Source organism: Anolis sagrei, chromosome 6 (assembly GCF_037176765.1).
Source record: "Anolis sagrei isolate rAnoSag1 chromosome 6, rAnoSag1.mat, whole genome shotgun sequence".
Classification (NCBI taxonomy): Eukaryota; Metazoa; Chordata; class Lepidosauria; order Squamata; family Dactyloidae; genus Anolis; species Anolis sagrei.
Window position 1 is genome coordinate 7,347,502 of NC_090026.1, and position 52,596 is coordinate 7,400,097.

The window sequence follows — 52,596 nt, forward strand, 5'->3', positions numbered from 1 at the left end:
TTTCTTCCAGCAATTTTCACCCCAGCTTTGCATTCATCAAGCCCCGCACATCCTCGCATGATGTGTTCTGCATACAAGTTAAAAAGGTTGGGTGAGAGGATGCAGCCTTGCCGGACGCCTTTCCCAATCTGGAACCAGTCTCCTGTTCCGTGGTCAGTTCTGACTGTGGCTCCTTGGTCCTTGTACAGGTTCCTCAGAAGAGTGACAAGGTGGCTTGGGATGCCCATCCCACTAAGAACTTGCCACAATTTATTATGATCCACACAGTCAAAGGCTTTAGAGTAGTCAATGAAGCAGAAGTAGATGTTTTTCTGAAACTCCCTGCCTTTCTCCATTATCCAGCATCCAGATATTGGCAATCTGGTCTCTCGTTCCTCTGCCTTTTCTAAACCCAGCTTGAACATCTGGCAACTCTCGCTCCATGTATTGCTGGAGTCTTCCTTGCAGGATCTTGAGCATTACCTTACTGGCATGAGAAATAAGGGCCACTGTGCGGAAGTTGGAGCAGTCTTTCGCATTTCCCTTTTTTGGTATGGGGATATAAGTTGATTTTTTCCAGTCTGATGGCCATTCTTGTGTTTTCCATATGTGTGTATATATATGTGTGTGTGTGTATATGTGTGTGTGTGTATATATATCAAATGTAGAAGGAAAAGAGCCTTCTACCCTTCCCTCCCCCACGTCGCCTCTTCCAAATTATCGGCCCCGCCCCCTCGGCGCCAAACTTCGTCAAACTGGAGGCCACGCCCCCGCCTCTCCCGCCACGCCCCCTTTTTGCCTCTCCAAACTGTAAACACTTACAGCAGCAGCGGCCGCGTGAGGCCTTTTGGCACGTGTACTCCTTTCCGAAGCAGGCCAGCCAATGGGAAGCCTGCGTGGCGGAGACAACCAATGGGCGCCCGGAGTGGGCGTGGCCCGCCGGCACGCGGACTCCTGCATGCTGCTGCGGAACGACCCAATAGGATCCGGAAGGGGGCGGGGCTGGTTTTGCCGAAGCTGTCACGCGGCAGCCTGCATGTTGCGGCGCCGGCTGGCCAATCGCAAGCCGAGCTGAGCAAGACGAGCGGGGAGGGGCGGCCAATGAGGGGGCGTGGCGGGAGGCTCGGGCGGAGGCGATTGGTGGACAGCTGGGAGAGGGGGGCGTGCCCGGCTCACGCGGACGAGTGCATGGGGCCTGAGTGGAGCGCGCAAGGGGTTTAGCCTTTCTCGTCGTTACAGCGCCACAGAGGAGACCGAGGGAGCGGCGTTGAAGGTAAGCAGCGGAAGTCGGTCCGGGGGAAAAAGGGGGCTGAGGCCAGGAGAGGAAGGGGAGAGCAGGAAGCTGGGAGTCCAACAGGAGGAACCATTAGGAAGGGGTCAGGTTTCAAGAGAAGGGAGAGCAAGATCATGTTTACCTCAGAGAATTCAAACTAGATCATGTTTACCTCAGAAAAGCCAAACTAGATCATGTTTACCTCAGAAAAGCCAAACAAGATAATGTTTACCTCAGAAAAACCAAGATTATGTTTACCTCAGAAAAACCAAGATGTTTACCTCAGAAAAGCCAAACAAAATCATGTTTATCTCAGAAAAACCAAGATTTTGTTTACCTCAGAAAAGCCAAACTAGATTTTGTTTACCTCAGAAAAACCAAGATTATGTTTACCTCAGAAAAGCCAAACAAGATCATGTTTACCTCAGAAAAACCAAGATTTTGTTTACCTCAGAAAAGCCAAACTAGATCATGTTTACCTCAGAAAAGCCAAACTAGATTTTGTTTACCTCAGAAAAGCCAAACAAGATTATGTTTACCTCAGAAAAGCATTGTCTACAAAAGTGAGTGGATGAGCAGAAAGGGACAAATTATTTCCTTGGATTATATGTATATACTATTTCTAGACAGGCATATGTGTGTGTATAGGAGGGATGGGGCAACTTGGGCCCTCCAGGTGTTTTGGACTCCCAACTCCCACCATTCCTAACAGCCTCAGGCCCCTTCCTTCCTTAAGCGGCTGAGGGGGAAAAGGAAAGGGCCTGAGGCTGTTAGGAATGGTGGGAGTTGGAGTCCAAAACATCTGGAGGGCCCAAGTTGCCCCATCCCTCCTCTATACCCACAAAAATATGTATAATACGCAATTTAAAGTCATATATATATATTGTGGTTATTATAATGTTATGTATGTGTGAATGTACTGTCAAATGTTGCTTCTCTTATTGTTTTCCGTCCTTTTCAAAATATCCATCCTGAATATGTTTTCATTTTACCCTATGCCCGCAAAAAAAACTCCTCATAAAAAAAGAAATTGGCCAAAGGGCTGAAGTAGGAGGGGTCTAGTTTGGGAGGAAGGACAGGTTTGTACGCAAAAGGATACGCCCAAAGGAAAGGGAAGAAGGAATGAGGAAAATGAAGGAGGTGAGAAGTTTACGCAATCCTCCAAAGTTAAAACAAAAACGCCTAAAAGGGAACGGGGTTTGATGTAGAGGATGGATGGATATCTGTTGGGAGGGATTGGTTTATGTCCGGATGGGGTTGGTTGAACTGGATGCCCCTTGGGATCTCTCCCAATTCTATGATTCGAGGATCATAGAATTGTAGAGTTGGGAGAGACTTCTAGGGGCATCCAGTCCAACCCCATCCAGACATAATCCTAGCCCTCCCGACAGATGGTAGCAGGGTTTGAAGCAGAGGCTGAATGGACATCTGTCGGGAGGGGCTTTATTATGTCGGGATGGGGTTGGTTTTTTGGACTGGATGCCCCTTGGGATCTCTCACAACTCTACGATTTGAGGATCATGGAATCGTAGAGTTGGGAGAGAACTCAAGGGACATCCAGTCCAACCCCATCCAGACATAATCCTAGCCCTCCCGACAGATGGTAGCAGGATTTGAAGCAGAGGCTGTATGGACATCTGTCGGGAGGGGTTTTATTATGTCCAGATGGGGTTGGTTGGACTGGATGCCCTTTGGAATCTCTACGATTCGAGAATCGTAGAGTTGGGACAGACCCCAAGGGGCATCCAGTCCAACCCCGTCCAGACATAATCCTAACCCTCCCGACAGATGGTTGGATTGGATGCCCCTTGGGACCTCTCCCTACTTGGATTATAGAACCGTAGAGTTGTGAGAGACCCAAAGGGGAATCCAGTCCAACCCCAGCCAGACATAATCCTAACTCTCCCAACAGATAGTAGGACTGGATGTCCCTTGGGGCATCCAGTTGAGAGAGATCCCAATTCCAAAATTGTAGAGTTGGGAGAGACCCCAAAGGGCATCCAGTCCAACCCCATCCAGACATAATCCTAGCCCTCCCAACAGATGGTTGGACTGGATGCTCCTTGGGACCTCTCCTAACTTGGATAATTGAATCGTAGAGTTGGGAGAGACCCCAAGGGGCATCTAGTCCAACCCTATCCTGACCTAATCCAAGCCCTCTGGGCAGATGGTTGGACTGGATATCCTTTGAGATCTCCCCCAATGCGGAGACATAATTCAAGCCCTCCTGACAGATGGTTGGACTGGATGTCCCTTGGGGTCTCTCCCAACTCTACAATTCTAGGATCATAGAATCGTAGAGTTGGGAGAGACCCCAAGGGGCATCCAGTCCAACCCCATCCAGACCAAGCCAGATATCCATCCAGCCTCGTCTTAAAAATCTCAAGAGAAGGAGATTCCCTTACAGTCTCAGGCAGTATATTCCACCGTCAAACACCTCTTACCATCAGGAAGTTCCTTCTAATGTTTGTATGGACAGTTTGAAAAAGCATAGAGGGTTGTAAGGATGAGAAAGATACGCCATTTAGGGTCTTGTATAGGAGAGATTTAGGGGGAAAGTAACAGGCATCATGCTGATGGGTGTCGCTGCGGAACAAAGCAACATTTTGAAAACCGAAAATTAATAACAGACCAGCAATAGGCTGTTGACACAAATTTTGAAAGAAGAGGCCATTTCACAATTTCAAAAATTGTTTTTTTGGGGGCAGAGGGCTGGTATTAATCACTCCGCACTCATGGCTTTGTTTATTTCTTTATTATTTACTTTGTTTTATATCCCCCTCTCTTTCGTTGGGGCAACATTTGTTTCAAATATTCTGGTGACTAATTGGAGTCGGGTTTAGCAGCTGGTGTGTGTCAAGAATGGCTCTAGTCTTTCTTCCTGAAGACTTTGCTTTTTCTTTATCATTATTTTTTTATTTTCAATAAATACATTTAAAAACCTTTTGAGTTTTTTTTGTGTGTATTTGAAATTATGGTTTACAAAAATGGTATAATACGAGGGTGGTTTAAACCGAGGAAAATGGAGTTATAGAGCAACAACAAAGGGTTTGGTAGGGAGTGAAAAGTTTGAGGAAGGCAACAAAAATAGCTATGGGCAGAACAAAGGTCAGAAGAACACGGATGAAAAGTGGATACATGTTTAACGAAGTTGCAGGTCAGAGTTTTGAGAAACAGTGGACCGTTCTCGTTAGCTTTGTATTCACCGTGTGATAGGAGATCTCTGGGGTTTTGGCTCAGGCTTAGTATAAGAGCTAAGCATGACAAAATTGAGATATAAACAAAGTCAATATATTGTCCAGGAACATGGAAATAAAATGAGATTATGATTGGATCAGAATGCTCATGTACATTACATACTGTTTGATCTCTGAGGAAAAAAAATCCCTTTCTTCAATTTAGTTAATCTACAAAAGGATTCATGTTAAAAAGAACCAAAACGAAAACAGAACTTGGAAGTTGCAATTAGGGCGTTTTTCTTCTGTATTGTGAAATCTTGGATGCATCAACACAGTAGAATGACTTCATTTTAACTGCAATGGCTCAATGCTGTAGGATCCTGGAAGCTGTAGTTTTACAAGGTCTTTAGCCTTCTCTGCCAAAGAGTAATGGGTGCTGGGTTGTTGTGAGTTTTCCGGACTGTCTGGTCATGTTCCAGAAGCATTCTTAGCCTGATGTTACGCCCACATCTATGGCAGGCATCCTCAGAGGTTGAGGTGCCTCACCGAACTACAATACTCACAATTCCATAGCACTGAGCCAGAGCAGCTGAAGTGGTGTCAAAACCGCATTAATTCTATAGTGTAGATATAGTCTGAGAAACTTTGCTTAGGTTTCATTCTGCTATAAAAGATCCTGTGATCCGGGTAAAAACAAAACAAAACAAAAGCATAACCTGAAGCTGTTGCTGGTATAGTTTTTCTGCTGGCTTTTTCGAGATCTTGAGTTTGGGGAACTTTCCTTTCTCTTAAACTTTCTGTGTGCTTCCAAGCTTTGCCTTGTATGCTTTTCTGGCTTGGCTGTGGTCTTGTAGAATCTTCTCTTCTGATGCTTCAAAATCTTGAATGGTCTGACGTGGCATCAATTGTACTCCTAAACGCTTTGCCTTTGAGCCGGGTTGCCTGCTGTGGTTGATTTCTCCCTGCGAACACCAGGAAATTGGGGAATTGCTTTATCTGAAACTGGGCAGGGATGTGCCTACGTGCGTCTTTCGTAAGAACGCCGTGATTAGGTAACGCCTGCCGATATCCAGGCTTGCACAGTTTCCCTGTGGCAGTTATGTAATAAGTGGTGAGAGGCAAGAGCGCCTTGCGGAGAGCTGCTGGGCAGCTTGGGGATTTCTGCTCATGTAATATTCCTCAGGAGAACAGTGCATTATATCACCAAGCTTCACCTGTCGGTTTTGCATAATATATTTTTGATGGGAAGTATTGATTTTTCTCCTGGCATGGACAAGAAAAGGTGGCTGAAGATGTGCTAGCAAACTGATCACATGCCCATGGCACATGAGCTATCAATTTATTGTGATTGTCATATTTCTGTTTACTTACCCGGCATAATAAATTGATTATATGCAATTTAATTGCAAATAGTATTTTTAGGGGGCAAAATCCAGGTCACAAAGTATATTTAGTTTAAGAACTGAAGTGGAAAGAAACAACTTACACCTAATATTTAAATCAGTGGGTCTCAATCTTCCTAATATCGTGACCCCTTAATACAATGCCTCATGTTGTGGTGACCCCCAGCCATAACATTATTTTAGTTGCTACTTCATAAATGTAGTATTGCCACTATTATGAATCGGAATGTAAATATCTGATATGCAGTATGTATTTTCGTTAACTGGAGCAATTTGACAGAAATATCTGATACACCCAAATTGAATGCTGGTGGGGTTGGGGGGATTGTTGATTTCTGTCATTTGGGAGTTGTAGTTCACCTACAACCAAAGAGCATTCTGAACTCCCCCAACGATGGAAGTGAACTAAACTTGGCACACAGAACTCCCACGACCAACAGAAAATACTGGAAGGGTTTGGAGGGCATTGAACTTGAGTTTTGGAGTTGTAGTTCACCTACATCCAGAGAGCACTGTACACTCAAACAATGAAGGATCTAGACCAAACTTAGCACGAATACTCAACAAGCTCAAATGTGAACACTGGTGGAGTTTGGGGAAAATAGACCATGACATTTGGGAGTTGTAGTTGCTGGGATTCTTGGTTCACGTACAATCAAAGAGCACTCTGAATCCAGCCCACAATGGATCTGCACCAAACTTGGCACACTATCTACATGGCCAGCATTGAATCCTCTTGGGTTTGGGGGGCTGTTTTTGAATTCTGGGAGTTGTTGTTTACCAATACCAAATTGCTTATAAGAATAGTTTCCTTTGCCACAAACCGTGTTGAAATCTGAAATAGTAAGCAAGTTGATAAAGCCACACCTTGTCTTATAATGCTAGTCCCTCTCTGCTTCTTTATCCTGCTTTTTTGGCTCTGGGGAAGGGTTTGGTCTTCTATGGCTCCTTCCTTTTCTCAAGGAAATGAGGCACTTGATTGGAAGAAGCCTGGATAGTTAAACCAGTTTTCTTTCCTTTCCCCAAAAGCAGCTGATGGTGCTTTTTGTAGGCTTGGAACAGGAATGCATTTTCCCAGTGTTGTTTCTCCTTCGAAAGTATTTCTCCCAATTCCTTTTTTTAAAAATCTGTCATGTGAGATTGATGGTGACAGAACTCATGTCGGTTTGAGGCAGATATGAATGTTTCAGTTGGCCATCTTGATTAGAATTGAATGGCTTTCAGTTTTAAAGTCTAACTTCTTACTGCCTGGGGTAATCCTTTGTTGGGAGATGATTAGTTGGTCCCGATTGTTTCTTGTCTGGAATTCCCCATTTTTTTAGTGTTGTTCTTTATTTACTGTTATGATTTTAGAGTTTTTTTCAGTACTGGTAGCCAGATTTTGTTCATTTTCATGGTTTCTTCTTTCATGGATTCCCCCAGGCAGTAAGAAGTCAGACCTTGAAACTACCAGGCCATTAAATGCTAATCAAGGTAGCCAATTAAAACATTCATACCTACCTCAACCAGAGGAGAATTCTTTCTCCCTCTGCAGACTGTTTTACAGATATATAAACCCAATTTTCCTAGTTTCCAGGAAACCTCACAACCTCTGAGGATGCCTGCCATAGATGCAGATGAAATGTCAGGAGAGAATGCTTCTGGAGCATGGTCATACAGCCCAGAAAACTCACAACAACCCATTGTCATTGTTCTCTTTGAAACTGACCTCAGCATTCTTTCATAGCAGAGAAGCTGAATCTGTTTAAGTGTGAAAGCTGTATGTATAACTCACCCTCTTTGAAAGAAGATAGACAAGAACCAGAATTCCTTCTGTCATTGAACTGCCCAGAAAATCAGTTGGATTGTATAGGGAGAGACTTGGTAGGTCTTGAGCTGCTGGGACTGGCAGATGGCGGGATAAATAGTGCCTCAGAAAAGGAGCAACTAAAGTGAAGCTTAGCCCTTGACAAGAGATGAGTAGCTTCCAGAGAGCAAGATGGCAGCAGGATTAATCCATCAGGTCAAGGCCCCATTTGCCAGAACATTTATAATTAGCAGTGGGAAGTGCCTGGATTAAAACGTCATTCGCTTAAAGCAGGAATTACTAACATCCCGTCCGGAGAATGCCAAGGTACCTGCCAGTGATGGGCTTCTCAGGGAATGGCCCAGATAGAGAGGATTGGCTCTCTTTTGACCTTTTAGGTCCAGGAAAAGAAGTTGAGAATGTAGAGTTCGGGTGAAATAATGAGAGTCCATCTGGGTCAAGATGGTCAGTGGGTTGACCGCTGCAAACTTAGGACTGGGTATGAAATATAGAACACATTCCAACAAGACTACCTGATAGCTAAAGAAGATCTCACAGTGCCTTTCTTGGGGCATATCTCATTCAATGCCTGCATCATTCAGGACTATGTGGTTTTGGCCAAAATATAGACTTGGCTATCTATCCTGGTTATTACTAGGACAAGCAGGTGACCACTAGACACTATATGTAATGTGGTCAGACCACACCTGGATTCCAATTCTGGACACTGCAATTGAAAGGAGATGTTGACAAGCTGGAATGTGTCCAGAGGAGGGCGACTAAAATGATCAAGCGTCTGGAGAAGAAGCCCTATGAGGAGCAGCTGAAAGAGCTAAGCATGTTTAGCCTGCAGGAGAGAAGACTGAGAGGAAACATGATGAGGACCATGGGTCAGGATGTGAGGGGAAGCTTGTTTTCTGCTGCCATGGAGACTAGGACACAATGGAACAATGGCTTCAAACTACAGGAAAGGAGATTCCACCTGAATATTAGGAAGAACTTCCTGACTGTGAGAACCATTCAGCAGTGGAACTCTCTGCCCCAGTGTGTGGTGGAGGCTCCTTCTTTGGAGGCTTTTAAGCAGAGGCTGGATGGCCATCTGGTGGGGGTGCTTTGAATGCGATTTTCCTGCTTCTTGGCAGAATGAGCTTGGACTGGATGGCCTACAAGGTCTCTCCCAACTCTAGAATTCAATGAGTCTATGATTGTTAAATCTAGAGCTCTGCTATTGGAAATGTCTTTGGCAGCATTATGGAAATATTGGCCTAGTCCCTCCTCCTGGGCAGGCATAGAGTAGTATTCAAAATATTAGTGGATGTACAGTAGGGGAAAGGTTCTTTGGGAAGCTGGGTGGAGCGATAGTTGCGCAGGTCCTGCCTGTTCATGGCCCTTAGGTGACGCACCACGGCCAAGTGTATGGGTTCGGAGCACTGGTCCACGTGCAGAGCCTGTTTTCCCAGGGCCTCAGTTATTGCTGCTCCTCTTCCAAGGCACTGCCCTAATTCTGCTCCGCTTATTTGCGGCAGGATGTCCCATTGAAGTATGTCTCTGATGTGGCAGTCCTCGCAGAACGCTGTCGCCAGACGCCCAGGCTTCGACAAGTCAGAGTATTTGCAGCAGAGGGCAGCATTTCTCCCCAATCTAGAGAAGCCAGAAATGCAGCACTGAACATAGGGGAGAGACCTTTCTGTTTTGGAAACAAGCTGGCATCCGTAAGGGATGTAGTAACCAGAGTGTCTGGAGGCATAAAGTGAAGCAGAGTGGCCGGTGCAGGTGGAGGTGTCTTCAGCACCTCAACTTCTGAAAATCAGAGGTTACCTGCTGTTTGTAAGAATGATCATTTCTATAGGATGCTTAAAAGATCTTGGTAGGACCACCCAGCATGAGAAGAGACAAAATTCTCAACCACAGCAATAAGACAAACTAAAGCCAAACAAAAAAGTCACAAAAAACTGGCTCTAAGTGATTAATCAGGAAAAGATGTTTGTAAAATGTATTTGTGGTGTAGTAACCATGGTTTGCACAACTCCCATTTTGGTAGGAAGCATGCAATTTTATTAAGATCACATCCCTCCTTGTTCCAGCAAGGCAGCTAACCACCATATTTGTGATGAAGAGATCTCTTCAAAGCATGCTTTCCCATTTAAAGTTGGTATTTCTTCTGTTCTTTGTCATCCCCATTAAGCCAGGAAGAGCCGTTTCCCAATTCACAACTGAGATACTTAGACCAGTTAACTTTGGATATGGAGTGCAAATGTTTTGGAGCATGTGCTTCTGCAAGCACGTCTAAGTACTAAAGTTTACCGATACTGGGTTGCTGTAAGGTTTTCGGGCTATGTTCCAGAAGCATCCTCTCCTGATGTTTCACCTGCATCTGTGACAGGCATCCTCAGGGGTTGGGAGGTCCTCACAACCTCTGAGGATGCCTGCCATAGATGCAGGTGAAACAGCAGGAGAGAATGCTTCTGGAACATGGCCATACAGCTTGAAAAACTTGTAGCAACCCGGTGATTCCAGCCACGAAAGCCTTCGACAATACATTTACCAATACTGTCTGAACTTGGAAGCTAAGAAGGATTGGCCTTGGTTAGTACTTGGATGCAAGTCCATCACTTAATCTCAGGTGCTGTAAGATATATTCATAGGAAGGCACGGGCCAAACCTTGCCTAGGAAAACCCGATAAAAATTCATAGAATCGCTGTCAATCAACAGGCGACTTCAAGGTGCCCTCACGTTCGCACAGACACATTTCTGCAAGTAAATCTCTCTTCTGTTTTCTTGGCTTTTCTGATTTATTGGAAATGTTTTGCTTCTTCTTTGCTGGGCTCCAGCTAGATTATCCCTCTTTGTTTGAAGAATGGACGAGCTTGTTGATTTTGGAGGCAGGAAGCATCTGGCAGTCTTTTGGACCTGCAGAGCAAGCCAAAGGAACACTAGGATCCCACTCTTCTCTGGTTGCTGCCCCTCTCCTCGCCGTCTGCGGTGGGGAATTATCCCTTGCTGATAAGGCAACTGGGAGAGAGTAGGGGGAGAAGAGCCCCTTGTCTGTCTCCTACTCCTCTTACACACGCTGTTGTACAACACCCCACTGTCTGTGTCTGAGCGGGTGAGCATGACTGGGAAGCATTACATAAGACCTGTGGATGGGAGGGGAGCAACATAACAGCCAGCCGGCCTAGTCAGATGACCTGATTATGGAAAGAATTTGTCCCATACTCCCTGGCAAGCGACACTTGCTCTGATTAAAGCTGACAGCCTGCCAAGACGAGGCGGGGAAAGGAGGGGACGGAAGTTAGTTTCCTCGAAGAGTGGAGAAGGGGGAAGCTGGTAGGGGCATGCATTGGTTCATGTGTAACAGTGTGGCACTTGTGGTGGGGAAAGTAGGCTGAGTTTCCTATTTTTCATCTGTCACCCTTGAGTCTTGGAACAAGGATAGGGATTTTCCTAATTTTCCCAGAACCTGCATTTTATGAACTCAAGCTAATGTGGCAAGAAATGTTCTGTTTATGGTGTGAAGTATGGAGGAAATAGTGAAAATCCTTCTTTCCTTTTGCTGTCCTGAAGATCTATCTGTAATATTATGCTCCTGGAAAGACATAAGGCAGTGTTTCCCAAACTTCCTAATGCCATGACCCCATAATACAGTTCTTCATGTTGTGGTGACCCCCAACCATAAAATTATATTCGTTGCCACTTCACAACTGTAATGTAAATATCTGATATGCAGGGTGTATTTTCATGCACTGGACCAAATTTGGCACAAATACCCAATACGCCCACATTTGAATACTGGTGGGATTGAGCAAAAGGGACCTGAGGCTGTTAGGAATGGTGGGAGTTGGTCCAAAACACCGGGAAGGCTGAAGTTGGCCTATGCCTGACTTAGATGGATCCACGGGTCAGGATTGCTAAATGGCATGTCTAGAGTGTTGTTTTGGTTTCTCTATTTGGTGCTGAGTCCTAGACGCCCCTTGCAATTTCCAGGCAAGGAGGACACATTTAAGCACAAGTCAGTGCAAAACTGGTTCACAACCACAACAAAAGATATCATAGTGAAGGGAAAGGTGGTGGAGGGTTTCTCCTTTGGATGTACCTGTTAAACAAATATTGATCATTTCCCTAGACACTGCTCAGGCAGATGCTGGAGTTGCCTTATCATCAAGTAATAAGCTGAGATGGCCAGCTAACTCACACAGCTAGAGTAAATATTTTTGTACTTTTCATCTTTGTTTCATTACACACTATGCATATATTTACATGCATTTCCTGCGGTCCCCACAGATTTTTGCAGGCTCCAAGCAACATGCTTGTCACAATGTGATGCCTTGTATTTGTGTTTTTGTACTGAAATAATTTCATATTGGTTCTTATCAGAATAACATTGAATGGGCTTTGAGGCTCCATTCTGCGTTCTTTTTTATTTCAGTTTGAGTTGTCATAAAGGGTCCCCATGGACTATTGACTCCAAATCCCTGCTCAGTGTGGGTTTTCCAGCTAAAGCAACCTCAGCAGGTAGCTGTCCAGCCTCTTTTTAAAATATGTCCAAAGAGAGAAGCCCTGTAGGCCAGCGTTTCTCAACTAGGGGTCGGGACCCCTGGGGGGTCGCGAGAGGGGTGTCAGAGGAGTTGCCAAAAACCACCAGAAAACATAGTGGTTTCTGTTATTCATGGGAGTTTTGTGTGGGAAATTTGATCCAATTCTACCGTCGGTGGGGTTCAGAATGCTCTTTTATTGTAGGTTAACTATAAATCCCAACAACTACAACTCCCAAATGTCAGGGTCTATTTTTCCCAAACTCCAGCAGTGTTCACATTTGGGCATATTGAGTATTCGTGCCAAGTTTGGTCCAGATCCATTGTTAGAGTCCACAGTGCTCTCTGGATGTAGCTAAACTACAGCTCCAAAACTCAAGGTCAGTACCCACCAAACCCTTCCAGTATTTTCTGTTGGTCATGGGAGTTCTGTGTGCCAAGTTTGGTTCACTTCCATTGTTGGTGGAGTCCAGAATACTCTTTGATTGTAGGTGAACTGTAAATCCCAGTAACTACAACTCCCAAATGACAAAATCAATACCCTCCCAATCCCACCAGTATTCAGTACTGGAAATGGCATCACTGCTCTCTTGGTTGTCTAGTTCCTGTCAAAGATGGGAGAACAGTGAAAATTGTGCCACCCTTTAAATGTTGGAAAATCTGGTGTATTACTAACTGTAAGGTTTACTTAACCCCGAGCAGATGCTAAGTATTGTAGAAAACATTTATGAGGCACTTCCCAGCAGAGCACAATGCCAGTGTGCACTAACTAAATGGAAGGGAAGGGAGGAGAAGTGGAGCATGAAAGGAGGAACAGAAGACGGGAAGAGTGGGAAATCCTAATAGTTTCTTTGAACTGTGCATCCGTCCCTGCTGGGGTTTGATGCCTGACTTCTTTCAGCAGCAGAAGAGGCTTGCCATTTACCAAGGGACCATGCAGGGAGGGATGCAGGAGTGCGCATGAGCATACTCCCACACCCCTCCCTGTATGGTCCCTTGGTAAATGGCAAGCCTCTGGTAGTGATTATGTAGTCGGCATTGTACTCCCTGATTGGCCCAGCCACTGGCCAATGAGGGCTTCCCAGGGACTGTGCAGCACCACAGTACACGTGCGAGCGGGGCGTGCAACAGGGGTTTGCTGACAACACCAGGCGCACTTGGCCAGGGCTGCTCCGCCTCCTACTTATACAATCCGCCCCACTTCCTTGTTTAAGAGCCAGATGCACTTCCAGAAGGAAGGCTAACCTGAGCCTGCCTGTCCGCAGCACCTTGCTTTGTTCTTTCCAGGAGGATGTATTGGGTCAGCAGCAGCAACAGAGTCTCCACTGGCTGGTCAAGGAGAAGCGGAGGCCAGTTCTCCCCGTCCCAGGCCTGTGTGGGCTAAGCCACACCTGCACTTCTCCTGGTGAGTAGATTCATAGAATCCTAGTAGGAAGAGACCCCCAGGACCATCTGCCCCAACCTGTTCTGCCATGCCGGGACACAAATTCAAAACCCTCCTGACAGATGGCCATTTGGCCTCTGCTTAAAAACCTCTGTCACACTCCGAGACAGCATATTCGACTGCTGCACAGCTCTTAGGTTTAGGATTTCCCCCCCAAGATTTAAAGGGAATCTCTTCCTGTAGTTTGGATCCATTGCATGTTTGGTTCTATCTATACTGCAGTTCAGTGCAGTTAAACTGCATTACAGTAGAGTCCACCTCCCACCTGGATCCACAGTTGTTTCAATACATTGCAATGTTTTGGTGCTAAATTCATAAATACAGTCATTACTACATAATGTGTACCGGGTATGGAACTGCTTTTTCTGTTGATTTGTTGTAAAAGATGATGTTTTGGTGCTTAATTTGTAAAATCATAATGTAATTTGACATTTAATAGGCTTTTCCTTAATCCAACATTTCAACTTATCCAACGTTCTGCCGGCCCGTTTATGTTGGATAAGCGAAACTCTACTATATATGGCAGTGTGTAAATGGGGCTCTACTCTCCGGAGCAGCAGAAAATGACTCTCATGTCCCCTCCCAAACTTTTGCCTAAAGTAAACATACCTGCCTCCCTATATACCACCTAGCGGTGACACTCTTTGCATATCCCCATCTTTTTTGCAAAGGTTGCCTCCCCTCTTTTCCATGCATGGCTTGGCTCGCTTAAGCCCCACCTAAAAGCTTCCACAGCCTCGGTCACGTGCGCCATCCCTGAACAGAATGTTCTCTGAGTTGGAAGGAGGCTTGGTAATCTGGCTTGCTGTGCCCTGGCAGTGTGGGCGGGCTCTCGGCGGTAGCACATGAGTTTGCATGTGCTGCCAGCAGAAAGGGGGAGTGTCCTTTTTTGGGGAGCCGGAGAACTGCTGGGCAGCTTTATGGAATGCAGTGGGCACACTCTGGAGTGAGCCTGCTCATCCCAATCTGGATTTTTGAGATCACGATAGGTGTGTATCACAATCGTCCACAATTGTGTGCTTTTGTCCTGATCCTGGTATGCTTCTTTGCTGGAGATGGGGCCAAAATGTGAGGCATCCCTTTTAATTTCTTTCTCCTTCTTTTGCATGGGAAGGATTTTTAAGGCAGATGTTGGAAAGCTATGATGACTGGCTGATCTTTTTATACTTTTTGTGTGTGTCAGAAGCAACTTGAGAAACGGCCATTTGCTTCTGGTGTGAGAGAATTGGCCGTCTGCAAGGACATTGCCCAGGGGATGTTTTTGATGTTTTACCATCCTTATGGGAGGCTTCTCTCATGTCCCCACCTGGGGAGCTGGAGTTGACAGACGGGATCTCATCTGCACTCTCCCAGGATTCAAACCCTTGACCTGTTGGTCTTTAATCCTGTCAGCACAAGGGTGTAACCCATTTAGTTACCAGGGACTCCTTTTATACTAAGGCAGTGGTTCTCAACCTGTGGGTCTGCAGATGTTTTGGCCTACAACTCCCAGCCAGTTTACCAGCTGTTAGGATTTCTGGGAGTTGAAGGCCAAAACATCTGGGGACCCACAGGTTGAGAGCCATTGTACTAAGGGGAAAAATGTGGGGAACATTGAAATCATGCCCACTCTGTGAAACAGCATTTCTCTTTCAGGCACCTTCCAAATGTGTTGGTTTACAACTCCCATTTCAAGGTCTGGCTTCTTACTGCCTATGGGAATCCTTTGTAGGGAGGTGATTGGGTGGTCCTGGTTGTTTCTTGTCTGAAATTCCCCTGTTTTTGAGTTTTGTTCTTTTATTTACTGTTATGATTCTTAGAGTTTTTCAATACTGGTAGCCAGATTTTGTTCATTTTCATGATTTCTTCCTTTCGGTTGAAATTGTCCACGTGCTTGTGGATTTCAATGGCTTCTCTGTGTAGTTTGGCATGGTGGTTGTGAGAGTGGTCCAGCATTTCTGTGTTTTCAAATAATACGCAGTGTCCAGGTTGGTTCATCAGGTGCTCTGCTATGGCTGACTTTTCTGGTTGAAGTAGTCTGCAGTGCCTTTCATGTTCCTTGAGTCGTATTTGGGTGTTGCGTTTGGTGGTCCCTGTGTAGAATTGTCCACTTTGATTCTTGTTTGTGGCTAAGCTAACACCAGGGTTTTGCGTGACCCCAGAACTTTCCCCCCTTAATTATGTTTACTGTACAATACCATGATAATGATAGTGATATTGCAGATGATGATGATGATGATGATGATGATAATAATAATAATAAGACTTTGATAGTACGTCATAGTCTTAACAGGAATGCCTCTTCGTATTTACAAAACTGCCCAGTGGCTACCTCCAGGCTGTTGAGCCCTGTCTCAGCTAGGTCTGAGTATTGTTTGCATCCTTACATTTGACTTAGATTATAATTTGTTTCTGCTGCACTTCCACTTCCACATTTTTTGGTGATGAGCTCCTGGCTTTCTGGTTACTAGTAGCCCCTCCTTCTATAAGTTATGTAGCTTGTTTTCATCGAGAAAGGCGTGATAATGGTTCCCTTGTGCCATGAAAACTTGAACTTATTGCAGCAAAGTTTATTATGGCAGGAGGCATTTCTCTGGATCTGAGATATGCTGGTCTGAAATGATAGTTTCATTGTGCTGGAACAGAATTATGAGGGATGCTGGATCATGTAGTGCAGGCTGGGCAAACTTCGGCCCTCCAGTTGTTTTGTGCTTCAACTCCCACAATTCCTAATAGCCTCGGGCTCTTTCCTTTCCCCTCTCAGCTGCTTAAAAGACATGGCTGGAATCACTGGGTTGCTTTGAGTTTTCCAAGCTGTATGGCCATGTTTGAGAAGCATTCTCTCCTGACGTTTCACCCACATCAATGGCAGGCATCCTCGGAGGTTGTGAAGGTCTGTTGAAAACTAGGCAAGTGAGGTTTATATATTTGTGGAATGGCCCAGGTAGGAAAAAGAACTCTTGTCTGCACTGAATGGCATTGCAACTTCAAAGACTGGCTGATTCCTACCTGGGGGAATCCTTTGTTGGGAGATGTCTGGACATGGACATTTCACAGATATATAAATGTTTCTGGAGCATGGCCATACAGCCCAGAAAACTCACAGCAACCCGGGAATGTCCACGGTGGACATTCTGTGGAATGTCCAGAGTGGGATACCTCCCAACAAAGGATTCCCCCAGGCAGGCATTGATCAGTCTTTGAAGCTGCAAGGCCATTCAGTGCTAATCAAGGTGGCCAATTGCAACATTCACACTTGCCTCAAGCAGACCAAGAGTTCTTTCGTTCCACAGATATGAAAACCCCAATTGCCTAGTTTCCAATTGACCTCACAACTTCTGAGGATGCCTTCCATAGATGTGGGCGAAACGTCAGGAGGGAGTGCTTCTGGAACATGACCATACAGCCCTTAAAACTCAAGCCAACCCAGTCCATAGGTTGTTGGAAAAAGCAATCTAATAAGGAGTGCTTCTTAAAATAAGTATCTTAAGCATAGATTTTGAGGCAAGGGGCGCCCGTCTTAGCTGGCCGACCCCCGGACGCATCGGCTTTGCTGTAAGTCCTTTGTAAACAAGGATCTGTTCTGTATTTAGGATTAAAAATAGCAAGCAGCCAAAATTAGAAGGGGTAAATATAGAATAGCTAAGACAATGGCGAATCAGGCTAATTAATAGACCTTTCTGAGAAACAGCAGCCCTGTGTGTTCAGGGTGGGCGGGAGGAGGAGGAGGAAGGATTTAATTGTCCCTTTTTTAAGCCTTGGGAATAGACCTCTATGCTTTAAATGGGGGCTCAAGAGAATTTAGATTTAATTAAGTATCTAGTACTTAAAAACCTCTCTCCTATTGCTTGGAGATGGAGATGGGATGATGGAGGGAACTGGGCCATGGTTGCCATGCCAACTCCTCGTAAACGTTTCCAGGGTAGTCTGATTGCCTTGGGATGTTTTGCCTATGGAATTGAGTTTAATAAATGATCCAAAACATTTATTTTTCATGGAGTAAGTTTCTTCCGATATCTGGGGATAGGGCTTGGTGTGCAGTGTTTTCATTGTGTTTTATTGACTTTAAACTGAGATGCAGCACTAGGGGAAAATCATATTGAGTTTTTGAGGTTTTAAATTCTCTGTGTTATTGTTTATATGTAAAATATATTAATTGTACTGTTTTATTTGCTTGCTGTTTTGTTTTTACTGATGTGTTGTTGGGCTTGGCCTCATCTAAGCTGCCCCGGGTCCCCTTGGGGAGATGGTATAATTAAATTATTATTATTATTATTATTATTATTATTATTCTGCCAAGTTCAAATATTGAATTTCAGAATTTGACCCTGCCTTTTGGGGGAGGGGAGTAAAAAAAAATATTTTTTTTGCATTTAATCAATTGCGGAGATTACGTTAATAATATGCAAAAATTGATAATCTATACTGAGAAGGCAATCAATTAGATAGTTCTTTGTATGTTTCCCATCCACTTTTTGAAGTCAAGTATTAGTAATGGGCCCCCTGGTAGCGCAGCGGGTTAAACTGCTGAGCTGCTGAACTTACTGACTAAAGGTCAGCTGTTTGAATCCAGGAAGTGGGTTGAGCTCCCGCTGTTAGGCCTAGCTTCTGCCAACCTAGCAGTTAGAAAACATGCAAATGTGAGTAGATCAATAGGTACTGCTTCTGCAGGAAGGTAACAGTGCTCCATGCTGGCCACATGCCTTGGAGGTGTCTACAGACAATGTCTGCTCTTCGGCTTAGAAATTGAGATGAGGACCATCCCCAGAGTCAGACACAACTAGACTCAATGTCAGGGGAAACCTTTACCTTATTAATAAACAAGTGAAAGATTATCATTTCTTTCCATGTTTAGGTATCTTTCACCTGTTTAGCTTTCATTATGAACACTACGTCTGCTTCTGGTAGAATTCTGGGATTTGTAGTGTGGTGGAGCATTCTAATTACCACATTAAACTACAAATCCTAGTATTAAATTGGATGCAGTAACTGCAAATATGCGATAATTGTGGACTGTAAAGTAGGATCTGCATTGCATTAATAAACAAAAAGATGTGGTGCTGACAGGAATTTCCTAAAACAAATAAAAACTGATTTTTCCCTTGCTCTTCTGGTTGAAAAGGGCCAATGTGTTGAAAAGTCACTAAGTCACACTAAGCGACAAAACATTTTACCCACCCAAGGAATGGTAGCCTAGCCTGAGCATATAATTAATCCAGGAGGTGCTAGAATAACAGAAGTAAAACCGAAGCCGAGAATGACACCCAACTTCAGTAAATGAAAACGAAGCCACCTCTGTCCTAAAGGAGTTTCCAATCTCTTAATGTCTTCACTCAAGCCACCCAGTGATGAAGAATTTAAGAGTCAGGAAGCAGCCAGGGTTTCCTCCCTCAGGCAGGAAGCAGCCAGGCTTTAAAGCTGCAAGGCCATTCAATGCTAATTGAGATGGCTAGTAGCAACATTCACACTTGCCTCAAGCAGATAAAAGTTCTTTCTCCCACCCTGAACATTCCACTTGTCTAGTTTCCAATAGACCTCACAACCTCTGAGGATGCCTGGCATAGATGTGGGCAAAACGTCAGGAGATAATGCTTCTGTAACATAGACATACAGCCCAGAAAACTCCCAGCAACTCAATTTAAGAGCTAGCTTTCCACTTACTGTCAGGCCCAACACACTGACCATTCCTGGTAGTGTTCCCTCAAAACCTTTTGTGTTTGTGTGTTTAAAACTATTCACTCACAGTGACTTTTTGGCATTCTACGCTTGGCAGAGGCCTGCCTGGCTGCTCTCGATTTAGCAGGGAAGGAGCATTGCGTGTCTTGGCTGTCCTTCTCTTCTGCCCGAGCTTAAATATTTATTTTTTCCTTTCAACTTTCTTTCCAGAAAGGCAGCAGTGAAAAGCAAGGGGTGCTTTCACACTTGCCAAGGGCTGCCTATTTTTGTTTAGCTCTGCTGGCCTTTGCAATATGCCCTGGGAACAAGGATAATGAGATATAAAAGATCAAAACAATGGTGAAATAAAAAGGGCTTAGAAGATCTAGTTGGAAGGGTATCAGTCAGAATTCAGAAATATAACAAAATGGGATGGGAGATTGAAAGAAAAGTTCTTATGAATTGCAACATTCACACTTGCCTGAAACAGACAAGAGTTCTTTCTCCCACCCTAGACATTCCACATATAAACCCCATTTGCCTAGTTTCCAACAGACCTCAATACCTCTGAGGATGACTTCCATAGTTGCAGGCGAAATGTCAGTAGAGAATGCTTCTGGAACTTGGCCATATATCCTGGAAAACTCACATCAACCTAGTGATGAAAGCCTTCGACAGTAACTTGCCCTCTCTTTATCAATCAGTATGGAAGGCACTGGCATTTGCGTTGATCTTTCCTCATCGTTTTCCCCAAAAGAGGGAAGAGTTGATCTAAGTATCTGGTCCCAAATCTTAGAAAAATTATTTTTGGAGCTCATAATGAATGAAGGTTCTGGTAGCTTTTCAAGGCTTTGTGAAATCTTCAGACCATGTTTGCCTGCATTATTATCAGAGGACCACTTACTGCTTTTGATAGCAGGACAGAGAAAAATGATCATAAATCCCATTGCTTAGCAGTGTGTTTTGGTTTCAGGCTGCTGCAGCAGACACTTGATGCTTCTTGAGTGACCTGGGTTCCACATGGAAGATTTTTGCCACAAGAGGGGATCAGGATAGCTTTTCTCATGTTTCAGGCTCCGTATCCAGAAGCACCATCCCACTGCATCCAATGCAGGGTCTAGCACTTCATTTCATAGCATACTTGATGTCATATTTGCTGCTGAATGACCCTTACACTTTGTTTTCTTCTCACCTCTCTTCCCTTGTAGGTATTTCCTAAGCTGTCTTTCTCCTTTGACTGAACCTCTGTTTGGATAACGCAATTACTCTTCGGATACGCCCCAAAAGCCTTCTGCTTCAGCAGCTCGTGAAATCCCAACCTTTGCCTTACAATTCCCTTCGTTTCCTTGAAGTGACCCCCATGCCCTAAAACTTATCATGACCACTGGCTGCGAGCCTGGGCAAGGCCCCTTTGAAGGCGGTGGAGGCAATGGAGGGTGTACTTCTGGAGCCGCCCGGAGAACCAGGCCCCAGCGAGCGAGTGAAGCCCAAGGCCAAGCCAACGATGACATGGACGTCAACAGCAACGGCTCCAGTGGCAATGAGTCCCATGGTGACTCCCACAGCAGTTCTCACAGCAGCGGCAATGGCAAAGACTCGGCCCTGCTGGAAACCACTGAAAGCAACAAGAGGTACGTACTATGCCATGAGGTTAGAGATGTGTAGAAGTTGATTGCTCCACCAGTGGGGTTTATTGAGTTAGTATTTATCCTTGGTTGTTACACAACATGCTTCAGGAAGCTATGCATATGGACTATACCAACCTGTGTGTTCTGCATCTCTCCTCAGCTCCAATTCCCAAAGCCCATCTCCTCCCAGCAGCTCCGTTGCCTACAGTCTACTTAGTGCGAGCTCTGAACAGGACAACCCTTCAACCAGTGGTTGCAGGTAAGCAAGGATTTGGCAAGCAGGGGCTGGAAGGGGAGCCACAAACCTAGATTATCTTGGTAGGCTGTCTTTAGATATGGGGAACAAAGTCCTCCAAATTCTTCCAAAGCAACAACTGTAATATTTGCTGTCTGAGGAGGTGGCCCGGGCGGATGGGTGATCGTCTTTGGAATATACATCCATTTCCTAGTGTACTTTCCTTTGAATTTAAACATACTAGAAAGACATACCATTGAGAGCCTGTTTGGAAGAGGAAGTGTCTCTCTCACGTGGATCACCCAGCTCAAATTGGATCAGTTTTGAAAATAGATCTAGCCAAATTTTTTTTTGAATTGGCTCAGTTTCTTTCTAAATCAGGCCCTTGGGGAAGGGGTATGTGCATATGCGCATCAATGGAGAAGCAAGGAGGGACTAGAGGAGATCGTTTTGGCCCATCTGTGGGACTACTCTAAGGGGTCTTGGTTGGCTATTGCAGCAAGCAGGTCTTGAGATGTGTTTTCAATCTATGCCACTACAGCAGTGAACAGTCTGCGCGAGTGAAGGCCCAGAAGGAGCTTATGAAGGCCCTGAAGGAGATGAAGATCCGGCTGCCCTCTGAGAAACGCAGCAAGGGGAAGTCGGGGACTTTGGCCACTTTGCAGTATGCTCTCTCCTGCGTGAAACAAGTCCAAGGTAGGTCCTGTGGTCTGTGTCTTAATGTTTATAATGGCCTGAAAGTACTAGCCTCTTTGCCAGATGCTCTAGTTGGAATATGAGAGCCCAGGAAGTCCCTTTTCCTTGGTTGCAGTGTTTTCTTCTTAGATTGGCCAGAACTTCTAAATTACCGTCAAGAGGAATTTTCCATTAACAACTCAGCTGATTTGACAGCACCTTAATTTAGGGAAAGCATTCGTTCCAGTGTATTGTGCCAGTTGTTTCTTTTTATTATAAAGATAACATACCGTTTAATGTAAGAATTGTTGGGCGAGTGGGATTATTAAGGAAAGACCCTCCTCATAAATGCACAGCAGAGTAAATTAAGAGCAGCAGCGTGACCCAGCACCAGTAGTTCAAAGTGATAAAAAGAACAAAAGCACCCAGACCAATGTTTTCTCTTCCATAGGAGGCTTTTCTTTATAGCAAAAGAATATACTTGCACTATTTACAATAACAAGGTTTCCATGACACAAATAAAGTTCAACCTTCACACTGGAGCTTCACACATGAGGCCTTCTCACACCGAGGCTTACCTCACAATCAGGTCTACTAACAATGAGGCCTATTCTCCCACTGAGGCGATCTCTCACACAGAGAGTCTTCCCTCACACAGAGATTTACCTCACACTCCTCACTCGCTGACTCGTAACAGGCTTCGGCCTACTCACTCTCCTCAGGGTGACATTAGCTTTGGCCCACTGACTCTAACAGACTTCAGCCTACTAACTCTTTCAGTGCTTGACTCACACTTTGTAATCAAAAATACCCAGTTAATTTTTAATATTTCTGACAATATTTAGCATGGGTTCAGGCATGTCAGTTGAATATTAAATCACCTAATCTATCTGCCCTGCTTGAATAGTGTTCTAGGATAAGGATGTTTTGCTCTTGGATGCTCTGGCACACTAGTTGATCCCTTCTTCCCTCTTCTTTAGCGAGCCAGGATTACTATCAGCAATGGACCATTGATGACAGTCATCCTTGCAATCTGGACATGTCTTCTTACACTATCGAGGAGCTAGAAAACATCACTTCAGAGTACACGCTCAAAAACCCTGTGAGTATTTGGTGTTGCCTTTTGTAGATTTCTGTGTACCTATCTGCGCACTCGTGTAGTAGTAGTATTCTGAAAGTATTGTTGAAGGCTTCTAGAACATGGCCATACAGCCCGAAAAACCTACAACAACCCAGTATTCTGAATGTTTATTTGTTGAATGATCAACTCTTGTAAACTATGACCATTGACTGTTAGAGATGACAAATGGGAGTCCAAAACATATGGAAGCTCACTGGTTATCCACCTTTGCCTGAGATTATACCAGTAGTCCCTTAACCTATCCCACAGAAGTTCACATTTCTGTTGTAGTTTTTATGTACCTTCAAACAGACTGCAACTTATGGTGACTTAGAGGCTTTGAGGGCAGATGTATACCTTCCTCTGAAGCTAGAGAGTGTGACTTCCCCCTTGGCCACATTTGAATCCTGATCTCTCAGGGTCCTACTCCAACAATGGAAGGACATACTATGCTGATCTCACCACATTTGGAGGGAGTGATGATTCTCTCCTTAGAGTGGCTCCCATGATCCTAAACTCTCTGTTTCGCCCTGGAAGGATACCTTTTCCGTGGCCGTCTCTTTCATCACGGGGAAAATTGTCTACATCTCGGACCAGGCAGGCTTCATCCTCCGCTGCAAAAAGGATGTCTTCAAGGGAGCAAAGTTTGCAGAGTTCCTGGCCCCACAAGATGTCAGCATCTTCTATGGTTCCACTGCACCGTACCACTTGCCCTCCTGGAGCGCCTGCACTTCTTCCAGTGAGTGTCTCAGCTTTTACTGTGACTTTTCAGCAGAGCCGAAATAGCTGTCTGGGGTACTTGGATTGTACTTTTCCTGCAGGGGGGTGGACTGGATAGCCCATGTGGTCTCTTCCAACAATAATATTCTATGGTTTTAGACATCATCTGATCAAAAAAACTGACTCTGGAACTTTATGTCACTTGGAATTTAGTATTGTCCATTTTAATATCTACTTTGAGTTAGGTTTTATTTTTTGTAAGTGTTGCTACGTTTTGATATTGTGTTGTTACTAATGTTGATATATTTTACTTGTATTTTAAGTTTTGTAGCAATAATATGTTTTTTTTGTAAGCCGCTCCAAGTCCCTTTGGGAAATGACGGTGGGATATAAATAAAGTTGTTGTTGTTATTATTATTATTATTATTATTATTATTTTACTGCACTATACAAGCTGGTGACACAGTGGGTTAAACCGCTGAGCTGCTGAACTTGCTGACCAAAAGGTCGGCGGTTCAAATCTTGGGAGCAGAGTGAGCTCCCATTGTTAACCTCAGCTTCTGTCAACCTAGCAGTTCGAAAACATGCAAATGTGAGTAGATCAATAGGTACCGCTTCTGCGGGAAGGTAACGGTGCTCCATGCAGTCATGCCGGCCAGATGACCTAGGAGGCGTCTAAGGACAACACTGGCTCTTTGGCTTAGAAATGGAGATGAGCACCACTCCCCAGAGTCGGACATGACTAGACTTAATGTCAGGGAAAACCTTTCCCTTTCCCTTTCCCTATACAAGCTGGTCTGTAGCCCAGAGTGGCAGGCGAGATCTCTCTTTATGAGAACCCTTCTTGCGGTATATTTCTTCACAGTGGTGCCCACACCAAGGGCCACAGAGAAAAGATGCCCCAGAGTCCAGTTGGTAGAGAGACCAACTAATAAGCAGGGAGGAGGAGACACATATTTTAAAAAAGATATTAATCAGTTCTTGAAACAGTGGAGACTGTGTGTGTAGAGGGTGAGAATGTTAAATTAGAGATAGGACTGTTTTCAAACTTACTTCAATTGGTCCTTACTCTTCCATCTTAATCTTTTCCCTTAGCTGCTGGTGTAATGGATTACACCCAGGAGAAATCTGTCTTCTGTCGTATGAGGTGAGTTTTGTTTTCATCAGACCCTTTGCTTGTGTTGGTAACCTTGAAGAAGGCAGGGTTTAAACTGCATGTAGCAGAGGCAGCCTAGTTTTTAAGAAAAATGATCCTGATCAAACTATTAACAAGATAATGACTATAGCTAGAAGACCTCTAAGAATTTTTCTGGAGTCTTAAAAGCTTTACAGAGAGGATAAAACTTAGCCAAAGGCCACCAAGAGAAGATGCCCCTGAGTCCAGCTGGGTAGAGAGACACCCTCCCCACTAAATAGCTGGTGAGAAGGCGGAACAGCTCCTCTCCTCTCCTTCCTCTTCTGTGGACGTCTGTGGCATACTCTGAGCCCTGGGAGGTTGGGTGGAAAGGATTGCATGGCGGGCAGCGGGTGGACATTGCCGCCACATTCCCCAGCCACCCCTGGTATGTTGCTGTTCTGCTCCCTCCTGGTTGTCCTGGTCTCCTCTGGCCTCTGGTCTTATTGCAGGCATTTGTTTCTCAGCGGAGGCTACGAGAGTGGGCGTGAGCTGCGCTACTACCCTTTCCGGCTCACCCCATACCTGACCAAAGTGTGCGACTCTGACAGCGCCGAGGGACGGCCGTGCTGTTTGCTCATCGCGGAGCGCATCCATTCGGGCTACGAAGGTAAGAGAGAACCAGCATTTGTCTTGTGCTTGTGTGCATGAGGGAGGAGGGGAATTTGTGTTGGGCACAGCAGAGTAACTTGTTAGCAGCAGTGTGACCCAGCACCAACAGCCCAAAGTTATAAAAAGAAGAAAAAACACACAGAGTAATGTTATCTCTTCCTTAGGAGGCTTTTCTTTGTAATAAAATAATATGGTTGCACCATTTACAAGAACAAGATTTCCATAACAGAAATAAATTAATACATTGTAGCTTTACATGCAGTAGCCTTCACACTGGAGGTTTCTCACATGACACTTCTCTCACACAGAGGTTTACCTCACATTCCTCAGAACAACACTGACTCTAACAGGCTTCAGCCTTTCTCCTACTGAGGCCTTCTCACACTGAGGGTCTCTCAGATAACACCTTTCTCCCACTGAGATGAACTAACACTGTGGCCTTTCATACTGAGGCCTACCTAACACATGAGGCCTTTATCCCACAGAGACCTCTCACAGACTGAGGGCTACTAAGCTACAGGCACACCTACTTATATTGAACTGCAGCTTTTGTATCCATTTAACCCTTTCAGTGTTTCACTCACCTTTTTGTAACTAAAAATATTGAGCTAATTTTTAATACTTTTGACAATTTGTTCAAGCAGTCTGTAGAAGCCAAAATGATTAGAAAAATTAGGCTATTGTTCTCCTGATCATAGTTTCTATCATGAGATGAAGCCACTATTTGGTAAAAGTAGAAGGTAGCAGGAAAAGAAGAAGACCACATTCCAGGTTGATTGACTCAGTTGAGGAAACCATGGCTGTCCTGAGTTTGCAAAATTTAAACAGGACCATTGATGACCCAGGGCTCTGAATCTTTCATTCATAGGGTTGTCCTAAATTGGAGCTGAGTTGACGCGAGTTGACAACATGTAACAACCGCCCCACCTGAGTTTGTTTTGTATCAGTTTCTGATAGAGGGTGTGGTGAGAAACACATGCCATGTCAACACCTTGGACTTCATTCGTTCTTCCTTCTTTGTCCCTCCTTAACTGCTCATTTCAGCTTATAACAGCTTTTGTTAATTGGAGCCCATTCTGGAATGACATTGACTTCATGTGTTGTTGAGTGTGACCACAAGATGGCATGAGAGAGTGACATGAGATGTGGAGGAAGAGCATAGGGAAGACTCCCAAGGTTTTTAGTTGTTGAGAAGTCAGGACATCAAAGATATCTCTAGAAGGTTTCCATAACAATATGGATGGGGAAAACCTTAATTTTTAAGCTTAATTCTGTGGTTCTTGGAATTGCTTAGTCTGTGGTTCTTGGAATTGCTTGCTTGAAGTATGTTGTGTTTTTATTCTCCAGCTCCCAGAATTCCTCCCGATAAGAGAATCTTCACCACCAGACACACCCCCAGTTGCCTATTTCAGGATGTGGATGAGAGGTAAGGATCTGGATTCAAAGAAAAAATATGGGGTGATATGTAGTGGGGAGAGGGAGGACCTGACAAGTGGCTGCATCTTAGTCTTTTGGCTGTGAAGAAGTTCCATGGGTACATTTTTCCCTCTGCTGGAGAATGTCTCCTAAATAAGAATTTCAAATTTCATGGGAACATGAGGGATTGTGCACCTATTCTTCCTATGTCAGGTGTTAGGCAAATAATTTGATATAGACCCAAATCTGTTCCTGGATCTGCTTCTCTTGAATTCTATGAGTGAATTGATCCACTTTAGAGCCAGGTGATAACGGCAGCTCTGTGGAAGCTACCACTTGCTTTCTGACAGCTGACTTCTCCTCTTTCTTTTCAAAGAGCTGCTCCTCTGCTAGGCTACCTCCCTCAGGACCTGATTGGAACCCCTGTCCTTTTCTACGTACACCCTGAGGATCGGCCTCTCATGCTGGCCATCCACAAAAAGAGTAAGTATAAAACAAAGCAGAACTCAGCAAGTTGGAGAAGAGTGGCTCAGTACTGGTAGTTATTCGAGTTTCATTCATTGTAATTGACTTTTCCTTCTCACTCACTCCTCTCTTCCTCTTTTTTCAGTTTTGCAGTATGGTGGCCAGCCCTTTGATCACTCGCCCATCCGCTTCTGCGCCCGCAATGGCGAATACGTCACCATTGACACCAGCTGGTCCAGCTTTGTCAACCCCTGGAGCCGGAAAGTCTCCTTCATTATGGGGAGGCACAAAGTGCGGACGTGAGTAGCCACTCTATGGCGCATACATTACGTGTCTGTGTTTATTCATGAAACAGGGAGGGGATTTTTTTTTCAAAATGGGAGGTTTAATTTATCATGGAAAGAAAGAGCAGGAGGAGATTCTACAAGTCAAGAAACATGCAGAAAAGTTGGGGAGCAAAAGATGGCCTGCTTCTCCTCTGTGGGATTTTATGTCCCTTTGGACAAGGCATCAAATGTAGTGATGGGCAGGGATTTTCTACAATGTATCTATCAGTATTGTAATTCAGTTGTGCCTAATGTCAGTAAGGAAGGAGATCATGGGGTTTCTGGGCCTGCTGAGCCTGCAAGCCAGCATGAGATTTTGACTCCTGAAATTGAGCATTCTGTGTCTCCTGCAGTTAGTGAAGGCAAAGGCCATATTCCAGAGAGAAGTTTTTTTTCTAGGGAAGTGAGTTCAGAGGATAAACTGCCAGGTGGAAAGGTTAATGAGTTGTTAGATGGGAGACTTAGTTTTTGCAAACTCCAAGCTGCCTCACAGACTTGGTGAAAGTCACAGTGCTTGTTAGAGAAAAAGCCGTTATCAGTTTGCCAGGCATGATTTTATAGCTTTCATGACATCTCTTGTCAAGTCCTTGTCAAGCCAGCTAAGGGAATTCTAGTTTCATGTCTCCAGTGGTTCATGTTCCATGCTTCCAAGTTTAAAGGACTGTTCCTGAATTCTGTGTGGTGGTTAAGTACAGAGGTGCTTCCCGCCCTTGAATACAACAATCAGGAATGTGGAGACATGGAGAAGGGATGGTAATCGTCTCTTCACATTTGTGGGTTTATCATTTTGTGGATTGAATTACTCAAAGATGGCAGTGTTTGCTGTCATCGCTGCTGTTGCTGCCCTACATGCGAACAAAAAAAGTATTTGTTGGTCTTCCAGATTTTTATGTATATTTGTGTTTTTTCACTTTTGTGGAGGCACCTCTTGAAAACTGAAATGTGGAAGGATTCCTTAGTTAATTTGTAAAGGAAGGGCAGGGTGAGTGGAGAACATGGGGAGAAGGCAATGACTAAAATACCCGAACGCAGAAATACCTTTCTAATTCCATCCCTCTCTCCTTTGCAATTCTTAGGGGTCCCCTGAATGAGGATGTCTTCACAGCCCCCAAGGTCCCGAAGGCAAAGCCTATGGAAACAGACATCCAGGAACTTTCAGAGCAGATTCACCGTTCCCTGCTACAGGTGAGGAACTGCCTCCTGCTCCTCTGCTTGGACTCTCCTTCCTGGAGGCCCCGGGCTCCTCCTCCATGTCTTGATCCCATTCTGTCTCCCTCTTTACAGCCAGTACACAGCAATGGGTCCACTGGCCTTTGTAGCATTGGCAGCAACGCTTCCCATGAGCAGTTCCTAAGCATCGCCTCATCTAGCGACAGCAATGGCATCCCCAACGAGGAGGCACAAGCTATTCGGCCGGTAAGTGCAGGAGAAGTTGAGGCCTGGAGTACAGTACTCTGAAGTTTGCAAGTAGGATTTTGTTCTTTGTGTTGGGAGACTTAGCATTCTGTTTGCAGCCACAAGGCAAATCTGGCTCTGCAAAATGGGCTTAATAATGGTGACTTGTGGAGTTAAGTGAACAAAATGTGCCTCTTAGCTTTAGTCGAGGAAAGAGGTTTGGTGTGAAGATGAGTCCAGTTGCAGATTATACATAGATTGCCAGCCAAGTACCATATTATCTTTGTAATTTATATTCACACCCCTTAGTTGGGTGAAAGTTACATGAAAAAAAAAACAGTTGAAAACAGTTGAGGTCAGTTTCTTGTGAATGGGAAAATGTACTGAAGTTGAGGCTTCTGAAGAGGCTCTACCTTGGAAGAAGAGGGATTTGTGATGTGATCTGATGATTCTTTTGACTTGGTTGCAGATGACTTTCCAGGAGATCTGCAAAGATGTGCACATGGTGAAGAACCAGGGACAGCAGGTTTTCATCGAATCCCGAGTCAAGCCCCAGCCTCACAAACATTCCCGCCAAGGTGAGATGGTCAACAGGCTCCTCTGTTTACTTTTGGCTTGTAAGGCACCTATGTCATTCTCTGCCCTGATTTTTGCCTCTTTGAGTCTTCTTGGTTCCCCTTTTGCCGCTTAGCCCATTTCTGACATGGGAGCTGCCAAAGAGAAGGTTTGCTGGGACTGTTTGATGGGACTGTGGCAACCAGACGTTGGTGGGGATCCTGCCAACAGAGTTTGCCTTTCTTCTCCCTCTACCACGAGGTCCATCAGTTGTAGCTCTAACAACCCTCAATTTCCTTCCCATCTCTTTCTAGCTTTGGAAGTGCCAGTCAGTCGCAGCATCCAGCCAATGGAGACCCCAAGGGACCTGGAGAGGAGGCCAGGAAAAGCAGCTACCTCTGAGGAGTCGGTGATGAAAGAGTCCTCCAACTATTCCTACCAACAGATCAACTGCCTAGATGGCATCATCAGGTGAGGAGGATTTATGGGAACTGCCCCACCATGAGGAAGAAGGCAAATAGAAACAGAGTGGCTGAGCCTACTATAAATTGATTCATCACTAAAGCAGCATTAATTTTCTGGGACAAATCTTATTAGCAAAAGACCCTCCTCATAAAGGTACAGCAGAGTAACCTATTAGCAGCAGCGTGACCCATCACCAGTGGCCCAAAGTGATAAAACAAGAACACAAAAACCAATGTTATCTCTTCCATTGGAGGCTTTTCTTTGTAGTAAAATAATATGGTTGCACTATTTACAAGAACAAGGTTTCCACAACACAAATGAAGTCCTTTATACTTCCTTCTTTGCTTCCATGCTGGGCTTCTTCCTCATGCAGATAAAGAGCATGAGGAAGCTTTCTCTCATACTTATGGTAGTGTGGTGTTGGGTTCTTTATACAAAACTATTCAGTGTGGTTCTTTAAAAGGCTTTCTGGGTGATAACTCCAATATGTTCACTTTCTCCTGACTTGTTTGTATCTCCTGTTATTATTTGAGGGCAATTCAGCTCTTATCTTTCCAACTTTCTGACACCACAATGCTGTCAGAAAATTGAATTAGTCTAGATTGTTTCCAAGTTCCCACCACCCTCACAGACCTTTAATTCAACTAACCTCCCTGTTCTCTGCATTCTCTTTTACTCCTAAAACAGATACCTGGAGAGCTGCAATATTCCAAGCCGCGTGAAGCGGAAATGTGGCTCCTCCTCGTACACCACATCCTCAACATCGGATGACGACAAGCAGAAAGTTGGTGAAGAAGTGGCCTGTTCCAGCAAAGGTGATTTTCTCCCCGCTTTCCTGTACTTTAGAGTAGAGCTCTATAATGCCCTGCTTGAGTTGCACTTTCCACCCTTCCTGCATGCCCTTCTCAATTCAAGAAAGCAGAGAGGTGTCTCCTGCTCCCCCCACCCTTTGTAAGCCTACCTTTGCTGGCTCTCTTTGCCCTAGGACTTAGATGTTTGTTCTGAGGTTGTTGTTGTTGTTGTTTTTGTTGTGTGTGTGTGTGTATGAATGTGTGGTGCTGCAGGTTTAGGGAAACTCTTTTCAGAAGCTGAATTGCCCACTCCTTGCTGGAAAGGGTCATTAGGTTGGTAGTCAATTGGACGGGTGGGACCAGCTATACAACATCCCTTGCCATGCTGCCAAGCAGGTCACTTCATAGCCAGGCCACGCTTCCAATCTCCTTGACATCCTTCTCCTGTCGATCGGCGCTCTTGAGGAGGGGGTGGGTGGGGCTCTGGATGCTGTAGGCTTCCCCATTCACCCCCATTGCTCTCACGTTCACTAACCCCCTCCACCACGAATGCTAATCCACCGTTGTCTTTTTGAACAGATGCACCTGAGGAAATGCTACCGACCCCGGAGAGCCAGTCCAAGAGGGAAGAGCCCGGGACGGCAGCAGCTGCCGTGGTGGGAGGCCCGCTGACTCCGCTGGCCTTGCCTAGCAAAGCCGAGAGCGTGGTCTCCGTGACCAGTCAGTGTAGCTTCAGCAGTACCATCGTCCACGTGGGAGACAAGAAACCTCCCGAGTCGGGTATGGGAGGCGGACTATGGGTTTTTCTGGGAAGGGGGCAGGGGTTGGGGCAGGATAAATGAGTGGAGGGGTAGCTTAATTTTGGAGGGAAGCTCAGGAGGGGTGGAGATTTCTTGAGAGTATATTAATTGCTGCCACTGTCATCTGACTCCTTTGCTTCACTTGAATTTTGAGACACAAGGAAAGATCCCCTTTGTGCTGCGGCCTTTATAGGCTCTGTGGCCATTGAACAAGTAGTACTCCATAGCCCACTTACAGATAGATCTTTCAGGGTCTTATCAGCCATTGAAGAGCAAACTTGGACCTCTGTGTTCAGAGGCAATTCCTCTTCCCCATACTTGCCATCTTACATAAGAGTTCTCTTGGGCGTGTGGGCTTATTAACAAAGGACCCTCCTCATAAATGTACATCAAAAATGCCAAGTAACTTATTAGCAGCTGTGTGACCCAGCACCAATGATAAAAAGAACAAAAACACACAGACCAATGTTATCTCTTCCTTAGGAGGCTTTTCTTATAGTAAAATAATATGGTTGTACTATTTACACCCACAAATAAACAAATACATAGTAGCTTTACAACCAGCAACCTTCAAACTGGAGTTTTTTTTACACAAGGCTTCTCTCACACAGAGGTTTACCTCACACAAGGCTTCTCTCACACAGAGCTTTACTTCACGCGAGGCTTCCCTCACACAGAGCTTTACCTCACGCGAGGCTTCCCTCACACAAGAGGTTTACCTCACCCAAGGCTTCTCTCACACAGAGTTTTACCTCACACAGAGATTTATCTCACGCAAGGCTTCTCTCACACAGAGGTTTACCTCACACCCCTCAGGATGACACTAGCTTTGGCCCACTAACTCTAACATGCTTCGGCCTACTAATTCTTTCATTGCTTGACTCAAACTTCTGCAATCAAAAATGCCAAGTTAATTTTTAATATTTCTGATGTGTTCTCTTGGTATCTGTAACCAACTGGTGGAAGAGGCCCAAGTGACTTCTCCTGGTAGTTCTGGGCCCTATGCCCAGGCCCAACTACACTGCCATATAGTGCAGTTCAGTGTAGTTGAACTTTGTTCTGAAACTGCATTATATGGCAGTGTAGATGAATGTGGGAAGACATGTCCTCCCTCTCTTTGTCAGCCAAAGACAAGATCTGAAACAGCCAGATGGTTAGGCAGCTGAGAGTGTTTAGTTCTTATGCTTCGGAGCTTGGAAATGGGCTGTTTTCTCCCATTTTAAATCTGTTGCTGTGCAAGCTGTACTTTTTAAGAGGAGTCGCAAAATAGGTTTCTGGGGAGAAACTGAAATATTTTTTGAATTTCTGCTCCTACCATCATTTGCCTGTGGCTACAGCTTGGCAGTTTCACCTTGGGCAGAACATTTGGCTCCTTTCCCCAGTGAGAGATCCATATGTCCAGCAATTTCTGCCCATCTTCAGTTGAGGTTGCCTATCATGTCATTACAGGGATAGCTGGATAGAAAGATAGGTGCATCCTTCGTAGTTTTATCTATACTGCCCTCAAGCAGATTCTAATTTTATTTCTGCTTGCACACTCATCTCTGCTAGACGGTTGGGTCTAGTGAAATCTAGGCTTGCTTCCCTTCTCCCTAACTTCTATTCCATCCTCTTCACCAACATTTAAACCAACTTTGGTGGCTTTCCTGTAGATTTACAGCCCTTGTTGGTATGTACAATGGGATGGTAGTCAGCATTGTTGCTGAATGCACCGTCTTTTATCTGTATCTGAATGCCCCCCGTTGCTCCAACTATTGGAACATCGCAGTTCATGGGGCTGTATTGATCTTTTCAGCCACTGTTTACCTAAAATGACAGACAAATCTGTAAAGATGGGGCTAGAAGGACCAGCTCCAGCATTATACCTGTAATTTCACCCCCCTCTGGGATACAAAGATAGCCTTGTCCTCTTCCATCAAGGACTCTTCTGTGAGGGTCGGTGTTGCTTTTTCCAGCCTCTGCCTTCATAACAATTGGCCTTCTCGGAGATGACTCACTAAGGCTCTTTAAACCTCCACTTGCTATGACATAACCGTATGTTCCAGCAAGTTCCAGCTCAGAATAAGAGTAATCTCAAAGATGAACAGTCCTTATGAGGGTTAGCTGCTAGAAATAACCCTTCTGGCTGTGCCTTTCGGTGTTACATGTTTAGCATCTTGGAAGGATGAACATGTAAACACTTGAAATATAAAAGCATCCTTTCCGTAATTGGCACATAGTCCTTTCTGACTAAGAAAGATGCACCAAAGCAGGCATCCCTGTTTGTGAGATGGTCCTTCAACACACCTCAAACATTTTGATTTTGGAAGCTTTGCCAGGGTCAGCCATGGTTAGGACTTGGTTGGGAGTTTCCCAATGAATCCTAAGTGCTGTAGGCTAAGTTTCAGAGGAAGGAACTGGCAAAACCACCTTTGAATATTCCTTGTCTAAGAAAACCCTAAAAAATTGGGTTGCCATAAGTTGACAGGCAAGACTCCCCAGGTGGTGCAGCGGGTTAAACCACTGAGCTGCTGAACTTGCTGACCAAAAGGTTGGCAGTTCAAATCCGTGGAGAGGATAGGCCCAGCTTCTGCTGACCTAGCAATTCGAAAACATGCAAATGTGAGTAGATCAATAGGTACCGCTTCTGCGGGAAGGTAACAGTGCTCCATGCAGTCATGCCGGCAACATGACCTTGGAGGTGTCTACAGACAACGCCGTCTCTTCGGCTTAGAAATTGAGATGAGCACCAAACCCCAGAGTCGGACTCGACTAGACTTAATGTCAGAGGAAACCTTTACCTTTAAAGCTGACAGGCAATCTGAAAATACATACCTACACCCACAAAAACAGACGTATCTTAAAGGTCAGCATGTAGGGTACCAGGTCACACAGGTTTCTCCTTTGTGTTCACATTGAGATATCTTTTCCTTCATAGTACCCTATATAATTACATGTGTATAGCTGGGTAAATAAAGTAATCAGTTTCCCAAGTGAGCAAATCTGTCTGAATTTTAAACCAAGGAAAGCTTAAAACAGGCCATGTTTTCTTCACAGTCTTCTCATTGTTTTCCTCTGTGCTTTTCACGTGGAATCATAGTCTACCCGTGAACTTTACGGTTGCCTTGTTTTCCTTTTTTTGGAAGTAACAAGGAGTGATTGGCAGGTGGAAATTTTAGGAGATTGCTAGAGCTAGTTTTGAAGTATCCTCGTAGCAAAATAGATTCTAACCCTAACCCTTCCCCATTTATTTCCTTAATGAGCAATATGTCCATAAGAATGAGATCCTATTAACACAGTAATGTCTGGGATTGGAAGCTGGGTTCTGTGCTGTGCTGTGGAGGATGCAATTATTAACATAGGCTGGTGTTAATTAATAGAGACAGAGGCCAGAAGTGTTCCCAGCATGCATTAGAGGTGGCAGTAAGTGTGTGTGTGTGTGTGTGTGTGTGTGCATTTGTGAGTTTGTACGGAAGAAAGGAGAATGAGAGTTAAATACAGAGATTTTGCTGGAACAGATCACCAAGGGGAGAAGGCAGTTGGCCAACTAATCTTGTGCTTCTCTTGTATTTTTCAGATATCGTCATGATGGAGGAGGCAGCGCCCAGCGCAACCCCTCCGGCCCCGGCGCCGAATGTTGCCCCAGACAGGGAGCAGCAGTACCGCAAAGTGGGGCTGACCAAAGAGGTCCTCTCCATCCACACCCAGAAAGAGGAGCAGGCCTTCCTCACCCGCTTCAAGGACCTCAGCCAGGTTCACGTCTTCAACTCGTCTTTAGGGATCAGCTCGCAGGGGCAGGCCCACCCCAGACCCCATGCCGACCGAGGTAAGCCTGGCCTGGCACTTTGCACAGGGACATGTTGGGGATGGGAGATGGGGTTGGAGTGACACCCCAAAGTAGGGCATCCTTACTTCACAACGGATTCAGGTCTCCATTTCTTTGACCAGATGTTATGTGAAATATGTGGATATATATAATCCGGTTGTGCAGCGGGTTAAACTGCTGAACTTGCTGACAGAAAGGTTGGCGGTTCGAATCCAGGGAGTGGGGTGAGCTCCTGCTGTTAGCCCCAGTTTCTGCCAACCTAGCAGTTTGTAAACATGCAAATGTGAGTAGATCAATAGGTACCTCTCCAGTGGGAAGGTAACAGTGCTCCATGCAGTCATGCTGGTCACATGATCTAGGAGGTGTCTATGGACAATGCTGGCTCTTCAGCTTAGAAATGGAGCTGAGCACCAACCCCCAGAGTCGGACATGACTAGACTTAATGTCAAGGGGAAACCTCTACTTTTTTAAATATAAATGAGAGTTAAAGAAAAAATAACAGATTTGGAAAAGAAGAGTTAGTAAACTATATTTCATATAGATAAGCAAAGATACCAAATTTATGCTTAGTGTGTTTCGCTGTTATCAGTGGTTTCATGTTTCCATTGTAAGTCTCGGAACATACAACCCACAAGTATGGGGTTCGTACTGTAATTTAAAACAAAAAATAATTGTGTCCTTTCTACTTCATCCATTCATGTTACCTTAGTTTAATGACTAGGAGCCCCCAGTGGAGCAATGGGTTAAACAGTCAGCAGTGTGATGCAGCAGCTAAAAGGGCCAATGCAATTCTAGACTGCATCAATAGAGTATAGTGTCCCCATTGAGGGAAATTATTGTCCCGGAGGCAAAATGGGTTAAACCCTTGTGCCAACAGGACTACTGACTGACGGGTCGGCGGTTCAAATCCAGGGAAAGTGAGTTGAGCTCCCTCTGTCAGCTCCAGCTCCCCATGAGGGGACATGAGAGAAGCCTCTCACAAGGATGGTAAAACATGAAACTTTCAGGAGTCCCCTGGGCAACGTCCTTGCAGACAGCCAATTCTCTCACACCAGAAGCAACTTGCAGTTTCTCAGATCACTCCTGACATTTCAGATGGCCAATTCTCTCACACCAGAAGCAACTTGCACTTTCTCAAGTCGTTCCTGACATGAAAAAAAAAAGTTTAAAGACCTGAGTCTCTTAAGATAGAAAAATTGCATGCATATAAATAAATGATGATAAATTGTAAGCTTTACTGTGTGAGGGCTCTGTGCCCAATGTTTTCCTTTGGTCCTTTCTCCTTACCCTTCCTTCTTCTTTGGGTTCCTCAGGGCACCACAAAGGTCCCACTCGACAAGGCGCACGAGGCCCAGGGTGCCGCGGACGGAGCCGGAAATCCAAAGCCAAGCGCATCAAGCAGAACAAGTCTTCGGACAGCACCAGCTCACCCCAGAACTCGGCTTCTCCTCCGCACCTCCTCTGTGCCCCCGGCTCCACCTCCTGGGCTCCCTCTGGCAACTCCCAGACCAACCTCCCCACCATGCCTTACCCAACCGTCATGCCTACCTACCCGATTCCAGTCTTTCCTCCTCGATCTGCTGCTCCCTCGACCGCGGAGCCCATCCAGAACACTTTGCCTGCCCCCCAGTTCCCCACCCCTCTGGTCACCCCCATGGTGGCCTTAGTCCTGCCGAACTATGTTTTCCCTCAGATGAACACCCCCCTCGCCCAGTCCTACTTCCCTGGCGGCCCTGTTTTCCCTTTTGCCCCGCAGCCGGTCGGGAGCACAGCTACTCCTGGGCCCGAGGTGGGCACACAGGGCCTGTCGCGTTCCTCCACCCCACACTCGGTGAGCCAGCCTGAGCGGGCTGAGTCCCCCCTCTTTGAGTCACGCTGCAGCTCCCCGTTACAGCTGAACCTGCTGCAGATGGAAGAGATGCCCAAGCTGGGTGACCGGCAGGAAGCAGCCGCCAGCAGCCAAACAGGGCCAATGGGAGGCCCCACGGACTGGGCTGGCGTGAGCGGAGGGCAGGGACTGACCAATGAACTCAGCACCCAAAAAGAAGCATGTATGGTGAGTCTTCCACTAAAGAATCCTGCCCTCTGATTTTGAGTTGTGTTTGGCTGTAGAAGGGCATTTAAAGGAAATGGATTTAAAAAGTAAAGCAGCAACAACTGTTTAGCAGATCATGTTGGGTGAGTTATTAACAAAAGACCCTCCTCATAGATGCACAGCAGAGTAACTTATTGGCAGCAGCGTGACCCAGCACCGGTAGCCCAAAATGATAACACACTGGAGCTTCACACACGAGGCCTTCCCATACTGAGGCCTATGTCACACACTGAGGCCTTTTCACATTGAGGGCTCTCTCAGACTGATGCCTCTCTCACGCTGAGACGAACTAACACTGAGGCCTACTCAGACTGAGGCCTACTAACACATTGAAGCCCTTCTTCTACAGAGACCTCTCACAGAATTGGGGGGAGGGGGTAAAGGAAGGGGCCTGAGGCTGTTAGGAAATATGGGAGTTGAAGTTCAAAACACCTGGAGGGCTGAAGTTTGCCTATGACTGGTCTAATAAGAGAGAATAGATAGATAGATTCAAAGGACAGTGTGAAGGGCTTTCACCTGCTAGCTTACTTATCTGCCTATCTGCTTTTTCTTGATGAGGACTATAAACTTGTGCAGGATGTGGTTGAGTTCCAATAGAAACCACAACTTTAGATTCTCCCTAGCCAGTATTGATTACTGGCTGGAAGATTGTGGGAATTGTGTACAGGCATCATGGCAATAGCTACTCTTTGCAGGTGTATATCTTGCTGTATGTTGTCCCAGTGAAGGCAATGAGTTTGGAAAAGATCATGGAGTCATATAAATCATAGAATTATAGTAGAGTTATAGGGGATTCCAGGGCCACCCAGTTCAAACCTCTTCTGCTATGCAAGGATACACAATCAAAGCACTCTCAAGACTTTTGTGATAGCTTGAGTGAGAGAGGCAAGGCAGTTTTAGCTAGAGGTGCTGTTCTCACTCTTTCCTACTTCTGTCCATCCCTTTACAGGTGGAAGCCCATGATTCCTCCAATAATGATGCTCTGTCCAGTTCTAGTGACCTCCTGGACCTACTCCTTCAGGAAGATTCACGCTCCGGTACGGGGTCAGCTGCTTCGGGCAGTGGTTCCGCTGCTTCTGGCTCCATGGGCTCCGGCTCTAATGGCGGTAGCACTTCTGCTAGTGGCACAAGTAAGTCACCTTCTTTAATCTGTGTTGTTGTTGTTGTTTTTTGCTGCAGAGCTTCCAATGGCACTCTTTGGGCTCATTTTTCTGAAAGTCCCTCTAGCACAGTGTTTCTCAACCTCAGGGTCAGGATCTCTTGGGGGTTGTCACCAAAGACCTTCAGGAAACACATATTTCTCATGGTCTTAGGAACCTTTTTGGCAGAGAAGGATGAAGATATCTCCTCCTGCCCTTCTCTTCCTTTTTGGTGTTGGTGAACTACAACTCCCAGAATTAAAAATCACCCTTCCCAAACCATACCAGTATCCATTGGAATTGTAGATGTGCTTCCAAGCTGCTGTAGGACCTGGAAATGTTGTTGAAAATGCCTAGAAGCATAATGTGAGAGAGTGGCTTCTGTTGAATAAGTACAGCCTAATCCAGAGACTGAGCAAGGAGAGCTGAATATCCAGGCAAGCAGAAAGGGTTTTCCTTCAGTGCCAATGTGAAGTCAATTGACTCAGGTCCAGTTGAGCCCTGCTGTGTTCTGCAGATGTTTCTTCACCTACCAAAAGATAGGAAAATCCACAGATACTGAGGGGAGTTGGCTGAGGTTTTAAAAGACTTGAAGCTGCCTGTGAATATGATAACTGATGAGAGCTGAAAATTCAGGAGTAACCGTGTTGACTTAGACAAATGCTAAATTCCACATAAAAGTAAAACCTTTTGGGTTGCTGGCTGTCTGGACATGTTCCAGAAGCATTCCCTCCTGACCTTTCTCCCACATCTATGGCAGGCATCCTCAGAGGTTGGAAGGTTTGTTGGAGACTAGGCAATTGGGGTTTATATATCTGTGGAATGATGTCCAGGATAGGGGAAAAAACTCTTGTCTGTTTGAGGCAAGTGTGAATGTTGCAACCGGTCATTTTGATTAGCATTGAATAGCCTTGCAGCTTCAAAGCTTGTCTGCTTCCTGCCTGGGGGAATCCTATGTTGGGAGGTGATTAGCTGGCCCTGATTGTTTCTTGTCTGGAATTCCCCTGCTTTTAAGTGTTGTTTTTTATCAGGGGAAGCTAATCACCTCCCAACAAAGGATTCCCCCAGGCAGGAAGCAGCCAAGCTTTGAAGCTGCAAGGCTATTACATGCTAATCAAAATTATCGGTTGCAGCATTCACACTTGCCTCAAACAGACAAGAGTTCTTTCTCCCACCCTGGACATCAATCCACAGATATATAAACCCCACTTGCCTAGTTTCCAACATCTGAGGATGCCTGCCATAGATGTAGGTGAAACATCAGGAGAAAATGCTTCTGGACCATGGCCAGACAGCCCGGAAAACTCACAGCAACCCAGTGATTCCGGCCATGAAAGCTTTTGGTAAAATGTTTTATTAAGGCAACCTAAAGTCACAAAAAAAAAACTCCTTGTGTAAAGCTTTCACAGCCAGTGTTTCTTTATCAGGGAGAGGTGTGGTTTCTGGATTGCTATAGTTTACAGTCTTGCAAATACATTTGGAGCCTGCTTATGCGACCTTCAGGGGCTGCCCCTCAAACAATGCCACAGAATGGTCTATACTGAGTCTTAGGTGTGCATAGGTGATGATATTGTGGTGGCACTCTTTCCTGGCCCTCGCATCTGTTTTGGAGCCCGCTCCTTGTATCCTCAAGTGTCTTGACAAGCGTCTTTCCATTCCTCCCATTCAGCCAGCAGCAAGAGCAGCAACACCAGCAAGTACTTTGGCAGCATCGACTCCTCGGAGAACGACTTACGAGGCAAGAAGCGCACAGAGGTGGAAGACAACGAACATTTCATCAAGTACGTCCTGCAAGATCCCATCTGGCTGCTGATGGCCAACACTGATGACAAGGTCATGATGACCTACCAGCTCCCTACCAGGTGAGGAGGCCCAAACACCGTCACATGACTTTGGTCCCAGCCCTTACTCCTGTAGTAGCTCATCATCCACTATTCATTGCCCCTTTTGTTTTGCATCTTTGAATTCTAGAGTGTTGTTATCACAGTGAAATGGTCGCAAACTTGATTTGCTGCTAGTGGGCTTCCTTTTAGCATCTAACTGCTGCAAACGGGTGATGTGCCAAATTAATTTGCAAACAATTTGAGCGGTCGAAGGATTTCATGGCCGGAATCACTGGGTTGCTGTGAGTTTTCCAGGCTGTCTGGCCATGTTCCAGAACCATTCTCTTCTGACATTTCACCCACATCTATGGCAGGCATCCTCACAGGTTGTGAAGTCCGTTGGAAACTGGGCAAGTGGGGTTTATATATATGTGGAATGTCCAGAGTGGGAGAAAACTTGTCTGTTTGAGGCAAGTGTGAATGTTGCAATTGGACACCTTGCAACATTTTGAGGAACATTCAAAAACAGAGGAATCCTGACATGAAGCAAGGCCAGCCAACACCTCCCAACAAAGGATTCCCCCAGGCAGAAAACAGCCAGGCTTTGAAGCTGCAAGGCTACTGAATGCTAATCAAGATGGTCAATTGCAATATTCACACTTGCTTCAAGCAAACAAGAGTTCTTTCTCTCTAACCCTGGACACTCAACAGATATATAAACCCCACTTGCCTAGTTTTCAATAGACCTCACAACCTCTAAGGATGCCTGCCATAGATATGGATGAAACATCAGGAGAGAATGCTTCTGAAACATGGCTAGACAGCCTGGAAAACTCACAGCAATGTCCAGAAAATGCACATTAAACTATATCTCAGTGTGCATTTTGTGCTCCAGCCTTTGCAGGAGAGAAGAGAAAGCAGCATCTGCTGGACTATCCCTTGCCGCCTCTTTTTCCTTCTCTTTCCTGGCTTTTTAGATTGTAAGACTGAGGGCAGGGAACTGTCTAATTGCAAATTTGTAAGCTGCTTTGGGAGCCTTTTTGGCTGAAGGGCAGAATATATAAATTATCTAATTTATATAGGGAGATTCAGAATAGAAAGGAAAACATGAAAAACAGTGAAACAAGCTTCTGCTTGCTTTGCCATCATTCAGAAGTGTCAATGAATCTCAATAAGTTTGTGTTGTCGAAGGCTTTCATGGCCATAATCACTGGGTTGCTGTGAGTTTTCTGGGCTGTTTGGCCATGTTCCAAAAACATTCTCCTGACATTTCGCCTACACAAGGCTGCTAGTTTTTTGCCTTTGTTGTCACAAAGGATTGTATAATATGGTAAAGGAAGGGCTTTGAAATGTAGAGCGGCAGGCTTGACTCTCTCATTGTTTTGCTTTCCTCCTCCAAATAGTCAGTGGGGCCATTTCATTGGCTCTTATCCCAATACACAGGAGGTTTCTCCTTCATTTGGACCCATGCCTTTGCAACCATCCCTGACTCATTTGCTCACCTCTGCTCTGCAGGGACATGGAGGCAGTGTTGAAGGAGGATCGGGAGAAGCTGAAGCAAATGCAGAAGCGGCAGCCCCGGTTCACGGAAGAACAGAAGAAGGAATTGGGCGAAGTGCATTCCTGGGTCCAGAAGGGGATCCTACCCAAAGCGATCAACGTCACGGTAAGTGCCACGATGGTGGGTTCTGGGTGAGGGAGGGAACACAGCATAGGGGTGAGAAGGGCAGATTAGAAGCAACCAAAATAAATAAATAAAAAAATAAAAAAGGCCTTCTCAAACTGAGGCCTACCTCACACTGAGGCCTTTCTCCCACAGAGGCCTTCTCACACAGGGCTCACTCAAACTGAGGCCTTTCTCCCACTGAGGTGAACTAACACTGAGGCCTTTCATGCTGAGGCCTACCTAACATACTGAGGCCCTTCTCCCACAGAGACCTCTCACAAACTGAGGGCTACTAAGCTACAGGCACACCTGCTTATATTGAACTACAGCTTTTGCTGAGTCATTGTATCCATTAAATCCTTTCAGTGCGGGACTCACATTTTTGTATTTAAAAATACCTAGTTATTTTCTAATATTTTCTAATATTTCTGACAAGTTTGACCTCCATATCCATGGGACTGGGTCCCTTTATCCACATTTGGCAAAGTATGTCCTCTCTAAGCCTTTTCTAGGTTTTCCAACACAACTGGATTGCAGTCCTGGGCTGGAAGTCCTTCTTATCAGTAAGGTTGACTATTATCTGAAGCCACTGTAGTTAAAATAAAATTGGTTTCCCATCGTGATCCCTGTGAATCACACATATGGTAGTTTCTGCGCCTGAGCAGACAGCTTCGGAACCTTCTAGATAGATTTGAAAAACTTTGGCGGTTGGCCCTGCCCACACTCCCCTTACAAGTATAAATAGCAGGTGGGTGGAGCTACCACCTCGGTTCTTTTCATCCGCCGCTTATGCAGCAGTTATGAAACCTCTCTCTCCATTTGATTAGTTATTATTATTATTATTATTTTATTCTTCTTATTAAACTGTGTTACTGGTTTTGGTTTTCGCCTGGACTACACTACATATCAGGTCATTTTGCAGTGCAGATACAACCAGAGAGGAAAGAATGCCCTAGATCAGGCATGGGCAAACTTGTCAGAAATACTTTAAAAAATTAATTAAGAGACACATATGATTTACATTTTTAATTGATCTTGTTGTGGTTTTATATTATATGTCAATGTTTTATGCTATTGTTGGGCATTGAATTGTTGCCTCTGTTAACTGCCCAGAGTCATCTGTGGGCTGAGAGGGGTAGTATACAAATATAGTAAATAATAAATAAATAAATTTATAAATGAGGTATTTTTTAATTACAAAAGTGTGAGTCCAGCACTGAAAGAGTTAGTGGGGCAAAGCCTGTTAGAGTCACTGTGAGAGAAGCCTAGTGTGAGAAAGCTCCAGTGTGAAGGCTGCTGTGTGTAAAGAAGGTATTTGTTAATTACAAAAGTGTGAGTCCAGCACCGAAAGAGTTAGTGGGGCAAAGCCTGTTCGAGTCAGTGGGCCAAAGCTAGTGTCCTCCTGAGGAGTGTGAGGTAAACCTCTGTGTGAGAGAAGCCTTGTGTGAGAAAGCTCCAGTGTGAAGGCTGCTGTGTGTAAAGAAGGTATTTGTTAATTACAAAAGTGTGAGTCCAGCACCTAAAGAGTTAGTGGGGCAAAGCCTGTTCGAGTCAGTGGGCCAAAGCTAGTGTCCTCCTGAGGAGTGTGAGGTAAACCTCTGTGTGAGAGAAGCCTTGTGTGAGAAAGCTCCAGTGTGAAGGCTGCTGTGTGTAAAGAAGGTATTTGTTAATTACAAAAGTGTGAGTCCAGCACCAAAAGAGTTAGTGGGGCAAAGCCTGTTCGAGTCAGTGGGCCAAAGCTAGTGTCCTCCTGAGGAGTGTGAGGTAAACCTCTGTGTGAGAGAAGCCTTGTGTGAGAAAGCTCCAGTGTGAAGGCTGCTGTGTGTAAAGAAGGTATTTGTTAATTACAAAAATGTGAGTCCAGCACCGAAAGAATTAGTGCGGCGAACCCTGTTCGAGTCAGTGGGCCAAAGCTAGTGTCGTCCTAAGGGGTGTGAGGTAAACCTCTGTGTGAGAGAAGCCTCGTGTGAGAAGGCTGCTGCGTGTAAAGCTACTGTGTGTTTGTTTATTTATGTTATGGTAATCTTGTGGTAAATAGTGGAATCATATTATTTTACAACAAAGAAATGGCTCCTAAGGAAGAGATCACATTGGTCTGTGTGTTTTTTGTTCTTTTTATCACTTTGGGCATCACGCTGCTACTAATAAGTTACTCTGCAATACATTCATGGGGAGGATCTTTTGTTACTAAGCCCACTCGCCCAACAAACCTTTGGTCCTCCAGGTGTTTTGGACTTCAACTTCCACAATTCCTAACAGCCTACTGGCTGTTAGGAATTGTGGAAGTTGAAGTCCAAAACACCTGGAGGACCAAAGTTTGCTCATGCTTGCCCTAGATAAAGCACAGAAGCAGCTTTGAACTCACTTACTCACTGACTATTTCCTCCCCGCTTCTCTCCCTTGTGCCGCAGGCCTGTGTGGATTGTGGAAGCAACCCGTCCTCCAAGGTCTCCCCTTTATACGACATCGAGGTCCAAGACATGGATGTGAACGGGATGTTGGAGCCGATGGAGGAAGGCAACGGGGGCCAAACCTGCCACTCGGCCTTGCCACCGGAAATGGCCATGGAAGAGGAGGAGGCCGGAGTAGGAAGAGGGGAGCAGCCGCTTCAGGCAGCGGAAGTGCAGAGTGGGGAGAGCTTGGGCTAACTGTGAAACGGGTGAATTGTGGACCTATTTCCCAAAGCCAGGCTTGCTTCAGCTTGCCCTGCACGGGGGCGCTTCTGAGCCCCGAAGCCCAAAGGCAGAAACCCACTGCAGATTCCCGGAGCAGCACCTTCTCTGCTCTTGCTGCAGCTCTGCCTCCGGCGGCCATGGGGCGGCCATGAAGAGAAGCGGTGTGACTCGTAGGGTTTTTTGAGGGCCTGGTTGGCCATCTGCTCCATGGAGAGAGAACCTTTTGGAACCAGGAGCCAGGGACCAGCTCTTCTAGCCTGGAACTCTGGACCAGAACGTCCCGTCCGACCTTCGACCCCTTTCCCTTGTCCTTGCTGCCTTATTGAGGGTTTGGACCCAGATGGCCCGTAACTTTGGGCGGGAGGGAACCTGGATTTGTATCTATTTATTGTTTTGATGAGGTGTACCTATTGTATTGTTTCTTTCTTCTTTTTTTACCGATCTGCAGCCATGCTCTCCGGTAAGGGAGCGGCTTGCGGCACTGATTGTAATAAAAGAAAGGAAATGAGTCTGGTCTGTGGACATTCATGTCAACCTCTAACCTTATTTATTTATTTACATTTCTACCCCACCCTTCTCAACCCTCGAGGGTGGGACTCAGAGCAGCTAACACTGGCACAATTCAATGCCGCAATATCACAAATCTATATATATAAATAAAATGTAATGTTCGTTTGTGGGATTAACAGAACTCAAAAACCACTGGACGAATTGACACAAAATTTGGACAGTACACCCCTAACAGACCAGTGAGTGACCATCACTCATAACTCCCCCTCCAAAAAAAACAAAACAATGGAAAGGACTTAAAACCCCCCAAAAGCTAAATGATGATACAGAAAAAAGGGAAGGAAGAGGGAAGGGGAGAAAGAGGAAAGGAAGGAAAGAGAAGGAAGCAAGGAGAGAAAGAGGAAAAGAAAAGAGGAAAGGAAAGAAAGGGATAGAGAAGGAAGGAAGGAGAGAAGGAAAGGAAAAAAGGAAGGAAAGGGAGCGAAAGAAGAAGGGAAAGCGGTAGAGAAGGAAGCAAGGAGAGAAAGAGGGAAAGGAAAGAAGGGTAGAGAAGGAAGGAGAGAAGGGGAAAGGAAAAAAGGAAGGAAAGAGGGAGTGAAAGAAGAAGGGAAAGCGGTAGAGAAGGAAGCAAGGAGAGAAAGAGGAAAAGAAAAGGGGAAAGGAAAGAAAGGGGTAGAGAAGGAAGGAAGGAGAGAAGGAAAGAAAAAAAGGAAGGAAAGAGGGAGCGAAAGAAGAAGGGAAAGCGGTAGAGAAGGAAGAAAGAAGAGAAAGGGAAGGAAAAGAAAAAGGGTAGAAAAGGAACGAAGGAGAGAAGTAAAGAAGAAAAGGGAAGGAAAGAAAGAGGGAGTGAAAGAAGGAGGGAAAGGGAGGGAAGGTTGGCCACAGCAATGCGTGGTTAATTAAAATTAAAATGTTAATTAAAATGTTAATTAAAATTAACAATTAGAACCATTTTAACAAATGTAAACTTATTGAACCAAACTTGGCACACAATTCTCCCATGACCAACAGAAAATACTGGAAGGGTTTGGTGAGCCATGTCCTTTGGTTTTGAAGTTGTAGTTCACCTACATCCAGAGATCATTGTGGACTCGAACAATGATGGATCTGGACCAAACTCTACACGAGTACTCAATATACCCAAATGTGAACACAGGTGGAGTTTGGGGAAAATAGAATCTTGACATTTGGGAGTTGTAGTTGCTGGGGTTTATAGTTCACCTACAATCAAAGAGCATTCTGAACCCCACCAACGATGGAATTGAACCAAACTTGGCACACAGTTCTCCCATGACCAACAGAAAATACTGGAAGGGTTTGGTGGGCATTGACCTTGGGTTTTGGAGTTGCAGTTCACCTAAATCCAGAGAGCACTGTGGACTCCATGAATGTTGGATCTGGACCAATCTCTACACAAGTACTCAATATATCCAAATGTGAACACGGGTAGAGTTTGGGGAAAATTAAATCGTGACATTTGGGAGCTGTAGTTGCTGGGATTTATAGTTCACCTACAATCAAAGAGCATTCTGAACTCCACCAATAATAGAATTGGGCCAAACCTCCCACACAGAACCCCCATGTGGGCCACAGCAATATGTGGCAGGGGACGGCTAGTCTATATAAATAAAACTGTAATGTTTGTTTGTGGGATTAACATAATTCAGAAACCACTGGACAAATTGACACCAAATTTGGACAGCATACACCTAACAACCCAATGTATGTTCTTCACTAAAAAAAAAAAGACTTCTAAACCTAAAATTCCTACAAGGAGAAACAGTGCATGTCCACAAAGACACCCATGGCCACGTCCCCACTCCGCATGGGGATATGTATCCTTACAATACTTTATATAGTACTATTTTATATATTGCTTTATATAATATTGCTATATAATACATATATATTTATATTATAAGATATAATTACAATATTTTATATATGACTGTTATGTAGATTACTATATAATATGCTACTATTATATATTACTATATAATACAAATTAAATAGATTCATAGAATAGAGTTGAAAGGGACAGTCAAGAATTAACGAGAGAAGGAGGGAAAGGAATGAAGGAATGAAGGGAAAGGAATGAAGGAAAGAGAAGGAATGAAGGAGGGAAAGGGGGAAGGAAGGAAGGAATGTGGGAAAGAAGGAAAGAGAAAAGGAAATAAAGTTAAAGGAAAGAGAGAAGGAAGGAGAGAAGGAACGAAAGACAGAAAGAGGGAAGGAAGGAAGGAAGGAAGGAAGGAAGGAAGGAAGGAAGGAAGGAAGGAAGGAAGGAAGGAAGGAGAGAAGGAAGGATGTAACCAAAGAGCAAAGAAAGGGAGGAAAGAAACAGGTAGAAATGGAAAAAAGAAGAAGAGAAATAAGAAGGGAAAGAAAAAGAGGGAATGAAAGAAAAGGAAGGAGAGAAAGAGGGAGGGAATGTTGGCCACAGCAACGCGTGGCAGGTATAGCTATTAACACTATAAAACCATAAAAACACAATAGATTAAAACAATAACATTAATTATACAATCATAGCCATTTCCATTATCATAACAATATCATATGGTCCAATTCTATGTCCAAAGTGCCATTGAGCCAGCTAGCCAAAAGCCTGGTTCAGTTTTTTTCTAAAGGAAAGGAGGGAGGACGGTGATCTAATCTCGCCAGGGAGCAAATTCCACAAGTGGGGGGCCACCACCGAGAAGGCCCTGTCCCTCATCCCCAGTAGATGTGTTTGCGAGACCGGTGGGACCGAGAGCAGGGCCTCCCCGGTGGATATTAAACTATGAGGTGGAACGTAGAGGGAGATACGTTTGGACAATTAAGCTGGGCCGGAGCCGTATAGGGTTTTATAGGCCAAGACCAGCACCTTCTCCCTTTCCCCTTTTCCTTGTCAGAGTGAGACTTTGCACTTGTGGAAAGAGATCAACAAGAATCAGGGAGTTTGAATGTGATTCTTCTTCGTGGTGACTGTAAAATTGCACATATGGGTTTACTTTGCACATACACAATGCAGTTCAGGTTGTCTCCTGGAAGAAAAAGCATTGGCTCCAAAATATTGTGTTGACACAGCCGTAGATCTCCTGGTAGCTCAATAACCCATCAACCGTCAGCCTCAGGGCCGTTCCACACAGCTGTATAACCCAGAATATCAATTTTATACAGCTGTGTGGAAGGGCCCTCCACCGTTTGAATGGAGGATAGCAAATCAGGTACACAAATCATATTTTGAAAGAATTCCCTTTTTAAAAATGGTTCTGATGAGAAGACTGGATCCCTTTCTGTGACTGCAGGACTGAAATTCCGACAATTCCCACTTCAGAGTTCTTCACCTTCCTTTGTTTTATTGCTATTTTCATAGCTGGCAGGAGCCAGGGTTAAACCCTTGTGCTGGCTGACTGCTGACCGACAAGTAGACGGTTCAAATCCAGGGAGAGCGGGTGAGCTCCCTCCGTCAGCTCCAGCTCCCCATGAGGACATGAGAGAAGCCTCCCACAAGGTGGTAAAAACATCAAACATCCAGGTGTCCCTTAGGCAATGTCCTTGCAGACGTCCAATTCTCTCACACCAGAAGCAACTTGCAGTTTCTCAAGTCACCCCTGACACAGGAAGAAAATACCTCACTGGAGATGGGAGATGCAGTCCTGCATGAGGTCAGCGCCATGTTGGAAGACTGACACAAAATGGGTTGGACCCTAGGATGTTGAGGCTAATGCCAGCAATGGTTTCAGGGCCACTGTGTTTTCCAAAGTATTTCTTTCATAAACCAAGCCAATCTTCTTTCTAGTTGCCTTTAAGAAGGACATTACTGTGAGTTAGAATCACTCAGAAGTAGATAACAAAAAATATTGGTAGTAGTAGTATTCATAGGAAATCTACAAAACAGGAGCTTTTTTGCTGAGTTCCATGGTCAGAGAAGCAGATGGTGAAAACAGAAGAAAGGCCTGCTTGAGGGGAGTGTGCTTGCTCTATCGATGTTTATCATTTACACAAATGACCAGCCACTGCCAGAAGAGACAGACAGTTTCATCTATGCTGACGATCGTGCTATCATTGCTCAAGCAGGGAGCTTTGAAATGGTTGAATAGAAGCTCTCTGAAGCCTTAGGTACTCTTATTGCCTATTACAGGGAAAACCAGCTGATTCCTAATCCATCTAAAATGCAGACATGTGCTTTTCATCTTCAGAACAGACAAGCATTTCGAGTTCTGAGGATTAGCTGGGAAGGAATCCCACTGGAGCATTGCAGCACACCCAAATACTGGGAGTCACTCTGGACTGTGCTCTGACTTATAAGAAGCAATGCTTGACTATCAAACAAAAAGTGGGCGCTAGAAATAATATCATACGAAAGCTGACTGGCATAACCTTGGGATCACAACCAGACACAGTGAAGACACCTGCCCTTGCACTTTGCCACTCTGCTGTTGAATATGCATGCCCAGTGTGGAATATATCTTATCACATTAAAACAGTGGATGTGGCTCTTAATGAGACATGCCGCATTATCACAGGATGTCTACGCCATACACCACTGGAGAAATTATACTGTTTAGCTGGTATTGCACCACCTGATATCCTCAGGGAAGTAGCAATGTGGAATGAAAGGACCAAGGTGTTGACATCTCTGGCCCATCCTCTGTTCTGATATCAGCTAGCACGCCAACGCCTTAAATCAAGAAACAACTTCCTAAGATCTACAGAGATGCTCGCAGGAACACCTCAGCATGCAAGAGTCCAAAAGTGGCAGGCTAAAACTTAGAACCTCAAGCCATGGCTGATACTTACTTCCTTACTTACTTACTTAGGCGATCCCTTGTAGTCCGAGGATGATGGTCCTCCAAGGTCGGTGTTCAGTCGGTGGGTCTGTAGGTGACTCTGGAATCGTTCCAGGAGTTGCATGTGACATCTGTAGACCACATCTCGCAAGCGTATAGCAGGGTTGGGAGGGCAATAGCTTTATAAACAAGCACTTTGGTATCCCTGTGGCTGTCCCAGTCCTCAAACACTCTCTGCTTCATTCAGAAAAAGGCTGCACTCGCATTGCTCAGGCGGTGTTGAATTTCAGTGTCAGTGTTGACTTTTGTGGAGAGGTGGCTGCCAAGGTAGCGGAAATGGTCAACGTTTTCTAATGTTACACCATTAAGCTGTATTTCTGGCATTGGAGAAGGATTGCCTGGTGACTGCTGGAAGAACACTTTGGTTTTCTCGATGTTTAATGACAGGCCGAGCTTCTCATTTGCTTCTGCGAAGGTGTTTAGAGTGGCTTGTAGGTCTTCTTCTGAATACGCACAGACGACATTGTCATCAGCATACTGGAGTTCTATAATAAATGTTGTTGTAACCTTGGTTATGGCTGATACCAGATGAGAAACTCCCTATTGGGCACACAGAAGATGGGGCAACTTGGAAGTGCTGAAAAGACTGCACCCTGGCACCAAGAGATGCAGAACCAACCTCAAGAAATGAGGCCACAAAGTGGAGCCCACGACATGTGAATTCGGAGAAAAGCAAACCACAGAGCACTTACTACAATGCAGTCTGAGCCCTGCCACGTGCACAATGGAGGACCTTCTTACAGCCACACCAAAGGCACTCCAAGTAGCCAGATTCTGGTCAAAATAAATTTAGCATAATGCCAAGGAAAGTCTATCTCTACTCCCGGAAGGACAAATCCACTAGAGTTAAGGCCCACAAATGTATGTGGCAACCCATAAAGCCAGGAGTGACCTTGCATGTTGGCGCTGTATTTGGCTCTACCCGTGTTTGTCCTTCAAGAAAAACGTGCTTTTGCTTCCTTCTTAGAATCTTCTGCAGCATCCGTCCAAGAGCATCCTTTGTGTGCATCTGCCTATTTACTGAGAAGGATCCCTAGCAACCGGCCGCTCGCACGAGCCATTCCCTTATGTGACATCTTTTCTTTATAGTGAGAGAATTGCACCAAAAAGACTCAAAAGGGCTCCTTTTTCCATCCCCTGGAATGGGAAGCAAGCATGAAAATGGCTTGGCCCAACAGTGAATTGCCTTATTGGTGTGGATCCCTAGACCAGCATTTCTCAATCTGGGGGTCGGGTTGCAAGGGGGGTGTCAGAGGGGTCGCCAAAAACCATTGGAAAACACAGTATTTTATGTTGGTCATGGGGTTCTGTGTGGGAAGTTTGGCCCAATTCTATCATCGGTGGAGTTCAGCATGGTCTTTGATTGTAGGTGAACTATAAATCCCAGCAGCTACAAATCTCAAACGCCAAGGCCTATTTTCCCTAAATTCCTCTAGTGTTCACATTTGGGCATACTGAGTATTCATACCAAGTTTGGTCTAGATCTATCATTGTTTGAGTCCACAGTGCTCTCTGGGTGTAGGTGAACTACAACTCCAAAACAGAAGGGTTCGGCGGACATTGCTAAACCTTTCTAGTATTTTCTGTTAGTCATGGGAGTTCTGTGTGCCAAGTTGGGGTCAATTGCATCATTGGTGGAGTTCAGAATGGTCTTTGATTGTAGGTGAACTATAAATCCCAGCAAGTACAACTCCAAAATGTCAATGTCTGTTTTCCCCAGACTCCACCAGTGTTCACATTTGGGCGTATTGAGTATCCGTGCCAAGTTTGGTTCCAATCCATCATTGTTTGAGTCCACAGTGATCTCTGGATGTAGGTGAACTACAACTCCTAAACTCAAGCCCACCAAACCCTTTGAGTATTTTCTCTTGGCCATGGGAGTTCTGTGTGCCAGGTTTGAGTCAATTGCATCGTTGGTGGAGTTCAGAAGGCTCTTTGATTGTAAGTGAACTATAAATCCCAGAAACTACAAATCCCAAATGTCAAGGTCTGTTTTCCCCAAACTCCTCCAGTGTTCACATTTGGGTATATTGAGTATTCATACCAAGTTTCGTTATGGTTGGTCGTGAGTGGGCCGCATGTACATAAAATTATTTAAAAACTCAGGGTGAGATAAAAAAGCAGAATTATTTGTAAGGGAGAACACGTGGAGAGGGTAATAGACAGACCAAAACATCTGGGCACCCACAGGTTGAGAAGCACTGTCCTAGAAGATGCCTGATCACCATATCCCAAAGCAGTTACTATACTTGACTCCCAACTCAAGCATGGGAGACGTAATGTTGGTGTACAAGAAAAGAGATTTACAGATGGGCTTAAAGCCAACCTCAAATCTGTGGCATAGATACTGAGAACTGGGAAGCCCTGGCCCTTGAGCGCTCTAACTAGAGGTCAGTTGTGACCAGCAGTGCTGCAGAATTCGAAGAGGCCCGATTGGAGGGCA

The 52,596-nt window shown here is 45.1% G+C and overlaps 1 protein-coding gene across 3 annotated transcripts; it reads left to right on the top strand.

Annotated features, from left to right (window-relative positions):
* The first annotated feature begins 1,181 nt into the window (after positions 1 to 1,181).
* Positions 1,182 to 45,319, top strand: PER1 (period circadian regulator 1). 3 transcript variants are annotated; one of them, XM_060779946.2, is made up of 23 exons: positions 1,182 to 1,252; positions 20,440 to 20,862; positions 21,020 to 21,118; positions 21,636 to 21,790; positions 22,750 to 22,871; positions 23,427 to 23,628; positions 24,705 to 24,756; positions 25,251 to 25,393; positions 26,743 to 26,821; positions 27,188 to 27,294; positions 27,422 to 27,575; positions 28,679 to 28,787; positions 28,887 to 29,018; positions 29,467 to 29,575; positions 29,867 to 30,023; positions 30,705 to 30,832; positions 31,388 to 31,588; positions 35,165 to 35,413; positions 36,727 to 37,469; positions 38,458 to 38,638; positions 40,317 to 40,509; positions 41,986 to 42,136; positions 44,548 to 45,319. In XM_060779946.2, exons 2-23 carry the CDS (start codon positions 20,609 to 20,611, stop codon positions 44,782 to 44,784), a joined length of 3,957 nt encoding a protein of 1,318 aa, XP_060635929.2. In that variant the 5' UTR covers positions 1,182 to 1,252; positions 20,440 to 20,608; the 3' UTR covers positions 44,785 to 45,319. The 3 variants fall into 3 exon arrangements, with proteins under 3 accessions (XP_060635929.2, XP_060635930.2, XP_060635928.2); XM_060779945.2 differs by lacking the exon at positions 1,182 to 1,252 and adding an exon at positions 13,291 to 13,558; XM_060779947.2 differs by lacking the exons at positions 1,182 to 1,252; positions 31,388 to 31,588 and adding an exon at positions 13,290 to 13,558.
* Positions 45,320 to 52,596: the final 7,277 nt, after the last annotated feature.

What these genes read in the sequence shown, in the direction of transcription:
- PER1 (XM_060779946.2), top strand. Translation starts at nt 20,609, where the DNA reads ATGACCACTGGCTGCGAGCCTGGGCAAGGCCCCTTTGAAGGCGGTGGA. An exon ending in TCTGTCTTCTGTCGTATGAG is followed by an intron (nt 24,757 to 25,250) that starts GTGAGTTTTGTT and finishes TTTGTTTCTCAG; the next exon opens with CGGAGGCTACGAGAGTGGGC. An exon ending in CAGACCCCATGCCGACCGAG is followed by an intron (nt 35,414 to 36,726) that starts GTAAGCCTGGCC and finishes TGGGTTCCTCAG; the next exon opens with GGCACCACAAAGGTCCCACT.